At 39.3% G+C, this 71,767-nt stretch overlaps 4 protein-coding genes and 1 long non-coding RNA gene across 7 annotated transcripts; 1 reads left to right on the top strand and 4 right to left on the bottom strand.

Annotated features, from left to right (window-relative positions):
• Nucleotides 1–8,044: 8,044 nt before the first annotated feature.
• LOC112168748 (phenylcoumaran benzylic ether reductase Pyrc5) lies at nucleotides 8,045–11,122 on the bottom strand. Its single transcript, XM_024305654.2, has 5 exons — nucleotides 10,786–11,122; nucleotides 9,811–9,945; nucleotides 9,255–9,492; nucleotides 8,488–8,691; nucleotides 8,045–8,401 (listed from the first exon to the last, which is right to left on the bottom strand). Exons 1-5 carry the CDS (start codon nucleotides 10,969–10,971, stop codon nucleotides 8,235–8,237), a joined length of 930 nt encoding a protein of 309 aa, XP_024161422.1. The 5' UTR covers nucleotides 10,972–11,122; the 3' UTR covers nucleotides 8,045–8,234.
• Nucleotides 11,123–12,500: 1,378 nt separating this feature from the next.
• Nucleotides 12,501–16,313, bottom strand: LOC112173324 (probable pinoresinol-lariciresinol reductase 3). Of its 2 annotated transcripts, XM_040507959.1 has the most exons (7): nucleotides 15,985–16,313; nucleotides 15,762–15,896; nucleotides 15,302–15,539; nucleotides 15,022–15,225; nucleotides 13,169–14,312; nucleotides 12,785–13,070; nucleotides 12,501–12,641 (listed from the first exon to the last, which is right to left on the bottom strand). In XM_040507959.1, exons 1-5 carry the CDS (start codon nucleotides 16,168–16,170, stop codon nucleotides 14,146–14,148), a joined length of 930 nt encoding a protein of 309 aa, XP_040363893.1. In that variant the 5' UTR covers nucleotides 16,171–16,313; the 3' UTR covers nucleotides 12,501–12,641; nucleotides 12,785–13,070; nucleotides 13,169–14,145. The 2 variants fall into 2 exon arrangements, with proteins under 2 accessions (XP_040363893.1, XP_024166703.1); XM_024310935.2 differs by having other exon boundaries at nucleotides 12,585–13,070.
• Nucleotides 16,314–35,416: 19,103 nt separating this feature from the next.
• Nucleotides 35,417–37,288, top strand: LOC112173530 (syntaxin-112). Its single transcript, XM_024311163.2, has 2 exons — nucleotides 35,417–35,553; nucleotides 36,051–37,288. Exon 2 carries the CDS (start codon nucleotides 36,077–36,079, stop codon nucleotides 36,965–36,967), a length of 891 nt encoding a protein of 296 aa, XP_024166931.1. The 5' UTR covers nucleotides 35,417–35,553; nucleotides 36,051–36,076; the 3' UTR covers nucleotides 36,968–37,288.
• Nucleotides 37,289–40,488: 3,200 nt separating this feature from the next.
• Nucleotides 40,489–43,530, bottom strand: LOC121050220. 2 transcript variants are annotated; one of them, XR_005802392.1, is made up of 5 exons: nucleotides 43,201–43,530; nucleotides 43,050–43,113; nucleotides 42,376–42,549; nucleotides 41,876–42,101; nucleotides 40,489–41,792 (listed from the first exon to the last, which is right to left on the bottom strand). It is a non-coding gene; the product is annotated as an uncharacterized LOC121050220 (long non-coding RNA). The 2 variants fall into 2 exon arrangements; XR_005802391.1 differs by having other exon boundaries at nucleotides 43,054–43,113.
• Nucleotides 43,531–57,775: 14,245 nt separating this feature from the next.
• On the bottom strand, nucleotides 57,776–58,519 carry LOC121049976 (secreted RxLR effector protein 161-like). The gene has a single exon (XM_040508480.1). It carries the CDS (start codon nucleotides 58,517–58,519, stop codon nucleotides 57,776–57,778), a length of 744 nt encoding a protein of 247 aa, XP_040364414.1.
• Between the last annotated feature and the right edge of the window lie 13,248 nt (nucleotides 58,520–71,767).

Below are 71,767 nucleotides of genomic sequence, written 5' to 3'. Positions count from 1 at the left end.
TCGCTGCGGCATAGCGTCAATGCTTGCGTATGCATGACGATGGATTGGTAACGTGGATGGTTCTTTATATAAATTTTTTTGATCTGGAACGTGGATGGTTCTGCGTCCCGGTTCATTTTTGGTTGAGAGGAGGATTTTTTTTCTAAGCAATGAATTTTGTTAGAGGGGTGCAATTGGTATGTGAAAAAAAAATTGGGCTTTCCTAATTAAAATTCTTGCGGTGGAATGAGCACGACCTATCATTTTCCAACCGACTCTTTGAGATTGTACTCGACTTGCACCAAGTAATGATTTAACTCGGAGAAATATATACACAAAAATACGATTGTAACCCAATCTCAAAATGCCGTAATTTTATTGAAATATTGGCACTAAAAATGCTTAGATGAAGATAAGCATAACTTCTGTAGTTTTGTGATGTTGAGAGACCAAACAAACTCGATAAATGGAAATTATTCTATGCACCGACGGTGTAAGTGACCCAACCCTTATAAAATAATCTAAACCCTGTTCAAGGAAAACCTAATTTGTGTTTAGCCCAAACTCTAGGTTACTTGACCTAGTGGTAATAGGATTTAATTAGAAGGATCTAGAATCCTATTCAATGTAGAATTACTTTCCTTGTATGATTGAGATTCTATGCATTATAATCCTCTATATAAAGAGGCCCCTATTATCAATGAGAATACACAGCAAATTCCTCTCAAATTCAGTTTCTCTAAAACACGTTATCAGCACGAAGCCCTAACCCTGAAATAAATAGCCAAACCCTGATTCAAGAAGCTAAAAACCTTGAATCCGAATACAAAACCTTGAAGCCTTTCTTTCCTCCACCTCACACCTTGAAGAACTCTATCCCAGGAGTCCAGAACTGGCAGCTCCACCTCAAGAACCGGCCGGAAAACCACCGAACCGGCCACCGGAAGCTCTATACAACTAGTAGCAAATATTCCACCGGTTCACCATCTTCCGGACCTCCGATTTCCATAAAATTTTGGTAGCAGAAGCCTCTCAAGTCAAAGATGCTGGAACAGGAAGAAAAAGTGAGAAAACCGGCCTAAAAGTGCGTGAACCGGCCGACTAAATCTCCTGCAGAAAACCGGCAGAAAAGAAAAGAAAAGAAAAAAAAAAAGGGAAAGGAAGCCCAGAAGCCCAAGCCCATGGTAGAGGCCCACTGACGCAGGCCCACTTCCACTGCCACATCAGCACTGCCACGTCAGCACACTGACCCACTGCCACGTCAGCAAACAGGGACCCACTGCCACGTCAACAACAGGGACCACACTGCCACGTCAGCAGGTCAACGGTCAACGGTCAACTATTTTCCGATCAAATTTTCCGGCGACCTATTTCGAGGTATTTTTTACTAAACGTTCCCGTTTTTTTAGAGTTTTTAAATTTAATTTAATTTTTTTTTTCGGGGACTTGTAACCTCCCTTCTTCTACCCCCCTTTCTTCATTATAGGGGAGACCAAATTAAGCCGAACTGTGGGGGTTCGTGCTTACTCCAAGCTTAGAGCTTGTTGAGATCTCCAAACTTAGAGTTTGTAGAGAATTTATGATCGACCACTTACATCATTGTTTCGATCTAATCCAATATCTCTTGGAATCGAATTTCTTGGAAGCGACTACGCTCGGAAATTCTTAATTTCTTGGAAGCGATTACGCTCAGAAATTTCATATGTTTTCGTGGTAGCCTATTTCGCTCCGAAACTAACCCTAATTTCTTGGTCTCTTTCAGGATGAGTAACTTGAACAAATTGGACTTTGCTCCATTGAGAACAACTGGCTCTGGATATCACAGGTGGGTTCGTGATATCCGCCAACATCTCAAGGTTGATGGAATCCTGGATATGATTCTAGAACCTAGCCAGGACGTGCTAACTGTTGAGCAAGCTCAAGCTTTGGAAGCAAATAGAGCAGCCTTAGAGGCAAATAAGGCAAAAGCCATCATCCTAATGACTCGTCATATGGATGATTCGCTCCAGTACGAGTATATGAATGAAGAAGACCCCAGAAGGCTATGGGTCTCACTCGAAGAAAGATTTGACAACGTCCGTGACTCCTTGCTTCCTGACCTAGAAGTGAGATGGCACAGCCTCCGCTTCTGTGATTTCAAGTCAGTTCTTGACTATAACTCGGAAGCACTTCGCATTAAATTCTTAATGGAATTCTGTGGTAAAAAGATCACAGATGTGATGTTGATTGAGAGGACTCTCTCTACCTTCCCCGTCTCTGCATTGATGGTTGCTAAGAACTATCGAATCAATGTAAATGCAAGACGGATCACAAGGTTTCATGAGCTCATTGGAGCTATGACTGTCGCTGAAAAGCATGACAATATCCTTGTGAAGAACTATAATTCGAGATCCGTGGAAACAGAACATATTCCGGAATCCAATTATAGTCGCACCTCTAAGAGAGGGCGCTAAGAGCGAAACCCTAATCTTAGGTATACTTCTGGACATTCTGATCCATATAATCGCTCTACTTGGGAAGGTAACCGCCAAAATAGGCGAACACAGAACCGAAAAGGTAAACGTGGAAAGAGAGAGGGAGGAAACGCCTCTGGCCATGTTGGTGGCGCCACCAACACTAAGAGCCATCTAAATGACGCTTTCAAAGTGCCTCAATCAATGGAGTTCGAGCAAAGAGATGTATGTTCTCGATGTGGAGTGTCTGATCATTGGGCACACATTTGTAGAGCTCGTGAAGAACTTGTCACCGCCTACAAAGCATATTGTGAAGCAAGAGAAGCTCACTATGTGGAACAAGAAGATCAAGAAGATGATCTAGAGTGAAGGCTTGAAGACTACAAATCTGGCTGGGATCAATAGATCGCCAATTCTGTTTAAGTCTTTATTTTCCAAGAGATGTAGGCGATTGCCATATTACTTTTTATTGGATTAGATTTTCTTTGACCAAGGAAACAATGATGTACTTCGTTGGCTTATGAATAAAATTTCGAGTGCTTTTCATTATGACTCAATTTTGATTCTGAGCATATGACTTTGTGACTACGATGGCTAGACCATCAATATTAATTCAAGGACATGGAATAGCCCAAGTTCCACTTACCAAATGGCACCTTGATTACAGTTGTCATAGAAACTCTCTACGCTCTTAGGGCAAATAGTACCCTATGAATAACCAACGAATTCCATGCGAAAATGCATGTAGAGAACGGAGATGAGTTCCTTTGCATTACCTCTAATGATTGCGAACAAAGACGCATCTTAGAGAAGTTTATGTGTCTCTCTAGTGGACTTTATGTCACTATTCGAGCTATTAAATCCAATAAAGTTATGAGAGAAGATCTCTTGGATTTAGACACATATTGGCTTTGTCACGACAGGATAGATCATCCTAGTCATGATATGATGATCCGTCTACAAAAGACTTCACATGGACATCATTTCTTTCGAGCGAAACGAAGCATGAATCACAAGTTGATTTCTAGACTAAGTGTGACCGACGCTGCTGCCTAGGGCACCGCCTCCGTCCACCACCAGCCTAGGGCTGGCGTAGTCCCTATCCATGACTCCATGGATGGCGTCCATCATGGTGATGGCGCCCTAGGTGATGCTGCAATCACCAACTTGCTTCAAAATAGCGTTTCAGACGCTCAGGCCTAACCAAAATTCTCATTGGTTGCTTCTAAAGCCTCTCGCTCGTTTTACTAAAGCCTGTTCCTTAGGGAAATTAGGACTGAGACCGTCCTATGCAAAGGATATGACATTACTCATTCTGTTCTTACAAAGAATCCGTAGGGATTTTGTGGATTGATTCAACCAACTTGCGGACGTTTAAATATCTCATGTTGTTGGTTGACACGCAAACACACTGGTCATGTGTTGTGCCATTGTCCACTTGTAATGCTGCTTATGCTACACTCCTAGCACATATCATACAACAACGGGCTCACTCCCCGAATCATCCTATTTAGTCCATTGGATTTGACTATGCTAGAGAGTTTACATCGAAAGACTTTCGATGGATATTGCAATGGGCTTGATGTTGGACATCACATTCCCATGCATACACCCAATTGGTCTCGCGGAAACGACTACGATGGTAGTCCGAACATTGGTAATGCGCACCAATCTTCTTACATCCGCTTGGGGTGATGCGATATCGCATGCAGCTATGCTAATTCGTCTACGACCTACCGCCACTCAATGTACCTCTGCGTTACAGCTAGTGACTGGGTACACGTCTTTTGTACTTACACACATTTGAGTGAGCCATTTTTGTGCCAATTGCGCCGCCACAGGGCTCTATGATGGGTCCTTACAGACGAATGGGCCACTACGTTGGATTTGAGACTCCAACAATCGTCCGCCACTTACTACCCTTGCAAGGCGATCTCTTTACCGCTAGATTTGCGGGTTGTCACTTTGATGAGACAGTCTTCCCATCGTTCGGGGGAGATAAGAACACAGATGTTCAACAGGAACGACAGGAATTGTCGTGGTCTGTCCCCACTATGTCTCATCTTGATCCCTATTAAAGTGACGAGATCACACAAATATGCTGCAAACATGCCTGCAAGGAAGGACGTCCCTACGAGAGGATGTAGCGCCACCCTACACGGAGGTAGGCATGGCGCCAACGCCAATGAGAGTGGCACTCTGGCGTTACAGGCCATGGCCCCAGCTAGAATGCGTGGAGAGGCCCGTGGGTTCGAAGGATACTTTGGCACATTCCAATCCTTTGATCATCAAGACTCAAAATCCGTCTCATGAGAATCTTCCGGGTTATGGTTATCGTTGGGGACGCCTCAACGTCAGAACCTATTCTTGAGAATATAGAGCTCTATGAAACTTACACTAGTGTACATGAGACGTGGGATAGAAACTCCATCAGAATTGATGATGTAGTTGCGTATTTTGTTGCGCATGAGTCTTTGAGTTAGATGATATCGAACCACGCTCCGTTGATGAATGAATACCAACGTAGAGAGTTTTTGGCCTAAATGGAAAGATGCGATCCAGGTTAAGATGGATTCTCTAACAAAGAGGAAGGTTTTCGAGCTAGAGATGCCAACACCTCCTAATATAAAACCTGTTAACTAATGGGTCTTCGTTAGAAAGCGTAGTGAGAAAAAGAGATGGTAATCTCGCCTTATGGCGCAAGGCTTCTCACAAAACGCCCTGGAATCGACTGCGATGAGACATATTCTCTCGTAATGGATGTCATTGCACTCCACTACCCTGTCAGTTTGGTAGTTTCCGAATAACTGAACATGCAGCTTACAAATATGGTCATTACGTATCTCTATAGGGATCTAGATACGGAATATACATGAAGGTTCATGGCGAACTTCATTTACCTAAGTCAAGTGGCTCTAGACCATGGAGCGCGTTTACAAAGAGGTTGAAACGCTCACTAAAGTGACTACTTGATTGGGAAGGGATATGCCCACACGTTTCTATGAAAAGTTTCGGATTCTATCGCGGTTCATGTTGGACATGATCTTCATTAGAAGTCCTTAAAGAGTTAAGGGAAACCGATTTTGAGATGAAGGATTTTGGGAAAACACGATTATGTCTCGGTTTGGAACTTGAGCATCGTGTCGATAGATGCTTAGGCATTTTGACAAGGTCAAGCCTTCAAGCACACCCATGATCGTCCGTAGTCTTGATCTTGAAAAGGATCCTCTTCGTCGAAAGGATGATGACGAAGATGTGCTAGAGGCAGAAGTGCCTTACTTAGTACAATAGGCGCATTATTGTACTTATCCCAATGCACAAGACCGGACATCTCATATGTTGTGAACTTGTTAGCTAGATATAGCTCTGCGCCAACGCGACGCCATTGGATTGGTGTAAAAGATATCTTTCGATACTTGAGATGTATGAGTGATATGGGCTTGTTCTATCCCTACAAAGAGATGATGGATTCGGACCCATCACACACCAAAAACGCCGCCAACGCTGGCCTGCGTTCTCTATCCCCATCCCAAAACGACATGTGTTTTGGAAGGTTTTGCTGATGTTGGGTATCTCTCTGACCCACACAATGGTCATTCCCAATCCGGTTAAGTGTTCACCATGGGAAAAGACCGTGACATCTTAGAGGTCGACAGAATAGACCCTAGTCGCTATATCTTCGAACAATGCAGAGATCATTGCTCTTCACGAAGTGGTTCGTGAATGTATATGAATTGGATCCATAATTACGCATGTTCGAAAAATTGTGGTTTAAAGTCTACCACAGATGAGCCTACGAGCATTTAGGGTAATGCTACTTGTTTTGAACAAATGAGGCAAGGCTACATCAAAAGCGACAACACCAAGCATAATCAGTAACAACAGACACTCCTCGAGATCAAAGTGAACTAGGTTCGATCTGAGGACAGTGAGGCAGACTTGTTTACTAAGTCATTGCCCAATTCCACGTTCGAGAAACATGTGGCAAGAATTGGCTTGCGGAAATTGTCTGAACTCCCATGATCGTAGTCATCAGGGGGAGGTGCAGACATCAGGGGGAGATGTCTACATGTTCTTCTCGAATCGTGAAGGGTGTGTTGTGCTCTTTTTCCCCTTCGACCAAGGTTATTTTTGTCCCACTGGGTTTTTGTTACTCGGGAAGGTTTTTAACGAGGCAACGAGAGAAGCACCGCGTTTGGGCAACACAAGGGGGAGTGTTCAAGGAAAACCTAATTTGTGTTTAGCCCAAACTCTAGGTTACTTGACCTAGTGGTAATAGGATTTAATTAGAAGGATCTAGAATCCTATTCAATGTAGAATTACTTTCCTTGTATGATTGAGATTCTATGCATTGTAATCCTCTATATAAAGAGGCCCCTATTATCAATGAGAATACACAGCAAATTCCTCTCAAATTCAGTTTCTCTAAAACAAACCCTTGATTTTTATTATCAACTTTATCTATACTAATATTAATAGAACAGGCTTTGTTAGCCAAAACTAAAAAAATGTACTAAAATACCCTTAAAATATTAAAAAACAAAGCACAATTTTCATTCTACAGGACATAATCGTCAAAACACTAAAACAATAAAAATATATATTAACTACCCATTTTTAAACTGATAACCACCCACTTTTCCACACCCAGAGGGTGTGAACAGTTTCTAGTTTTTAATAAACAAAAAGTGTATTTAATGCAATCTAACCATTCATTTATGTTGGTGCAAGTGCACGGCGGTACTCTGAATAATCTCTCCTCGATAAAATATAGGAACATCAAATCTAATTCAACTGGAGATATGGTATAAAGGTAGAACAACACACGGGCGTTGAGAAATGAATGGTGATACAAATCCTGATATTTCTCACGGAACTTCTAATGTTGACCATTAAAATTTCAATATTTGTCTCATGAATTTTTGGTCAATTTCCTAAATCATTTTGTTATCAATAAAATCATTAAGAATCTAGACTATTTTTTTTACAAAGTGCGTTTGATGCCTTTCAACATTTAGTCATGTTCCTGTTACTTATCTTTTTAATTGTGCTTGCGCATTTTGTTTTGTTTCATTGCTTTTCATTCAATCCTCTTGCATCGTACTATGTATTTCCCAGTTTCATTTAATACAAATAATTGTCCTCTTGGTGACTGTGCAATAGTGCTGGTATTTTCTGAAGCAGGGCGGCTGTTCATTGAGAGTTGGAGTGGCGATGTCGGTGATGGGGCCTTGCTTTTGGGCCTAGGGCTTAGTTGTCTTGTGGGTCTTGGGTTGCTTTCATTTAGGCCTGGGTATTTGTATTTAGGCTTGCATTAGTTTACTTTTAATAATTTCCTAAGTTTTTTAGGGAGCTACGCACTTATTGTGCTTCTAGTGAATTTTCTGGAGTAGTACTGAACGAGCATTCAAGCTATTTTTTGTGAGCATTGTTCAATGGGTATGTACTAACATATCTTCGATCTTGTTTTGCCTAATGACGGTGGAAGAGTATGTAACTGCCACTCTGACTTGAGATAAAATGATATTGCCGCTCAATTTGGGTTCAATTAAAAAATAAGTAATTTCTTAAAAAAAAAAAAGTTTAAATTTCTTCGAAACTAGCCAAAAAAATTGGGCAGAAGATACAATAGTGTATTCCAATATTAGGTTTACCAAAGGTACGTAGGAGAGTTCGACAAAGATCTAAGTTCATACACAGCATGCATGGATAATTCATGTGACACATCGGCAGCCTAATTATTTTCAAAGAAGGTGCTAGTTACTCAAAGAGACCAACAACATGAGGCATCCAGTCTCGAACTTAGACAAACTGGTTGAGGTACTCGTCCACTGAAGTGTATTTGACATCAGGGTAAAGTTCAGTAGCTTCTACTCCGAATGTGGGCTCGACCTCAAAGTTAGTATGGTCTCCCTTCACGAAGACTGAGTAACCATAACACAGTAGCGATTTGATTGGTTCCACAGCCTCTGCCAAAAGATGAACAAGAAAAACAGAAAAGTTAACCAAGAGATTTAGAGTAATGATCGAACTAGCTAGTGTTAATGTCACCAACCTTGAATCTTCTTGAGGAGCTGTTCTTCCGGAACATGTATCTTCTCAAGGGTCTTGCCAATCTTCTTCTCCCAGAGAGATACAATTTCGTTGAAGGAGACGGTGTTGCCCGGGGGCATGATGTAGAGGATCTTGTTTAAGGTTCTCGGATCATCCACAGCCTTAATAGTATAGGTACTAACGTCCTGTTCCTTGTTAAAGATAGCTGAAAATTGATAGATAAATGAAACGGGATAACATTCATTCATGATTCATGCTTTGGTTTTTAAAGCTCATTTTAGCTTCAAAGTAAAAATAAACACAATATGAGGCTTGTGCAATAACAAAAATATCAAAAATATGGCACACATATTACATTTTTAGTTATAAGAACAGTGGACACAAGCTCAAGCAAAAAGAAAACATATTCTAAATCATTTCTCTTTGCTTGCTAAAACTGATTGGGGTGAACTTGAAAATGAGGCGAGTTTTTAAGTCGGCCTCATTTTTTAAATCATGTTTTGATACATAAGTCTAATTTTCGAGTCTTGTTATTTGCACTTTTGCAGGTTGCAATGAGGCCGACTTATCGAAACACGGTTTAAAATAGTGGATGCTTACTTGACAAGTTGGCCGGGTTTATTAGATTACGTACTGTCGTACAAGTCTCCGAGTACTTAAGTATTGGAAATGAATATTAAGCTAACATGCCATCATGACCAATTACCACCCTGAATCACATTATTAATTCAATGCTATATATCAACAGCCAAAGTGGGTTGTGTTTACCTTTGGTGTTTCCATCCCCTAAAACCACGATTTTATCCCTTGGAGGGGCAGTGGCTCCAGGCTGATTCAAAGTGGGCAAGAAGTAGCCGGAAAAGAAATTGCCAACGATATAGGTGTACGGAATCCCCGATGCCTCAACTTCTCTGCGAAAGTCAGCTTTCACAGCATACGTTGTTTTCGCTGGCTCAACAGCATGAGCTCGATCGACATCGTTGCCAAACTCGGAAGGGAAAAATCTCTGAATCACTCAACGAAAAAAAACAAAATTAATAACTAAACAAACGAATTGTAAATAATACACTCCTGAAAATAAATTGATACACTTGTTAATTTTATTCCAATCTTTACTTTCTTATATATGTTAATGTTCATAATACCCTCTTTCAAGGGAAGTACAAATTCGTATATAATAACATAAAAAAGTTGGATTCAGAGAACAAATATAAACAAGGGTGTAAATTTATTTTTACGGTGTGTTGGTCCGCCAATTGGGATGAAAGAAGGAAGGAGGAAGGAAGAAGGAAACACAAGAACAAAATAAATGAACTTTTGATACCTTGACATTGCCAGCTTCTTTAATTGCAGTTATAATCTTGCGTTGATCTGCTAATTGGGAGTGGTACACTGTTGAAATCACCACATCGACCTGTTTTATCGCCTTCACAAGGCTGTCGTGGTCATAGAGATCACCCTGCAAATGATTCTTTTTTCTTTTATTTTTTTAAATAATAATACAAACCCTACTCAAATTTCCTAGAAATGTAAAATAACTATGTCAGGCTTCGTGCTGTTATAATTTTGAGTTCAGGAGTTGGTCCCATCAATGTTTTATTAGATATTTTTCGGATGGTTTTAAGAGGTGAGAGAATGACTCGAGCGCAATCCAATTCAACAAACATTGAGTTCTTAAATAATAGAAAATAATCATTCGATGTTTGCTCGTATAAATTAAAGGAATGAACCGACAAACCTGTTTTATATAAGATGCATAATATATATATATATATATATATATATATATATTTATATATATAGACACACACAACTATGGTCAAATGATAGAGAGTTGATTTAAACTTAGGATCGATCTTCTCGAGAAAAATGAAAGAAAGAATAATAAAAATAAAATAAAATAAAGAAGAATGAATAATACCACTAGACTACAAGTGTGTTAGGCATGTATTTTGTAAACAAGGAGAAGTAAGTGTAGAAAAACGTTTTGGGTGCCCAAAAATATTTTGGTAACGGTCTTGCATTCAAACACCAAAACCCGGTCGAGAATCATCATCCTAGTATAAACTAGCAGATTGTCCTTTAGGCTCAGAGTAAACATAGGAGCAGGGAAGTTATCTGTCCAAACTTGTGGAGAAAGAAGAGCTAACATTTAGCTATTAACATTGAACATTGACCTTGAGGCAAGAGGAGTCATGTACTATGGCGTTGTAGCTAAATTATCTGAACTATTACCAAACGAAACTAAAAATCACACACAAAAAAAAAGGGATAAAAGATTGGGAATATAGTTACTGACCAAGACGAAGTTGACGCCCAAAGCCTTGAAACTTTGGATGATCTTGGACTTGGCTGGGTTAGAGAGAGTGGGTTCTCGAACCAGAGCAAAGGTTGGGTGACCGGCTTTCGCGCTGGCTTCGACGAGGTGTTTTCCAATGAAGCCGGTGCTTCCGACAATGAGAATCTTGGATTTGGTTTCTGCCATTGGAGTAGGGAATGAGAATGAGAATGAAAATGAGAAGGAGATTATGGAGTTGGTTTGAAACAGAGAGCGTTGCAAAGGACAGGGAAGAAGAAACAGACGTGAACCTGGTTATGAGAACATATCATGGTTGCTTTCTTATTTTTATAGGATGTGGGAGGGAGTGGCAAATGACGCAAATGCCATTTTGTTCTGCCTCTGCGATGGTGGCTTTCTATAAATCAAATGGGAGAGTTTTTATTTTCTTCTTACAAACAATCAACTTAGGATGGCAGAAAATAGGAATAACTATCACTTTCTGACCAACTCCAATGACTCAATTAGCCATTTGACAAGGGATTGGTGTCTTTTGTTTTCAAAAGACACATCGTTAATATTTACTAGAATATTTAGTGTTAGCTTCTATATTAAACATTAACGAAGTAATTAGTATATTTAATAAAATACGGAGGGTTTATAATATGTAAAAAATATGACGTGTATTATTCGGACACTTTAATCCAATAGTTCGTTGAAAAGTTCGGCAAATTATTATTATTATTATTTTGATCGGGTTAGTTGTTAGTAACTCACACACTCATGCAGTGGTATCCCAGCGCTAGGACACCTGCACCGACATTACGGCGAAAGCCAGACTAATCCACTGCACCGCAGACGCACGAACCCAAAGGGTCCCTCAAATCTGCTGGCCACGGGATGGAGCTGGGATTCGAACGCTAGACCTGAGGGTTCCAGACTAGGCCATTCGACCAACACACCACACCACGTGGTTAGTTCGGCAAATTATTTGAAATAAATAAATAAATAATTAATTATTTAATTTTAGAATATTAATTTATATTCATTTTGTTCAATAACATGTGTCAAATACAAAAAAAAAAAGGTAAAAATCGTGGATAGTATGTGCATAATATTTTTTGCTTCAAAAGTATGGGAAAAATTAACGAATTTAAAAAAATACAAGGTACATAATTATTTTTGAAATAAAACGTAAGTATTTATTTTATCAACAATATAATACAACAAATTACTAATAATGATAATGGAAAAAATTCCTCTTACTACCCTGTACTTTCAAGGGTTCATCAGTTCAGTCCCTGCGCTTCTAATTTAATCAGAAAAGTCCTCGCACTCTCCAATTTCATCAAATCGATCCATTCCATCACCACTCTGTCAATTTTTGCTGTTAAAGTGTTGACGTGGTAGGAGGAGGTCTAATCTGTCAGTTATGTGGGACCTTCTCACAGGAAAAATTCTCAAACTACCCATCTACTCTATCTCCCTCCCTTGATCAAAATGAACCAAATTTTCCCTCCAATTCTTGATTATCAGTTTCCCTCGCAACGCACAAAAAGACAAACCCGAAAGTGCCATGTGTCACATCATGATAGGTGGAAAAATTATCAATTTGCAAACCCAACTAGGCCTAGCTCATGACATTGAGCTTAGTCTAAACATGTTAAAAAAGGACATCCTAACAACATATAGCATGGATTCATAACATAAAGCTCATAACAACATAAAGTCATAGATTCAAAAGCATTCACTTACGTTCATATATATATATATATATATATATATATATATATATATCCAAAAGATACATCCAAGTCCTTCGTCTAATTTCCTCTAGTAGCAAACCCATGAACACAATATTACAGTGCAACTCTAACCTGACAAAAGTAAAAAATTAGAGCCTTTAATAAAGTGATGTAGAGTTTGCAAATACCAACAAATTGCACAAAAAGGGGGTACAAAATCCGAGCAGGGTTTGCTAATGTGAAATTGAAGTTCAACTATTTCCCACCTCCTTTACCTGAGTTTTGTCTAATTCTTTGAGAGGCTCTAGTTGGGTTTGCAGCCTTGTTACTGGATGCTTGAGAAGTGCGTACATGCCTTGAACTGGCAGTTCCTGATGTTGCTGGCCTTGATCTTGCTGTGGCAGATGGTGGTGGTGGTGCAGGCCTTGATCTTGCTGTGGCAGATGGTGGTGGTGGTGCAGGCCTTGATCTTGCTGGGGCAAGTGGTGGTGGTACAGTCCTTGAGCTTGATGGGGCAGATTTGGTTGCTGCTGCCCTTGAGGCCTTCAAGGAAGCCATATTCTTTTGCACCCAAGAAAATCATGGCAAGTAATTGAGTTTAGCTGAAATCAGTCAAGTACATATATACAAACACAGTCAAGTAAATGAGGTAATCATACCCTTTGATACTGGGCTATTTCTTTAGCTTTCTTCCTCAATTCATTCTTTGTCAAGGTTGTTTTTCCCCCCTTCTTGGTCTACTGAAAGTAACAACATCAATTTGCATAATCTCACACTTAAACCTCTGGAAAACAACATTTAAGGTATACGATTACTTGAGTTTAAGAACCATCCCCATTGTTTAACTTCACCCTTTTATTAAGGGTAGCACTCTTCATCTCTTTTGGTGGCAGATGCCTATGGCATGTTTTTATATTGTGACCTAGTCCCCCACAATTGCCACACTTTAGTGATTTATGTACTCTTCCTAGTTTAGTACCAGAGCCTTGAGCCATCTCTGAAGAGTCCTTAATCCTTTTTGTTTTTGACTGGCCGGGCTGTCTTGTATATTGGGGAGGTAACATTGCTAGTCCTTCACCTCTTGACCAAAGATCCATGCCATTAACATGCATTATGAGGTTACTGTATATTGCCACAGGTCTTCTTGAGGTAGCATTCAACAACGTAATCATCCGGGTCCTCTCTCTTCTGGAAAATAGCTGAGATTGCATGTTTGCAAGGAATTCCAGACAACTCCCACCTTCGACAAGAGCATGTCCTAATACAAACCCTATTGCACAGTCACCAAGAGGTAACATTGCAAAGAATCCCGAGAATATCTCTAATACAAACCCTATTACTACTTGCACAAGTAATTGAAATATCGCATTGTGATGCGAAGCACCATCTGTTAAACATTCAAAAGCGTAAGGCGAAAGGCAGTTCCACACTAGAAGGCCTTGAGAATAGATGGTACTACCCAAATAGAGGCTCAATAGACTGAACAGCTTGCTTAGGTCGAACACTCCATGTACACACCCGTAAACTGAACTTGTTTCTATACTTCATCAAACAGTGAAAATCTTAGGAGGCCTAAATTACTATGTAAGACTAGGGTCACTCAAGGGTTGCATTTTTTATAATGTGTGAAAGACACTCACAATAGAGTGTCTAAATATTGACTGATTGTAGTATAATTTAGCTCTGGATACAGTTTTGTCGCATCGGCGCTATCAGCTGACTCGATATCAAAGTAAGTTTGATCGCCCTTTATGAAAGCAGAATATATGAAAATCAGGGCCATGTTGTCAGGATATGAAGTCTCTGCGATGAAAAAAGTAACATTTTATTGGTACAGTAGTTAAGAAATTGAAGAACTCATATTAAGTGTAAACCATGATTCATGGCACAGATTCGTAATCAAGAACATATTGGACTATACTTGCACATGTTTGTTCAATGAAATCAATGGAAAATGTTCTGTGCAACTACAAAGTCTTCTCTGAGTTCAAACTTTTTTCTCTCACTTTCTTAAGCTTTTAATTCTGTCCTGAATAACAACCATATCGCATTAGTGTAGGTCTGAACTTGTTAATCCACGCAATAAATGTGCCAACAATTTCCTTTCTCAGGACCTCATCTATCTATTCTTTCTATTGTATAACGTTCTGTTGTGCAACTCACATTAGAATCTCAATTTGCACCTCTAATCCTAACAGGAACATAGTTAATGTTGTAAGATCCGCAGACAATTTGGGAACTATGTTGGGAGAATATTGCAAGGCCTAGGAGGATGTGCTGCTAATCTTTCCTGGGGTTCATGCAGGCATTCAAACTTTTACTAAATGATAAAAGAAATAGCACGTCCTAAGCTAGACATGTAAAAGATCAGTGGGGAATATATGAATCTCAACCATTTTCTCTCTTCCGTTTTTGTAGTCCCTACCCTCAGCAGGAATTATATCTTATTCGTTATGAGATCAAGTAACCAATCATTGTGAAATACCCAAATAGTATGAACTAGAAGAAGTACCTTTAATCTTCTTAAGAAGCTCTTCTTCTGATACAAACACCTTCTCAAGCTTCTTCCCAATCTTACTCTCCCAAAGCTCAACAAGTTCATTCAGCGAGTACACATTTCCGGGTGGCCTAAAATACAACACTTTGTTCAAGGTTCGTGGATCGTCCAATGTCCTGATAGTGAAGGCAGCTACATCAATTTCCTTGACAAAAACGCCTGCAAATTAAGAAATAACAACTGTAAGCAGAGCAGCAAAACACACAAGTCAAAAACCAAATCCAATCTTAAGGACCTTTAGTATTTCCGTCCCCGAAAATCGTGACTTTGCCCCTTGGAGGCACATTGAGGCCCGGCTGCACAAGTGAAGGAAGCAAATAGCTCGTATAGAAATTGCAGGAAACAAAAGTGTAGGGAATGCCTTGAGCTTCCACAAGACGCCTAATCTCAGCTTTGTTTGAATAGAAGTTGTAGTCCATCCCTGAAATCTGCGTCTTATCTGGGTCCAACCCAAATTCTGATGGAACGAATCTCTGCATCCCAGCATCAATTGGTCCACAAAAACACATAAATTCCACATCAAAGTAATAAAATCTGAAATTTTAAACCCAACCCTTAGTGACATTCATTAAAGAGTTTCAGTCATTGTTTGAAGTTCTAAATATATAGCAATTGTAAAGGGTAATGCTGCTCAAATTTCCCAACTTTGATCATAATTTTAAGAGGGTAAAAAAGAAGGCCAGAAGTATCCAAACCTTGATGGAGCCAGCATTTTTGATAACTTGGATAAGAAGCTTCTGATGGAGCACCTGTTTGGCCTGAACAGCACAAACAACAACATCAACTTGCTTCACTGCTTCAACAAGGCTCTCTTCATCTTCCAGCGAACCCTGAAACAGTGACAAACAAACTGAGTTGATAAATGACTTAAAATATTCGAACATGGTTAAGAGCCACAAATGGGAACAAGGGTACGACTTGGAGGAGTGTGACGCCGGCATCGGAGAGGGCTCGAAGGTTTTGGGACTTGCGGGGGTCGGAGAAGGTGTCGGGTCGGACGAGAGCGAAAGTGGGGTGAGAGAAATGGAGGCTGGCATTGGCTAAATGGTGACCCAGATTTCCTGTTGCTCCGATTATCAGTACTCTGCTCTTCTTCTTCTCCATTTCTGGTTTCACCCGACCTTTAAACCCAAAATCTCCCACTCCGTTTTTGATCAGACTCTACGGATTAGAACCAGATCCGAAATAAAATCTAGTACGCGGGTAAAGAACAGTTTTAGAGCATCAGCAGTGGGCAACCCAAATTTGGGTCCAAAATCTGAAGATGTGAACTACAATAGGTCGGAAAAATCTGGAGTCATTTTTTATGAGACCTAAATCTGGGCCCAAATTGATTTGGACCCAAAATCGTTGTATTGACCTACACGTGGGACACTTGTGGGATTGACCCCACTCCACCCCACATGCATCTCGTTCTAATTTTTCATCTATAAATTAATTCATGCATAATTTTGTGGGTCTTTAATCCAAAGTACTAATATGGGTTTGTTTAAGGATATCTCTATTTGTGTTTAATCCAAACTCTAGGTTACTTGACCTAGTGGTAATAGGGTTCAATTAGAAAAATATAGAGATTCTCTTTCCTTGTATGATTCTAACTCTATGCATTGTAATCCTCTATATAAAGAAACCCCTATTATCAATGAGAATACACAGCAAATTTCTATTAGTTTCTGATTTCCTAAAACACGTTATCAACACGAGTTCTAACACTGAAACCCTAAATTCGTAACCTTCAAATCTCAGAAACCACCGCCATCTACCTTGAAGCTCTCAATCCTAGGAACTCAGAATCGGCGGCACCACCCCCAAAACCGGCCGGAATCAACTTGAATCGGCCACCGGAAGTGTTCAAACCGGCCTCCCAAGAAGAATCCGAAGATCTCTTGTGTGGTTCGCCATCTTCCCATCCACCCTTCACTACCACCTTTTGTCAATAGCTGCACCTCGTCCCTAGAATCCGGAACCTGAAAAATCTCCACCGGAACCGGCCTAAATTCAACCGAACCGGCCACCGGCGTTCGCTTGACCTGAACCTGCAGAGAAAAAAAAAAGAAGGGGACAACCCACAATCGAGCCCACGTGCAGCAGGCCCCAGCGGAGCCCACGTGCACCAGCCATGCAGCCAAGTTTCCTGCCACGTCAGCAACCGATATGCCACGTCAGCACCTCCGATCAACGGTTAGTCAACGCCGGTCAACAGTTTCCGGCCACTTTTCGGTGACTTTTCCGGCGACATTTTTCCTGCCAATTTTTCGGTCAAGTTTTCCGGCCACTTTTTAAGGTAATTTTTTTTTCTAAAAGTTCCCGTTTTTGAAGTTTTTTTTTTTAATTTCTTCTTCTTTTCTCGGGGACTTCCAACATCCCTTCTTCTACCCCCCTTTCTTCATCATAGGGGAGACCAAAAGTCAAACTGTGGGGGTTCGTGCTCACTCCAACCTTAGAGCTTGTAGAGTCCTCCAAACTTAGAGTTTGTTGAGAAGAAAATGATCGACCACATACATCGTTGTTTTGATCTAATCCAAAACCCCTCTTGCAATCGGATTTTTCTTGGAAGCAACTACGCTCAGAAAATCCGTAATTTCTTAGAAGCGACTACGCTCAGGAATTTAATAGTTTTTCGTGGTAGCCTTTTTCGCTCCGAAACTAACCCTAATCTTGTGTTGTTTTTCAGGATGAGTTACCTGAACAAGTTGAACTTTGTTCCACTAGAGACAACTGGCGCAGGATACCATAGGTGGGTTCGAGATGTGCGCCAACATCTTAAGGCTGATGGACTTCTGGAAGCCATCCAAGAGCCTAGTCAGAACGTGCTCTCCATTGAGCAAGCTACTGCTTTTGAAGCAAATCAAGCTAAAGCCATCATTCTCATGACAAGGCACATGAATGACGCTCTCCAAAGTGAATACCTCAATGAGGAAGACCCAAGAAAGCTATGGGTTGAACTTGAGCAGCGATTTGGCAATGTTCGTGACTCTCTGCTTCCTGATTTAGAAGTGCGATGGCATAGCCTCCACTTCTGTGATTTCAAGTCTGTGCTTGATTATAACTCGGAAGCTCTTCGTATCAAGTCTCTGATGGAGTTTTGTGGCCAAACCATAACTGATACAATGTTGATCGAGAAGACTCTCTCTACCTTCCTCGTTTCTGCCCTGATGATTTCAAAGAATTATCGGATTGATGTGAAAGCAGGACGTATCACGAGGTTTCATGAGCTTATTGGCGCCATGAACGTAGCTGAAAAGAACGACAACATACTCGTGAAGAACTATAATGCTAGACCCGTGGGAACTAAGTCTATTCCGGAGTCTAACTATAGTCGCGCCCCAAGGGAGGACGCAAGGAGCGAAACCCTAAGAGTAGGGACAATTCTGGACGTTCTGGTCCATATTCTCGCCCTAAAGAGGAAGGAAATCGCCAGGAGAGGCGTGCACGGAACCGTGGAGGTCAACATGTGAAGAGAGAGAGAGACGGAGCCTCCGGCTATGGTGGTGACGCCACCAAGAGTAATAGTCGTCCAAATCATGCACCAAAAGCATCTCGATCAAGGGAGCCTGACCATAAAGATGTTTGTCTTCGATGTAGATCAAGTGGACATTGGGCAAGGAAGTGTACTGTATCCCAGAATGTTGCAAACGCATACAAGATGTATCGTGAAGCAAGGGAGGCAAATTACATGGAACAAGAAGATCAAGATGGCGATCTCGATCTAAGGGTGGAAGACTACAAGGATCAAGATCCAGAAACTGGCGATTTTGATTAAGTCTTTTTATTTTCCAAGAGATGTAGGCAATTGCCATATTACTTTTGTAGTATATGCCAATGATATTAGTCTTTCTTCAAAGTAGGCGTACTCAATGTAAAAGTGATGTCTAGAAAGGTTTTGAGATAAGTGGTACTTAAGCGAGCTTTGCTCCACCGACATCTCTCTACTCACCTGGTCACATTTACATTGGAATTACCGAAAGAAGTTAGACGACTACCATTGTTTTGCATTAACTAGTTTATTGGATTAGATTTTCTTTGGTTAAAAGAAACGATGATGTAATTCTGTTTGGCTTATTACTAAAAGTTGAGTTCTTTTCTTTATGACTCCTTTTTAATTACGAGCTTTTCTTTTAGGAATGGATGAACTTCAATGTCTTGCAGATAGTGCGACTACGCACACCATTCTACGACATAGGCAATTATTCTTAGAGATGTTGCCTACATATTCATCTGTGACTACGATGGCTGGGCCATCAAGTTTAGTTCAAGGACATGGAATTGCCCAATTTCTTTTGCCCAATGACACCTTGATTAAAGTCACTAAAGCTCTCTACGCTCCTAAGGCAAATCAAACCTTATTAAGCTTTAAAGATATAAGAGCCAACAGATTTCATGCGGAAACGCATAGTGAGAACGGAATAGAATTCCTTTGCATTACCTCTAATGATTGCGGACGGAAGCGCATCTTAGAGAAGCTTATATGTCAATCTAGTGGACTTTATGTCTGACAAGACCCACCCCGAATTCCACCCTGGAAGCCGAAGTGGCCCTGCGGGACCCACCTTTAAAGGAGGTTTACCAAAAAATTTCGGCATAACCTCCCTTAAAAATGGATAACCCAAAATCCTGCGGAAAACCAAAATTCACTTCTAATAATCCAACCACAACTCCTGGAGCCACCTTGCTCCCATAATTCAACCATCCCATCTCAAAGCTAATAATATCATACATAATCTCCAAAAGGTAAAAGTTACTACAATCACCAAAGTTAGGTCATAGACCTCAAATATAATCCATACAAGTCTGGGTCACATATCCTGTAGCATTCTAGGAATATAAATGGACAAGGAGTGCAGTAGGTTAAACAGGTAACCTACAGAATGTGATGGCGGAAGCAGGTGCGGTCACTATGGCTCACACTCGTACACCGAGCAGCAATACTGCAATCTGGGCATTTGAAACCGAAGGGCCTAGGGAAAAGTATATAAAAACGTTAGCGTGAGTGGACAAAAATAAATAATTGAAAGGAAAAAGGAGTTTATACTTTTCCACATTTATATCAATAAAACTCCCGATGCATGCAATAATTAAGAAAACCACGAGAAGCTCCGCTCAAGAAAAACCGACTAGCCCCGCTAGTCAAGAACAACAACAAAAGGATATGGGGAAAAGACTTCACCATAAGGGAATGGAGCCCCTCAGGCTCTACCTACCCTCGACTGCCACTCACACATAGATTGTGCGAGGAGGAGAACTAATAACCTCAACTACCACTCACACATAGATTGTGCGAGGAGGAGAACATTACCTCGACTACCACCCACGTGAGGAGGAGAAAGCTACCTCAACTGCCACTCACAAACACAAAGTAAGTGAGGAGGAGACCTAATCACATGACCCGCGTATGGTGAGGAAGAAGATCGTCGAAAACCATTAAATCTGTATAGTTTCCCCCACATTTCTCACGAGATAAGAATCCAAGTGTGCAAAGACGTGACCCCGCACGCCAAGATCATCTCAAGTTCAAAATAAATAGGATATAAATAAATATAAAGTTTTACTTCATTGAAATCTCAATATAATCTCAATTCGCCGAATAAAAATATAATATAAATAGTATAAATTCTGAATCCGCATAAATCAAAGTAATATTAGAAATCAATCATAAATTCGGAAACGTAATACGATAAACAATTTATCACTCGTAAGCAATAAATGATTGCATGCATCAATCCTTGAAAATAAAAGTCCACTCACAGTATGCGGTCAATCCTGACGTCGCTTGTGATTTTCCTCGTATGGAGACTCCTCTCGTCCTGTACGAATAGCATTCATAAATATATATATTTCACAGGACGGAATTTTAACTTTACGATACTTAGAAATGGAAATTCAAAACATCCCCCTTCCAAAAATCCAACTCCTCAACTCTCCACAATATCCATCCTTAATACTCCAACATTAATCTTTCAACGATGTAATATCTAAAGTGAATTCGAAAGAAATTTGGCGATTGAACTCACGAAAATCGATAATTAATCATTTAAACTCAATTTGTAATTCCTCCGATTTCCACCAAACTTCATGTATCAAATTCTACAATCATTATAGGATTTATGGAACTAAAATTACAATTAAAACGCAGCTCTACGCGCCACCACGCGCCACCTACAGTGGCGACCACTACCTCCGATGACCACCAAATTCCGGCAATAGCATCAACACAACAGACCCAACAATTTTCCCAACAGCAACACATTCCAATTTTACCTTGAAGTAGTCGAATCAAGCCGGTGAAGAAAACCCCCGAAACCTCAAGAACCCTAGAAATGCAAAATCGTTAATTCGACCTCTACAATGCAAATTGGAATGAACTACTTTAGGGGAAATGATCTCCATCAAAAACCGAACCTTCGACGTTAACTTGGTGGCCGGAATTGCCGGAAATCGGCGAAATCCCAAAACTGCAACCGGAGCGAACCTTGCTTCGATTTGGACTTTCACGGCCAAAACTCCAAAATCCCAGGTCACTAGGGTAAAGAGAGGGATGAGGCGCTCCTGTGGTGGCCGACTGCACGCCAGTTGGTGGCCGGAAAGTGGGGAATTGAAGGGAGGAAGAAAAACCCGAAGGGAAGGGCGAAGAGTCGGGGGAGAGGAGAGAGAGAAAGGGGTGGGTTTCCGGTTTTGGAAACCTACCCGGTAACTTTCCATATTTATCTAAATTTTTACCATGAATAGTAACTTCCGTATTTCACTCATAACTTTTGCATACGAACTCCGATTTTTACGTACCACATATGCACGCGCTCGGTTTAATGTCCTCTACAACTTTCATGAAGGAAATTTTCTCCAATTGTTAACCCATAAAAAGTCAATTTTTAGCCACTCCCCTAAACGTTAAAATTATAACCGTGAATGGTAAACATACAGAAATTCGTGTAACTCAGTAAAAAGGGTACATCAGATGTGGGGTGTAACAATGTCACTACAATTCGACCAATTGAATCCAATAATGTCATAAGAGAAGATCTCTTGGATTCAGACACATATTGGCTTTGGCATGACCGACTAGGACATCCTGGTCGTGATATGATGCTCCGTATACTTAAGACTTCACACGGGCATCCTTTCTTCAGAGTGAGAAGAAGCAAGAATCAAAAATTGATTCCAGGACTTAGCAAGACCGCAAAGATTGCAGCTTCTGGCGCTGCTGCTGTCTTGGGTCACCGAAAGGCCGCCCCTGTCCCCAGTGATGACGCCAGAAATGGCGCCAACCATGAGAATGACACCATGGTTGCTCCTCCCAGTGTCCATGACGCCACACAATCCAATTCCATGGCTCTAACGCCATAATGGGAGATGTAGTCACACACTTTGCTTCTAATAGCGCTACAGATGCTCAGGCCCAACCAAAATCCTCAATGGTTGCTTCTCAGGCCCCTCGCTCATTTTGCAAAGCCTGTTCCTTAGGGAAATTAGGACTGAGATCGTCCTATGCAAAAGATCCAAAAATACTCATTCCATTCTTACAAAGAATCCAAGGGGATATCTGTGGACCAATTCAACCATCATGCAGAACTTTTAAATACTTTATGGTATTAGTTGATGCGTTGACACGCTGGTCACATGTCGCGATGTTGTCCACTTGAAATGCTGCTTATGCTAAACTCCTCGCCCAGATCATCCGTCTACGGGCTCACTACCTTGACCATCCTATTAAGTCCATTCGACTTGATAATGCTGGGGAGTTTTCATCGAAAACGTTCGATGACTATTGCATATCACTGGGGATTGATGTAGAGCATCTAGTTCCCCATGTTCATACCCAAAATGGTCTCGCTGAAGCCGCTATCAAACGACTACAGATGATAGCACGGACATTAGTTATGCGCACCAATCTCCCTGTTTCTGCTTGGGGATATGCAATATTGCATGCAGTGACACTCATTCGTCTACGACCCACTACAACCCAATCTTACTCTGCGTTACAGCTAGTGACTGGGTACGAGCCTGATATCTCGCATTTACGCATTTTTGGGTGTGCCATCTATGTGCCTATTACGCCACCACAGTGTATTAAGATGGGTCCACAATGACGAATAGGCATCTACGTTGGCTATGAATCTCCAACTATTGTCTGCTATCTTGAACCCTTGACAGGCGATCTCTTTACCGCTAAATTTGCGGATTGTCACTTTGATGAGACAGTCTTCCCATCGTTAGGGGGAGATAAGAACACAGATGTTCAACAGGAATGACAGGAATTGTCGTGGTCTGTCCCCACTATGTCTCATCTTGATCCCCGTATCGCACAGTCCGAACTTGAAGTGCGAAGAATAATTGAGCTCAAGAACGTAGCAGAGACTCTGCCTGATGCGTTTTCTGATGTTGCCAAAGTGACGAGATCACACATACCTGCTGCAAACGTGCCTGCAAGGATCGATGTCCCAAATACTGGACATCACGCCACTCCTGTGATATCAGGGGATGGCGCCATTGTCCAGCATGGCAATGATGTGGCATCTATGGCCACAGGTCCCGCAAGGAAGCTCGGTTGACCAATTGGTTCGAAGGATACTCGCCCTAGAAAGAAAGCGAATGAGGCACAGACAAATCCTTTGATCATCGATACTCAAAATCCGTCCCATGAGAATGTTCCGGATTACGGTTATGTCCAAGAGACATCATTGGGGGACGCCTCAATGTCAGAACCTATCGATGAGAACGTAGAAATCTCTGTAAATTACACTAGTGTACATGAGACGTGGGAAAGAAACTCCATCATCATTGATGATGTATTCGCGTATTTAATGGCGCGTGAGATTATTGAGACCGATGACATCGAACCACGCTCTGTTGATGAATGCCAACATAGAGCTGATTGGCCAAAATGGAAAGATGCGATCTAGGCAGAACTTGATTCTCTAGCGAAAAGAAAGGTATTTGGCAAAGTTGTACCAATACCGCCCAACACCAAACCAGTTGGTCACAAATGGGTATCTGTTAGAAAGCGTAATGAGAAAAACGAGATTGTAAGCTACAAAGCTCGCCTTGTGGGTCAAGGCTTCTCACAACGCCCTGGAATCGACTACGAGGAGACCTATTCTCCTGTAATGGACGTCATTACGTTTCGGTACCTTGTCAGTTTGGTAGTTTCCAAAAAACTGAACATGCAACTTATGGATGTGGTTACTGCGTATCTATATGGGGATCTAGATACGGAAATGTACATGAAGATTCCAGATGGAATTCAGTTACCCAAATCAAGTGGCTCTAGACCACGGAGCGCGTTTGGGATTAGATTGAAATGCTCACTATATGGATTGAAACAATCCGGACGGATGTGGTATAACCGTCTAAGTGATTACTTGATTGGGAAGGGATATGTCAACAATGAACTATGCCCATGTGTGTTCATAAAAATGACAAGTTCCGGATTTGCAATAGTAGCGGTTTATGTTGATGACATGAACATAATTGGCACTCTTAAAGAGTTAAGGGAAATTGCTGAACACTTGAAATCCGAGTTTGAGATGAAAGATCTTGGGAACACACGGTTTTGCCTCGGTTTAGAACTTGAGCACTGTAGAGATAGTATCCTGATTCATCAATCAGCTTATACCCAAAAGATGCTTAGGCGTTTCAACATTGATAAGATTAAGCCTTCAAGCACCCCAATGGTCGTCCGTAGTCTTAATCCGAAGAAGGATCCATTTCGTCCAAAAGATGACGACGAAGAAGTGCTAGAGGTAGAAGTGCCCTATCTAAGTGCAATAGGCGCATTGTTGTAGTTAGCACAATGCACAAGACCGGATATCTCATTCGCTGTGAACTTGCTAGCTAGATATAGCTCTGCGCCAACACGACGCCATTGGACTGGTGTTAAAGATATCTTTCGATACCTAAGTGGTACGATTGATATGAGCTTGTTCTATCCCTACAGAGAGATGATGGATTCAGACCCATCAAGTACCAGGGATGCTACACATGGTGGACTGCGTTCCCTCTCCCTAATCCAAAACGATATAAGTGTTTTGGAAGGTTTTGCTGATGCTGGGTATCTCTCTGACCCACGTGAAGGTTGCTCCCAAACTGGTTATGTTTTCACCATGGGAAAGATCGCGATATCTTGGAGGTCTACAAAGCAGACCTTAGTCGCTACCTCTTCGAATCATGCAGAGATTATTGCTCTTCATGAAGTAGTTCGTGAATGTATATGGCTTCGATCCATAGTTACGCATGTTTGAAGCAATTGTGGTTTGAAGTCTACCACAGATGAGCCAACGAGCATTTATGAGGATAATGCTGCTTGTATTGAACAAATGAAGCAAGGCTACATCAAAGGCGACAACACCAAGCACATATCGCCCAAATTCTTCTACAATCAGCAACAACAGAAGTTCCTCAAGATCAAAGTAAACCAGGTTAGATCTGAGGACAATGCGGCAGACTTGTTTACTAAGTCATTGCCCAAATCCACGTTCGAGAAACATGTGGCAAGAATTGGCTTGCAGAAATTATCTGAACTCCCATGATCGTAGTCATCAAGGGGAGGCACAGACATCAGGGGGAGATGTCTACATGTTCGTTTCGAATCGTGAAGGGTGTGTTGTGCTCTTTTTCCCCTTCGACCGAGGTTATTTTTGTCCTACTGGGTTTTTGTTACTCGGCAAGGTTTTTAACGAGGCAACGAGAGAAGCATCGCGTTTGGACAACACAAGGGGAGTGTTTAAGGATATCTCTATTTGTGTTTAATCCAAACTCTAGGTTACTTGACCTAGTGGTGATAGGGTTCAATTAGAAGAATCTAGAGATTCTCTTTCCTTGTATGATTCTAACTCTATGCATTGTAATCCTCTATATAAAGAGGCCCCTATTATCAATGAGAATACACAGCAAATTTCTCTCAGTTTCTGATTCCCTAAAACAGGGCTAAAATTATCTCACTTATCTCAGCAACATATTTTTATTTTCACTAACTCAATTTAAAGTAAAATGACAATTTTACTATTAACCTAATTAATAAACTACAGTCATTGTCACCCTCTCATCTTGATCTCTCTCTCTCTCTCTCTCTCTCTCTCTCTCTCTCTCTCTCTCTCCCTCCCTCTCTCTCTCTCTCTCTCCCTCCCTCCTCAGCGTCGTCGTTGAGGCTCAATCCTAGGCGTTCGATCATGAGTTTACAAATCTCTCTCTCTCTCTCTTTCTCTCTCTCTCTCTCTCTCTCTCTCTCTCTCCTCAGCGTCGTCGTTGAGGCTCAATCCTAGGCGTTCGATCATGAGTGGACCAACGATATGCTCCAGACCGGAGACATAGTTGAGGAGCTCTATATCGACACCTCCGTCACTGTCAAGTTACCGTAACTTCTAATCACAGTAACACAACACATTTCAGGTTGGGGGTTTCTGAATTTGGAGTAAAATGCTGCGTTTTGGGTTCAAGGAGTGGCCATCAATTGGGCTTGGGTCACTTGATTGGTGCATTCTATTTTCTTCTCCTCCTATTTTCATATGCACAAATTTGGGGACAATAAACATTTTATGGGGGTAATAAAACGTTTCTCAAAGTTTACTGCCCCCCCCCCCCCCCCCAAAAAATGTTTATTACTTCCAATAAAAGATTTTGAATTGATGTAATCTCCTCATTTTCTTTATCAATAAAAGTTTTATTTGTCTAAATTTTAAGGAGATTAGTTGCCTTTCCCCCCTAATAAAGTTAGGGGGCAATGAAGGGTTTTTTTTTTTTTTTTTTTTTTTTTTTGTGGGGTTGGGGGGAGGCAATAAACCTCTCCCGCAACATATATGAGATATTTGATGACCTCTTTGTGTACCTCCGGCGAGGTTTCATAAACTTTTATTGCCCCGCAATATATGTGTTTTGGGGGCCCTAAATGTTTATTAGGAGCAATACCTCTCCGACGACCTCTTTGGGGACCTTCGGCTAGGTTTCATAAACTTTCATTACCCTCCCCCTAAAAAAAATGTTTATTGGGAGGCAATAAATGTTTATTAGGAGGGCAATAAACATTTCCGATGACATATGAGATCTTTGACGACCTTTTTGGGGACCTCCAATGAGATTTCAGAGAAGTCCGGATTCCAATGACCGGTGACTGGATTTCGGCAAAGTCTCATATGACTTCTCTCTATTCCATTTTCTCTCTCTATGTGACAAAGGTGTAAGGGCAAAATATTTTTAAAAATAACTAAAAAAAAAAATTAATTAGATATTAGAGAACAACTTAATAGAGTCATTATTCGTAAGTGGGAAAAAAAAAAGAGTGATGATCAAAACCCCAAAAAAAAATTTTGGCTGAAACTCGTGCATAATTTCATAATTTCATTGTTATTATCAATATTGTTTTTTAATTTAGTACAATATTAAATAGAGTTTCAATTAAATATTCTGACCAAAGAAAACTTAAATACAATTTTGTTGCCGACCTATTTTGTTACCAAAGAAAAATAAGATTTCAATTTCTTTGCTTCATTTCTTCTTAAAGAGTTTCATGACAAAAAAAATTCTACATCCATTTGCTCATCACATAAAGTTCCTATTCCTAAAATCATTTTTTAAAAGATGAACAAAAATGAAAACCTTATTCTCTCTACTAGCGTGCTTCCTCGTGCTGACATTAACGCCATATGCCCTTGCTAGCGATGCGCATAGCGGCTCCAGCCGATTCCCAATCTCAGAACACTTTCACCCTTCCATTAATCCTTCCAATCTCAGGGTGTTTTTGGCGTTAACCCCTATTATTGGCGATGATCGTGGTGGCAGTGCTAGGGCTCAGATTGTTTGGGCCGGTGAAAAGCATGGCGGCGGTGAAAGGGTGAAGTTGCGCCTCATCCTTGATGGCGACCTGGGTTCCTCGTCTAGACTGCCTCCTATATCTAGGCTTGATGCAAGATCACATATGGCTGGGATCAGTGTTGTGGCTTTGACGTGACCGAGACCGAAAGTTTTTTAGGCTGATGACGGCGTGACCCTGGATATTTGGCTGCTGTTGGAGACGGTAAAGCGTGACGCTAACGGGTTGGTCATCGACTATTTTGGCTGCCCTGATTTGTACATCAATCCTGGCATAGTTCCCAGATGCTGCTGGTGCATCTGGTGGAGGACATCAACAGTGGTCCGACAAAGCCAACTTCAGGGTGCTCGTGGATAGGTGTCCAAATCAAACTAGGTTTCCGATCCAAGTTGCGCTCCCAATGCCCAAAGGAGGAAGGTCAGCGTCATGATACTCAAAATTGCAAGTATGCAGAAGGTGGTTGGAGGGGCTGATGTTGGTGTGCAAGGAGCGATAGAGATGGTAGAGACTATAGATGTTGGTGCAGGAGACAGGGTGCCCAGATTAATTTGGAGACTCAACCCCAACTGGCGGCCCAATCCAGCTTGGGTGCAGAAATTAGTTGGGCTACGGGTGTCCAACACTAGTATATCAGTATATGTGCTTTGTAGACTCGGGCTCTTTCGTGGGCCAAGGGTTATGCAATTGGGCCATTTTCAAGCTCAACTCCTAGCCAAGCTCTTGATAGGGCCTAGAAAGATGAATTTTGGGCTTAGCTTGGGTCCAAAATCACTTTTGGGTTTCTATACCCTTTTTCTAGTTAGTTTTTCTATTATTAGCCTATTACTATGTTACTTGATCATAGTTGAATAGGCTTGCTTTAAATAAGTGAGCATGACATGTCAAATGAATAGTTCTAGCTTATGTATCATGGTGATGTTTACTGCATCACAACTTCTTGACTATCTATATATGGTAGCGGAAAGATATGTAACGGTCATTCTAGTCTTACCCCATATTGATGAAATCTCTATAATTCTTTGTCAAAAAAAAAAAGTTTCATCACAATATATATAAAAAGTATTATTAACATTTTGTTAAACAAAATAAAAATAAAGAAGTCATTTAAATTTGATACAAAATATATCTCTAAAATAAGAGTCTAAAAAATCAGTCTTGCACCACTATGACATGAAATGATTATAAGTCCTTTAATTTGTACATTATTCAAATGGACTTATATCACTATTCCAGCTAAATTAGACCCATATTTGAATCGAAAATTATCACATTTCTTTCATGTAATTTCATAATCGAACTATAAACAATATAGCTTAAGGGTAATAAACAACATAATCAAAATAATTACGTAAACCGGACACTATTCGGTCACATGTAATTGTCATTACGAGCATTTTGGTTTTGTCAAAAAACGATCAGTGCAAAAAAGTTTATCTCCGTTTCCTAGTAATGATTGTCATGATGTATTGAGCTGCATGTGGTAATTCTGCAATTGTCATCATGAGTATTTTGGTGTTTTATCAAAATATGGTTGGTACATTTATTTGTAAGATACTTGATGTCACTACAACAGAAAGTCTTTTTAGCGACCAAAGTTTTTGCGAGAAATTTATTTTCCCCAATAAATGTCACCTTTTACGAGGAATATTTTGGTTCCTCGCTAAATGCTATTAGATTTTCTACGAGGAATATATTTTCCTCACTATATATCACTTTCTACGATGAATATTTCAATTCATCACTAAAGGTGACAATAAGTTGGTCTCCCAAAGCTTCATGTTATTAGCGAGGAAGTATGAAACTTGGGTGACGAATTTTTTCATCGCGAAAAACGACATTCAATGAGGAAATAACTATTTTGTCGTTATTATTTTGGCGGAAAATTGTGTAAGACCCGCCAATTCAATGGCAACAAAAGTATGGTTTCCTCGCTAAAAGTTCATGTTCAACGAGGAATTATTTCCTCGTCAAAATAAGCAATTAGCGAGGAAATAACATTATCCTTGTAATTAGTTTTGCGGAAAATTGTGTAAGAACCGCCAAATTCAACGCCGACAAAAGTATGGTTTCCTTGCTAAAAGTCTATGTACTATGAGGAACCATTTCCTTGTCAAAAGAAGCCATTAGTAAGGAAAGACCACTTTCCTCATTATTAGTTTGGCAGAAAATTGTGTAGGACCCACCAAATTCAACTGCGACAAAACAATAGTTTCCTCGCTAAAAGTTTATATTCTACGAGGGCTTCTTTTGACGAGGAAATAACGCTTTCCTCGTTATTAGTTTTGTAGAAAATTGTGTAAGTCTTGCTAAATTCAATGGCGACAAACTATCAATATTTCCTCGCTAAAAGTTTGTGTTTTACGAGGAACCATTTCCCCATGAAAAAAAAATTATTAGCGAGAAAATAACGATTTCGTCATTATTAGTTTGGCGTAAAATTCTGTGAGACCCGCCAAATTTAATAGCGGCGAATTTGAGCATTCCTCGCTAAAAGTCTCATTTGAGCGATGAATGATTTCCTCACCCTTGATACATTTAGCGAGGATCTAATTATTTTGTTGTTGTAGGTTTTGAAGGGAAAAAAATGGGCGATATGAAAAAAGAAAAGAGTGGGAAATCCATTTTTTTTGGCTGGCACTAAAGAAAAAGCATAGAATCTCGATTAAAAAAAAAAAATATATATATATATATATATATCAATATTATTATTAAGAGAAGAGACTTTGTTAGCCAAAACTGAAATTTTTGACAAATTTAACCTTGAAAGATTAAAAAATTTTGAGAATAAATTGAAGCATAAGGGTAAATATGACAATTATAAAATAGATTTTTATTAAGAAAAAAAATCCCACAATCTCCACTTTTCTCTCCCACTTTTTTCTCTCTGCAATGACTGTTTTTTTTTTTTTTCAAATAAAAAATAATTACACATGCAGATAAGAGAATTAGGACTAAAAATCCTAGCTACCATTTATTCTGAATTTTTTTATCTCAAATATAAAATAATTTTTTAACATAATATTTTTTTTTTTTTGCTGCAATCAATATAGAATCGTACAAACTTACCCTGCAGTGCAACAATAGACTCAAATGATAAACGTTAGTTTCAATTAAAAAGAAAGGTTGCAAAAACAAGTGAAAGAAAACTCACAAAAGAAAAAAGCCAAAAAAAGGAAAAAAAAAAAAAAAAAAGAAGCTGGCGAATTCACAAAAGGGACCTCATACTGAACATGGCCGTCAAAGTAGACCCAATAGCTTCCGCCAAAAAAGATTTAAAAAAAAAAAGTAGACCCAATAGCTTAACTAACTCCCTTAAAATAGTAAAATTTTTATGTTACTTTATAAAACTTTCTTTCTTGTATATGACTATAGTACTTGACTAATTACAGGACCAGAGGCCTGTTGCGACTGCACTACCGAATCACCCCAAGGACCCGGCTAATAACAAATAGAAAAATTTGTAATGAAGAAATATATTGAACTGCGAGAAATAAATAAATATTTAAATAATTTTTATACTACAAATAAGATTACCAACGAACAACATGTGTTAGCTATTTATATTTGTTGTAGTCATTTTTTCTTTTAGTTTTGAGGTGTGGAATGCTGTATATGATATATTTGCTTTCATAATCATCATTCATATAACAAGCATTATTCATATTTTTGCTTTTAAAAGTATGATTGAATATCATGGTTATGTAGGAATGATTTCATAGTTACTAGCTTACTAAACAAGTTAATAAAAATTGATAGTCCTTCACAATACTAGTTTGACATGCTAATTTATAAACATTAATAGGAATGACTCATTTTCACTACACATGCCAGTTTTTTGCAGTTGAGCTTCATTCTACTTCATTTCTCTCCTACTTAAGAATTACTACATTCCACATGGCATGAATCACTATATTGTGTGTGTGTGGATAATGGTCATTCACTAATGGATCTAATGGATGTCTTTCTCCTTCAATTTAAGGGACCACACATGGAACACACTATGCATAGAACTTTGACAATGCAGACTCTAATTTGAGAGATTTTATGTGAAACATACTATGCAATAGATACTTGACGATGCAAAATGTGTATTATTTAAGTATATAGTTATAAATCATAATATTCAAATCAAACATAATTAAGCTATTCACAAATCATATAGTCACCCTAACCCTACTCCCTAAACCCTAAACCCTAAACCCTAAATCCTAATTTCATTTTATTTTAAAACGCATTTTTATTTGGATAAACGGCAAACTGAAGGATTAGAGAGAAAGAAAAAGAAATTAGCGAGACCATTTGGGTTTTCAATTTTCATTGATCGAAGGCGGGGAGGAAAAAAAGAGGCGCTAATCCAAAGAAAAAAAAAAAAAAACAACGATCGAAAACCTAATATTAGGTGACTGAACTTTATCCAGTCAATAAAGGACAATATATTTGTAGGATGAACAAAGTAAACAAAGTAATTAGTAGGGTGACAATAGTTGCATCCTTTTGGTGTACGCTCTCAAATATGTCATTCTATAAATGAGATGTTTTGATCATTTGTATTTTAGATGTTGTTTAGCAGTTACTTACTTAAAAAAATATATATATTTATAAATGAGTCGCAGGATTGTGATCAGATCTTACATTTGGATCACAATACTCAAGCCAAGAACTCTATGCAGTTCATTGAGAGGCTTTGTCATGTGTTAATTTTTAATTGAATTTTTTAGTTTACACCAAAAAAGATCACCACTCCAACCGTATCTGCAAGTTCGATGATAGATGATCAACTCCTTTTGATGAGGACGACGGCCATGCAATGCAAAAGATTTGGATTTTCTTTCTTTTCTTTCTAAAAAAATGTTTTAATAAAAAATATTAGTAGAGAAAATCCGTTTTAGCAATTCCTTTCAAATAGAGCTAATGAGTTGGCACCTGTCACATCATTCCGTATATGAATTTGGTATAAATATATAGTGTCTCTAGCACTACTCGTATAAAAAGCTGGGAAAACAAAAAACACAACTTTTGTAAGTTTCATACAAATAATGACACGAAGCCTAGGTCAAGGGGAATGGAGCGGGCTTAATGTCTAATCTTTCATGAGCAATTGTGAATTAAAACAAATTATTTGTTAAATTACCACAATGCCACTGTAAGGTAGACTAACCCCAAAACAAGAGTATTTGTCCCTCTCCCTACCTGATTCTGTCTCCCTCAATTATAGTTGACCCCTATCATCTTAGGGTTTCAAAGATCAATGATGTGGATCATGAGAACTCTATCACTGCCGTTTCGAGACTGGCCATACCTAAACGGCGAGTCTCTATTTTCAGTTCAATTGTTGCTTGTATCGGCGTTTATAACATTCACAATCTCTGTCTGGAGATTCATCGATGGGCGTTATGTTGCAGCGGGCTCTGCATAATGGCCAACAGTGGCATAGTGTTCTTTAGGTGCTTTCTTTTCTTCTTCCTAGGGTTCTTGCTTGGTCCGGTCCAGTTCCGCCATGTCGACGATGACAACGCTGAGATTTAGAGTCACGGCTTCCAGTGGCGGAACCAGGATCAAATTTCTGTCTAGGCTAATTAGAAGGACATCAACAGCAATCTCAGTATTGTGCATAAACCCAGGCACTATCACCAAAACTCAACATTCTCCAATCTGCAACACAAAATGCACATATTTAAATAAAAAATAATCACTACATCACTAACATAGTAACATCAATCAGTAATTCGAACTAAAAAAGTAAAAATACAAATATACAAATACAATCATCATTCATGATTCATCATTCATGAATCATCAATTCATCAGATAGCCTCTAATCCCCTCTATGACTCTATCGACCATCAGACATTTAGACCATGATCAAGTAATCAACATTCAACAGATCAAGAATCAACTCAATCAAGATCCTCACTTCCTCAAGCCTCACCGCCTCAGCTAACCAGTAACCACCGGGTTCTCTCTCTCTCTCTCAGTCTCTCAGACTCTCTTTCTCTATCTCCCTCAGTCCCTGTCCCTCTCTCCCTCAGTGGTAAGAAATAGAATCGGCAAAGCCCAACTCAGAAAGATCTGGGATTTCTGAGATTTCAGATCTAGGATTTAGAGCTTCACAAATTCAAAACAGGGGAGATCGATAGGTTTAGAGCTTCATGCCTCGTTCGAGTTGTTTCAATCGATTTAGGGATAACCTCCAATCCTCCATGGCTCCATCGAAAGTTCGAAACACTGGAGACAGTGAGGCAGTGAGGGACTGAGGGCGTGACCGCGTGAGGCTGTCAGCTGCTGTTGGCTACTGGGCTGGGAGCTGGGATGAGTCGATGACGTGAATTAGCTGGGATTCTGGCCTTCTGGGAATACACGCGATGAGTGAATGAATCAACCTATAATTTTTTTTTCTTTGGGCTGGTATGGGCTGAGAGATATATGTATATTTCAGGGTTTTTAGCCCAAAAAGTTGTCTAGGCTTGAGCCCATAAATCCTTCAACGTGGTTCCGTCCCTGACGGCTTCAATTTCAACATCAAGCTGCCGCACATCAATTTCTAATTCGAGAACGACATTAGAGATCAAATTGTGAAGTGCAGAGAGGAGTAATCTTTATTTGTTACGAGTTAGTGCTCGTAATCTTTATCTGTTTCTGTAATTTTTGAAGGGAAATGGTCAATTTGATAATTGAAGTCCAAGATAGGAATACCTTAGTAGAGGTTTGAAGTAATTGTCCATGTAAGCAGTTGAGTATAGGATTGTTACTGTGTGGACTCAATTCCAGTTATTGCTGACATTGCGAAATATTTACAATTTGTTAAATTGGAAACATGAAAGGTTATTTTGGAGTCTGTGATACTCACCACTGTGGTTGTAATTAGTCTCAACATGTACACATTTTAGGCTGCAAGGAGAGGCCAAGACTTTAACTTTCTTGGTCTCTTCTTGTTTGGAGGATTGTTTGTTCTCATTGTGTTTTCTCTGATTCATTCTCAAAAGCAATAGCAGAGCTGACCTTCACCCCATTTCCATCTCGAAGCAGTAGTAGCTAACTTTCAATATTGTCTTGATCTTCAAGCAGTAGCAGAATTGGACGATTGTCTGATGTGATTTCTCGCCCTTTTTTTTTTTTTTTTTGGGTCTGATGTGGTTTCACTCTCTTCATTTGAACAAAGAAGTGTTTGAACTAAAGAAATTAATTAATATTTAGTTATCCATATTTACATATTACAATTGTAAATGTGTTACTGACACATGACTACAACATAACAACTTGTATCAAAATGATCTATTGTCAATGACTTTTCTATAATTTGCTAAAAAGAAAAAGAAAATAACTGAAAAAAAAATAAAATGACGTTAGTTTATCAAACAGGCAAAACTTGACATGCATTAACGTTGTTTACCACTTATAACGCTGTCGAAAGCGAACCATAACGACGACGTTGTACAGTCAAACGCTGACATCAACGTTATTTTGTAACGGCTCTCCTCCGAAGCGGAAACACCTTTTCATTTGAATTTTGAAAATTTTAAAGGCTCAACTAAAGTAGAGCAGGTAAAAAAAAGCCTTCAAAACCCTCCTCCACACCCAAAAACCAAAACCAAAACCCTTCTCATTTCTCTTCGCTCCTCAATTTTCAACTGCAGAATTCTTCACACAGAGAAGAAGAGACTAGCACTTGGCCTTCCAATTTCTTCAAGGTTTTTTTTTTCCTTACTATTTACTTTTGAAATCGAATTTTCCTTTTCATTGCTCTTGTTGTGATGCGAACATACTTGTGTAGCTTATCTCTGTGTATCATGTGCTAGATCCTTTTATTTAGAACATGTTTTCCCTGAACACAGTTCCTTGATTTTTACTTGTTTATTGAAGATTATCAATGTCGGTCATAAAAATTATGTATGCATATTTAAGGCTTCTGAAATGGATTTTTGAAAATTTTAGGGAATTCAAGGAAATTAGACGATTATGGGTTTTAAGAATCGAAGATGTATTTCAGGATAGATATCATGTGTTGGGTCTCTGAAATTTTATGTAGTTTACATATTTAAAGTTTTCGAAAATGAAATTGTGACAGTTTTTGGAAATTCAAGCAAATTAGTGGTCTGTTAGCCAAGAGTTTTGAGGAACCAGACAGTTGGAGAGATTTTGTTTCTTGTTTTAATTTGGACTTTAAGGAATTGAAGATTTGTTTCAGGTGGGAATTCGATAATTGGGTGAAAGATGAATGATCTAATGACCAAGTCGTTCCTCAGTTACGTTGATCTTAAGAAACAGGCCATGAAAGACATTGAAGCAGAACCTGACTTGGAAATGGGGAAACTTGAGCCTGCTGAAGAACAGAATCTTGCGAAATTTTTTGAAGAAGTGACGGCAATCAAGGCTGACATGGAAGAGATTACGAACCTGCTTCTTGATCTTCAGGACCTGAATGAAGAAACCAAGTCCACTCACAGTGCTAAAGTTCTCAGGGGGCTGAGAGACCGAATCAATGCAGACATGGTTAGTATTATGAGGAAAGCTAAGAACATTAAAGCAAGATTGGAATCGCTTGATCAGTCTAATATTGCTAACCGAGAGGTGGCTGGGTACAAGGAAGGAAGTCCTGTTGATCGAATGAGGATTTCTGTGACTGGTGGACTGAGAGTCAAGCTGAGAGATATGATGAATGATTTTCTGGCATTGAGAGAACAGATTGTTAAGGAGCACAAAGACGGTCTCAAGAGAAGGTACTATAATGCCACCGGAGAGGAAGCAACTGAAGAAGTGATTGAAAAGATTTTGAGAAGTGGGGAGGTCAAAGTTTTTGAAGGGAAAACAGAGCTGGTGATGGAGAATCAGGAAAGAGATGAGGCCTTGAAGGACTTAAAGAGAAGCTTGACAGAACTGCATCAAGTTTTCCTGGACATGGCGGTGTTGGTTGAAGCACAAGGTGAACAGATTAACGATATCGAAAAGAATGTGGCGGATGCTGGGATTTACATAAGTGGTGGAAACAAGGAACTTCTTCATGCAAAGCAGTTGAAAAAGAAAAGAGGAAAGTGGGTTTGTTGGATTATGGCTTTCGTGCTGGTGGTGTTATTTGTGTGCTTTATTTCCATCATAGCTTCTTGAAAGTTGCAGATGAAAGGGTGCTCTAGTGGAGTTTTGGTATGTGAATAGGGTGGACTAGCAGAGGAAAGGGTGCTCTAGCGGAGTTTTGGTGTGAATAGGGTGGACTATACTGGTTGATGGGTATTCATTTTATCATTGTTTTGTTTGCATTTCAATATTGAATGCAATGCTGTGATGGCTTTTTTAGGCAGAGCAATATGTTAGAGAATATCGCTACATCTTTCGACATAAAGTTTTCTTCTGTAATTTGGATCTTTGTGAACAGATACGCTCATTTTATCTTTGTTATTGAATGCGATGCTGTGATGGCTTTTTTAGGCAGAGCAATATGTTAGAGAATATTGCTACATCTTTCCACATAAAGTTTTCTTCTGTAATTTGGATCTTTGCGAACAGATATGTGGATCTGAATGCTTGTTATGGATGTCTTATTCTGATATGAACACTCCGTTATTAGAGCTTACTAGAACTATTGGTTGATCCATTCAGTACAGCTGATAGCTTGTTTCTATTCATATTACATTACATAACATAAATATCCTAGGAGGTGATCTTTGGGATGTCAAAGAATGCTTATGTTTTGGCTTGTCATGTATATAGGTAATCTAAAGGTATTCTCATGTTTAGGAGAGGAAGGCTCTAAGTTTGGAGGCACTCTGTGATAGTTTTTTTTTTTATGAAATCTGTTATTATTTTGTTATTACTATTGAAAAAAAAAATTAGTAATAAGAATAATAATAGATATTAATAACAGTATACATACATATATAAAAATTGTGACCAGCCATCAAATAATAACAATATACATACATATATCTGATGCCTTGCCAAGATTATGGCTATATATGAGAATGTAGCGGGTTTGAATTTTGGCACTGTTTTGTGTAAATACTGAATTATCTATTAAACCAGCTAATGAAGGCCAATGGATGAGAGTGGTTGAATTGAATCCTCTAGACGGGATATTTATGCCCCTCAAAGTCAACAAGGCTCCTCTTTCAGAAAGAAGCATGCAGCTAGAGTAGCACAACTTTTCTAAACAACCTAGTTAGTACTAGAATTTTGCTCATCTTTAAGGCTGCTGACAACTTGATTATTATTAATCATTACAGAAGCAGGAGAAGATAGAATAAAAAAAAAAAGTGATAATAATAATAATAATAAAAAAAGGGGTCTCTTTAGAGGTCCATTTGCTGTTTGCTGTTTGCTTGTTTAGCTGTTCAGCTGTTGAGTGTGATACAGGATGGATGATACCCTTGGTATCAGTACAATAAACAAGCCAAATGACAATCAGTTAGATGACACCAATTTATTGGTGGTTACTATCTTATTGCCACTTTCAAATGGTGGTGTCAAGCCAAGTATAGTAGGTCCAGATTTCAGTTTGTTTCATTTTCATCTGAACAAATTAGTAGATCTGCATTTAAATGCTCAGTTAGGGATCCATTTGTGTGGCAGTGAAATAGTGCAAATTCAGGAGAAGTACGTACATCAAAATTTTCAGTCCATTATATACTGTGACGGAAAAAAAAAAGGATATATATATAAAATCCCAGGATTTGAACTCTAGTTCCAACCATCAAGTGTTCAAGGTTTGAACTGTTTTTTTTTTTTTTTTTGATACATTCAAGGTTTGAACTTTGAAGAGAGACGGTTTCAACATTGTGCTCATCAACCTTTCAATAAACATACACTAACATTTGGTAAATCTAGGGTAGCTAGTTGATTTTGGCATCCGCTAGTTTCTTGAACTTGCTTCCTCTGTTGTCCTTGACAAACATACATTTGGACTTCTTTAATTAAGTTTACACATTTAGGATTAGGTCAGCACAGCTTTATACTACGAAATTTTGAGGGTGAAATTTTTGTTAGAAGGGTAGATTGTGATAACTCATTTTTTTATATTATAAAATCTGTTATTATTTTGTTATTTTTATTGAAAAAATAGTAATAATAATAACAATAGATATTAATAACAATATACGTACATACATATATAAAATTGTGACCAGCCATCAAATAATAGTGATGTAGAGTGAATGGCGATAAGAATTGAAGAACAGCTCGATCGTGGAAAAGGAGGAAAACCCGGTTTGCTGCAACTTTGGCATTCGGTGTCCGAATCGCGATTGTTATAGCTTTCCGGAAAGGGACGACGCCAGGAACAAAACTCATTGCTTTGCCATGACGTGTGGGCTTTTTCAGGCTTTCAGGGTCATTTAGGGCCACAAAACTGCAATTTACTATTTTTCAGAATTTTCAGTTTTCTAGTTTGTTTTGGATTTGTTTTCTTTTAACGCGTGGGATTTAGGGTTTCATTGTTAGTCGCCCTAGGGTTTCTTTTCTCATATATAAGCAACCTTAAACGACTGCAGAACCTATCTTTTATCATATTATCAATCAAATTGAGAGTTTTCTCTTTTATCTCTGGTGGACTCCAGAATCTTTGTTTTAGGTTTATTGCTTGTAAACCTAGGGTTACTTTCTGACTGCGTCAGGTGGTATCAGAGTAGGTCTTCCCTGTCTCTCCTAATTACCTTAGTAGCAATGGGTGAAGTTACAAAAGCATATCTTGATGCTCTTACGGTAGCGTTTACCGCTGCCTTCAACACCGTGAATACTCAGATTGGAGAAATTCGTGGAATGTTGGGAGAACAACAACAAGAAGAAGAAGCCATCGAGTTAGGGCTCCACGTGGTGAAGTTGTTGATAATTCAGAATTTGATTCTGAAGAAGAAATTGTGCAACCTGAACAACAAGGGCAAGCTGACCAGGATTACAAAGTCAAGGCTGAAATTCCTTTCTTTTCGGGCACTTGGGTATGGAAGATTATCTGGATTGGCAGCTTCAGATGGACAGATTCTTTGAGATTATGGAGGTACCTGAACACAAGCAGGTTAAGCATGTTGCTTGGTGATTGAAGAGTACTGCTGCAGTTTGGTGGGATAAGTTGCAGAATACTAGAAAGAAGCAGGGCATTCAAACATGGCAAAGAATGAAACATCTGATGATCACTATACCATAAACTTTCATTCATAGCGCTCAAAAAAGGCTATCGTAGGATAACATAGCGCTCAAAAAACACTATGTCTGTCGGAGCTATAATAGATCTAAGGTTTATCATAGCGTTTCCGCAAACGCTATGGAAAGTTTGACATCTATAGCATTTTAGAAGTGCTATTGCATAGGATTTTGATAGCATTTCATAAATGCTATATTACCCATTCCATAGCATTTAGTGAACCGCTATAGTTAAACTATCCATAGCATTTACTAAATGCTATTACTACATATGCTATAACATATAAAAAATGCTACTATTCATCATTCAGTATCATTTCTATGGTGCTACTATCCTATATTTGTTACACTAATATGTACAATACATTGTCACAGCACCTTGGAAATACAATAACAAGTCTTCACATCAAAAATACATCATTTTCATTAATGATCTCAAAAGTAACCAAAATACAATGTGACATTACTAAAATTACAAGAGCACTTCATATTTCAGCCAACAATGTTTTTTCCCTTTATAATAATGATACAAATTCTGCTAGAATTAACACACAAACAATGATTTTTGGCTTTCTTTTGATTGTCGACATGAAACTCAGCACACTGGTTGATAACATGCTAATTTCTTGAACACTGTACAAACTAGTACCATTAGTTAACTACTAAAGAGAAATCAAATGAGGAGCAATAACTTTAATTAAGAAACTATAATGACAATGTGACTTTACCACATAATGCCTATTCTAATGCAATGATTGTCCACAATGGTCTGTTATACTTCTCACAGCCATTGAAACTGCTAACTGGGTTATGCAGGCAATTGCAACTAATAAGAAAACTTTGAAAGAATAATTTCTGGATAATAGATACTTGAACAGGTTTGTATATAATGCATAATTAAACAATACTCAAGTTATTGTCCACTATATTGCGGAATGAAAACACAACCCATAATTATGTATGCAAAACCTGACTATAATTGAATTGACAAGCCAAAATTAAACATGCTTCGTTAAAGATTCAGAGTTTCTATGTCAAATAGGGAAAGTGGTATCTAAACAAGGAGAAAATATATGTGAACAACAAATTTGATTTCATTGAAAGAACCATTCACTTTTCAACTCCTCAACCATTCCAACTCTTGAGCTTGGCCTTTAGTTTCAACCATACATCCCATAAATAACCCTTTTCTCTAACTTTGAAGTAATTCTGGTTCAGTAAATAGACAGATAACAAGCTAAAGTCTAAGATACACAATAGAAACCCTTAGTCAGAACTCACAACATTCAATAAACATGAGCTATTAAGAAATAGGAACTGAAAGCAATCTTTGAAATTTCGGTATTGATTCTTAGTTCACTGTCTCTATGCATTCAGCCTATGTATCTGTGTATGTGTGACAATTATGTAACTAATGGCCAAAGTCTCATCTCTCACTATCCCCTGTCATTTTTTGCACTTTCCATTTTTTAATTACAACAAAGAAAACGGAACCAAAATCAAAGATGTTATTAGTAGTAGACCATAACAACTTACATTCCAACTTACAGTGTCAATTGTGCTGGTAATCCAGTACTCATTCCATAATTCCCTTGGGTGCTTAGAGTCATTCAACGAAGGGCCTAGACTTTAAATCAGTTAGTTAGATCAGTCCTCTCTTAATTACAAGCTTCACACGTATGCACATGCCTATCATCTCCAGTAACTTTTTCTCAAGGTTCTTTATATGTGCGCAGGGCGACGATTCTCTTGCATGTGAATGAAATCTTTTCAGCAGATTGATATATCATACTTTACATATGTGCTGCAAGAAAACTGCATGTAATGAGTATATATACACCATACCTTGCTAGCAATGAAAAAAGAAAACATTACTATAAAATGTACCTAGATGAGGGAGGGTTGAGAGAAAACTTTGCAGTAGATCATGGCCTCCTTGGTCAATCATAAAGCATATTAATTCAAAACTTTAAAACAGAAATATGAATTTTTTCATGGCACATGGAAGAAAGAACTAATTTAATACCTTGATCTAGTTACATGACAACTTAAGCAATACCAGGGTCTTGAAATATTTTGAGATCATCACAGTTTGCCAAAAGGGTACCAATACCTGCATTGTAATACATATTGTTCAAGATAAATACAATAGAACCAATCAAAGAAGTTAACTTGGGGTTTACCGATAACAGCTAGAGGCACAAAGGGTGAATTCTTATATCAGCGTTGTGTACATTACACAAATAAAAGAACAATAACATGGAATGAACTTCAATTACAAGAAGTCAATATGAAAAAGTCAAAGAGACAATATAGGGATAGGCAAATAGAGAAATCAGCACTACAATCCAAAATACAACCAAACAAAATCAAGATTAGTACATTACCATTTCCCATCCATGCCTTACGAATTGCATCTCTATTGTTCTTACAACCAATTTTTGTAAAAATTCCAATCACCACCAGAGGCCTGGTTCCATTTTCAGCGTTGAACGCTCTAACCCTCTTGATTGGCTGCAGCGAACTCCATCTTAACTACTGATAACTTCTTATGTTGTTCCCTAACAAAGATACTTTCCTGGTAAGAACCATAGATTTATACCTAAACTATGGAATCACACAACTCAAATAACGAATCTTGAATTACACTGGAGAACAAATGACTACCATCTTACCTGCAAGCTATGATTTAAATGTATCATCCATTGATATATATATATATATATATATATATATATGTATATATATGACAGATCCCCCTTAAAACAACAAATTATAAAAATCATTTCTCATTGCACAACTTAATTGGTCCTTAGTAATTCACTTATCTATGCAATTATATATTAGAGTTTAAAACATGAACAATGATCTGTATCCAAAACCCACCATCAACTTTAAATTGGGCAGCAATCCCATTATGAACATGTACCAAAAGTTCTACTAAACTCACTACTTACATTACAGAACCAACCCAAATGTGAAAAAAGCCTTTTTTTTTCATTACACATACAGCGTAAAATAAAAATATTGAATCCCAAGTACAAAACCAAGAAATGCCCACCTACCCAGTAATCCTATCAAGCTCTTTAATCAATTAAACCTTGTTCTCCGAATCTTGCCACAACCTGCATCCAACCCCAAAATTCAAAAACCAGTTTTCCAATTTGGGGGTTAATCAAAACCTGAAAATTGAGAGACTAAAAGGAACCAACCGTCCGACGACGTAGATTGAGGCGAAGGTGGCAAACATTGAGACCAACAGAGTCAGAATTCGGGATTGGAAAACCTTGCCGGAGACACATACGTGGAGCCTTGCTTTGCATTCTCTTTGAACTTGAATGTATCAATCTGATTCCAATTTGTGTTGACCAAAAGATCTAGGGTTTGGATTGGATAGCGAAGAGCTTACCCATGGAAGTCGTTGGAATGAAGAAAGTCGCAGGGATCTAGGGTTTTGGTTGGATGAAGAAAGTTGCTGGGATCATTTGTTGAGAGAGAAAGAGAAGAAGTTTTGTTCGCGCTTTGAAATGATGGAGTATTGGGAGTTGGGTCACACTTTGAACTCATAAATTAAATCCATGAAATTTTTTTTTGTTTCCCGCTCGTATTTTCAGTGTATGGGTTTCATTTAATAGCGTTTATATTCATTTAAGAGCGCTTATAAAATTTAAATACTATTGAAATTTTCTGAATTCACAATTGATAGCACTTCTGAACAAAACGCTATAATGATATGCTATGAATGAAGCTTTTTCTTGTAGTGGATGGACAGGTTCTTGCCAGATGATTATGAGCAGATTTTGTACAGGTTATATATTGCTTTCATCCAAGGCACTAGGACTGTGGCTGAGTACACTGCTGAGTTCTTACGCTACTCAGAGTGTAATGAACTAGGAGAAACTGAAAGTCAAAAGGTGGCTCGCTATATTAGTGAGCTGAAACCAGCCATTCAAGAGAACATTGGGTTGCAAACTGTGTGGACTCTGACAGAAGCTTCAAGCCTAGCATTGAAAGCAGAATTATTAGAGAAGCCTTCACGAGCTTCTTCCTTCTAGAGGTATACCTATCAGAGGAGCACAGAGTTGGTGAACTCCTCAGCTAGCAAGGGAAAAGCCATACAACAAAATACAGAGAGTGCTCCTAGGGCTTCCAATCCTCCTTTTAAAGGGACTAGCGGTTCTAGCAGTTCCAGTGGTGCTCAAAATAGGGTCCCAAATCAGAAGCCTAATAATCCTTATGCGAGGCCTATAACAAAAATCTGCTATAGATCCAACAAGCCTGGACATAGGTCTAATATGTGTCCTGAGAGGAGACAAACTGCCCTTATGGATGATTATGATGAAGATGGTGAAGAAGTTGGAAGAGGTGATGAATATGAAGGGGTTGAGTTTACGGTGGAGGAGTCTCCTGAGAAGGTTAATATTATGTTGCAGAGGATCTTATTATCTCCTAGGGTAGATGGGCAGCAGTGCAATATTTTCAGATCACTTTGTTCCATTAATAACAAATTGTGCAATCTAATTGTGGATAATGGGAGCTGCGAAAATTTCGTAGCCAGAAAATTGATGGAGTATTTGCAGTTACCTACACAGCCCCATGAGGCACCTTATTCTCTGGGATGGGTCAAGAAAGGTCCACAAGTTTGAGTTGCTGAGTCCTGCAAAGTACCAGTATCCATTGGTAAGCATTATAAAGATGAAGTTCAATGTGATATTATTGATATGGATGCTTGTCATATTTTATTTGGGCGACCTTGGCAGTATCATGTGGATGTGACTTATAAAGGTAGAGATAATGTGATGATGTTTATGTGGAATAGTCATAAAATTGCCATGGCTCCTATTTATCAATTTGAGAGATCTGGTGTAAAGAAAGGGGAGAGTTTTTTGACTTTGTCTAGCAGTGAATTCGAGATGGAGGAAGCCTTTAAAGAATATGAAGTTATTTGTCCAGTGGTGATTAAAGGGTTGTTGACCGCAGAAAAAGAAGATATGGTGATCCCTAAGGAAGTGCAGAATATGTTGGGAGAGTTTGAGGAGCTGATTTTGGATGAGCTGCCCAATGAGTTACCACCTATGAGGGACATTCAGCATCAGATTGATTTGGTTCCTGGAGTTAGTTTGCCTAATCTGCCCCATTATGGCATGAGTCCTAAGGAGAATGAGATTTTGAGGGAGCAAATTGAAGATTTGCTGAAGAAAGGGTTCATTCGTGAAAGTATGAGTCCTTATGCAGTTCTAGTCCTAACCTCCTTATTCCTAAGAAGGGCAATCAATGGTGGATGTGTGTTGATAGCAGGGCCATAAATAAGATAACTGTGAAGTAAAGTTTCCTATTCCTCATTTGGAGGACATGCAGCTGGAGGGTTCCAAGGTGTTTACCAAGATAAATCTTCGAAGTGGTTACCACCATATTCGAATCAAATCAAGGGATGAGTGGAAGACAGTCTTTAAGAGCAAGGATGGGTTATATGAATGGATGGTGATGCCATTCGGGTTGTCTAATGCACCCAGCACCTTTACGAGGCTTATGAACCAGGTTCTTCTTCCTTTTATTGGTTCTTTTGTCGTGGTGTATTTTGATGATATATTGATATATAGCAGGACCAAAGAAGAACATCTTATACATTTGAGGCAGGTTCTGGGAGCTTTATAGGAAAATAAACTGTACATTAACCTGAAAAGTGTACTTTCTGCACCAGCAAGCTGGTTTTTTCTGGGTTTTGTGGTTGGAGAAGAAGGCACTCAGGTTGATGAAGAGAAGATACGAGCTATAAGAGAATTAATGGCCAGCCCCAAAAATAGTTTCTGAGGTGCGAAGCTTCCATGGTTTGGCTACTTTCTACAAGAGATTTGTAAGAAATTTCAGTACCATTACTGCTCCTTTTACTGAATGTTTGAAGAAAGGCAAATTCCAGTGGGGAGAAGAACAAGAAAAGCACCATATAATGGAGATTGCTCATGGGGTTGGAACCCCTCTTCAGTTGGATATTGCAACTAGAGAGCAGAGGTTTGGATATTATGTGCGGGTTTTGGTTGATGTGAATTTGTAGGGTTTGCTTCCCACCTCTATCATGGTGGAAAGGGAGCATCATTGCTTCCTTGTTGACATTGAATACGAGAACTTGCCCCCTAAATGTGGTCATTGTGGTATAATTGGTCATGAACTGAAGGCTTGTAGGCAGTTAAAGACGACGAATTTGCCGGTGAAGCGCAAAGAGGTTAGAAAAGAGTATCGTGTGAAAGATAAGCTTGTTCCTATCGCTGATGACTGTAGTACTTCTGAAACTCTTCAAGTCCCTGCTCCAACTCAGATTGCTCCTACGAGGGTTCAAGGTTCAGTAGATAACATTGCCGATTCATCTGAGTGTCATGCTATTATTGAAGCATCTGAGTGTCATGCTGCTATTGCTACTGCTCCTAAGGAGGTGGCCACTTTTGTCAATAATGTTTTGGAGGAAGTGGGTGCTGTGATTATAGAGGAGATGGCAGACAGAGTGATGAGGGAGGGTGATGTTGAGCAGCCTATTGTGAGTCCAATTTTGCATTGTGATGCTTCCTCTTCTGATAATGCTTCTTCTTCAGAGGACTCTCGTATCAATAATTCAGCCTCACGGTCTTGGAATGATATTGTTGAAGAGGAACATAATTCCACACCTTTGCCTCCTGGTTTTGGTCCAGATAGTTCTCGAGCTGCTGCGGAGATTGATGCAGTGGCCCGTTTTGTGAGTGGTCAAGATGTGGATGGGTTCACTCCTGTCCTTACCAAATCCCAGCAAAAGAAGCAGAGGCAGCAACTTGCCAAACAATGCAAACCAAAGGATAAAGTTAATGCTCATACTGAACCCTATCCTTCACGGGTTCGTACCAAACCTAAAAAACTCTAATGAAGATAGTTAACTGGAACATTTGTGGCATTAGCAACAATGATTCTTGTTCTGAGTTGTCAAATGTGTGTCGTATTCACCATCCAGATTTGGTTTGTATTTTTGAACTAATGGTGTCTTTTGATTAAGTTCCTGAAGCTTATTGGGCATCTTTGCGTCTTCGTTTAATCTCTTTAAATAATCGTGGTAGCTCAAGTCCTAACCTTTGGCTTCTTGGCTCCACATCCCTCTCATGATCAGTTGTTTTGGTTTCTGATCAACAGATTACTATCCAAGCTATATTCAATGGTGTTACTTCTCAGTTCACTTTTGTTTATGCAGCTACCTCGGTACTTAATCGTAAAACTTTGTGGCAGGATTTTCTCCTTCTTTGGTCAACTACTACAGTTCCTTGGATGGCTATTGGTGACTTTAATTCCATTTTGGGTGCATATGAGTCTATAGGTGGGCAGGTTCCTAATCAATCTTCATGTGAGGATTTCAGCAGTGCCATGGATCTCTGTAACTTCACTCACTTAGACACAGCAGGTGCTTTCTTCACTTGGTACAAAACTTGGTTTGGTGGCCACATGGAACATCGGTTAGATAATGGTCGATGGTTGGATTCTTGGTCTCACACTAGTTGCATGACTCTTCCTCTGGCCGTCTCTGATCATAATTGTCTGGTCTTCACGGCAGGCAGTGCTCCATCCAATGGTCCAAAACCTTTCTGATTTCAATCTATGTGGGTTCTTCATTCCAACTTTAGAGAGGTAGTGGCTCAGTGTTGGCAGAATACGGCGGCTTATGGTTGTCCAATTTATGTAACTGTACAAAAGTTGAAGGCTCTAAAGCTTGCTTAAAAGATTGGAACACCCATGTTTTCTGTAATGTTCATCATACATTGCAGGAAGCTCGCACTATGCTTGCATCCATCCAACAAGATATTTCTTCTACTGGGTTTACAGCTCAAAAGTTTGAACTTGAGGTTAATGCGAAACAAGCTGTACTTGAGGCTTTGCGACGTCATGAAGCTTTTTGGCGTGATCGAGCCCGAGTTAAGTGGTTAACTAAAGGGGACAAGTGCTCATCGTTTTTTCATGCCTATGCCCGTGTTTAGTCCTCCAAGTCTTGTATTACAAGTATGAGGAATGGTGAAGTTATCCTTTCAGATCCAATTGAGATTGCTGATCATATTGTGCATTTTTATCATTCACTTTAGGGCTGGGCACAGGCCGGGCCCAGTGTAAAATTTACAAGGCTCGAACCCAGACCGTAATTTTCGGGTCGGGCCCAAATGATGTGTAAAATTTTTTGGGACGGTATCAGGCCCGGACTGTTTTTTTCGGGCCGGGTTTTCCTGGCTTTCGGGCCCAAAAGGCTAAAAAAAAAACAAATCTCCCATCCTCACAATTTCTCAATTATTCCCAGATTTTCAAACTCTTTTCCAATTTCAATTCGCCAATCATGCAAATCTTCGTAAAAACGCTCACCGGAAAGACCATCACCTAGAAGCCGAGCGCTCTGAAACTGACCCCAATTGTGGTTCAGACTATACTTGTTCTTGGCCATCACGAACAGCCATAGCAGCACGTTGTAAACATAACAAAAAGAAAACAAAACGCACAACCCCCATTAGATATAACCAAACCAAAACAACGGTGCAAGAACAAAGACTCAAATCCAAATCAAGCAAATCATCAAAAACCATCCATATCAGAATCAAGAACTCATCCACGTTGCCCCAGATCCAAACCCAATAAAAACCCACCACATAACCATTCATACACAAAACCCAGAAAACTTCCATCACCCAAATCCGGAAAAAAAAAAAAAAACCCAGAAAACAAAAAATCCAAAGCTCTTCCTTTACCTTGAGAAAAGCAAAGCGTCAGGAGAGCTCTTCCTTTATTTTGGTTCTTGGAAAATTGGAATTTTTTGCTACGATTGGAAAATTGAACTTGGATTGTGAGGTATTGATAGATTAGACTTGTTTAGAACTGAAGGGGAAGGGGAAGAGGAAGAAGCAAGGGAACAGGAAGAGGAAGAAAACAAAAAAAGAAACTGAACATGGAGAGAAGAAGGACGCGTGGAGAGAAGAGGGGAAGAGGAAGAGGAAGAAAGAAAAAAAAAAATCTGAACATGGAGAGAAGAAGGACGCGTGGAGAGAAGAGGGGAAGAGGAAGAGGAAGAAAAGAAAAGAAAAATCTGAACGTGGAGAGAAGAAGGACGCGTGGAGAGAAGAGTTAGAAGACAATTAATTAACTATATTATAGAGGCATATCCTTTGTTCGGGCCTAACGGGCTTTTTATTTTTGAAAGTACTGGGCCCGGGCCAGAACCGTTTTCTTTATACCTCGGCCCGAGACCGGACCGTTTTGCAAAAAAAAAATCAGGGCCCAGACCATACGGGCCGGATCGGGTTTTCGGGCTTTCGGGCTATAATGCCCAGCCCTAATTCACTTTATAACTCAGGTTCTTTTTCTTCATGTTCCCATATTAATATCTGTGATGTAATTCCTCCTTTGGTTTCTGATGAAGATAATGTTTTGCTAACTACTATACCTACTTCTGAGGAGATTCGTGAGGCAATATTCTCAATGGACCCTTCTAGCGCACCTGGACCGGATGGGTTTCCTGGTTTCTTTTATCAACAATGTTGGGATATTGTTGGTCTTGATGTAGTGGCTTTTGTGCAGTATTTCTTCATGACCAATTGGCTACTTCCGAATGCCAACTCAAATTTCATTGTTCTTATTCCAAAAGTCGATGGTGCTAGCATGGTGTCTCAATATAGGCCAATTGCCCTTGGCAATTTTCTCTTCAAGATTATTCCGAAGATCATGTCAACACGGTTAGGTCCTATTGCTTCTCGCATAATTTCTCCCCAACAGTCAGCTTTTGTCAAGGGACGTCGTATTGCAGGTTGTATTAGCTTGGTCTCTGAAGAGTTTAACTTGTTGGATAGGAAAATTAGAGGTGGAATGTTGGTAATTAAAGTTGATATTGCTAAGGCTTTTGATACGCTCAGTTGGGACTTTCTCCTTGAGGTGCTCTATAAATTTGGTTTCTCTCTGTTGTTTATGGGCTGAATTAAAACTATTCTTCACTCTGCTCGACTGTCGGTACTAGAGAATGGCTCACTACATGGATTCTTTTCTTGTAGCAGGGGCGTACGGCATGGGGATCCTCTCTCCCCTCTCTTATTCTGTTTAGTTGAAGAGGTTCTGATCCATGGTCTCTCTAATCTTTTCTCAGCGAGGAAAATTGAACCTATTTCCACTCCAAGGGGTTGTGCTCCTATTCTCATGTTCTATACGCTGATGACCTTTTTCTATTTTGCCGAGCGAATTACTCTTCTCTTCGGTCTTTGTAGCAGTTTCTTGATCTTTATGGGAGTGCTTCTGTGCAGTTGGTTAATAAAGAGAAGAGCACCTTTTATTTGAGTCAACCTTATTTGTATTATCGACGACGAGTTAAGCAGGTGTTGGGATTTCGGTCTGGTAAAGCTCCGTTCACCTATTTGGGTGTTCCAATATTTCGAGGTAAGCCTCGACGAGTTCACCTTCAGGCCTTAGTGGATAAAGCTAAGGCTAGGCTTATGGGTTGGAAAGGTAAATTGTTAACTATTGCTGGTCGAGTGCAGCTTGTACAATCGGTGTTTCAGAGTATGCTTTTGCATAGTTTTTCGGTGTATATTTGGTTTACCTCCCTTCTAAAACATCTAGCAGCTTGTGCTTACAGCTTTATCTGGTCTGGGGATGTGGTTGTGCGCAAATTGGTTACTGTATCATGACGCCAAGTCTGTTCTCCCAAAGCTGAGGGTGGACTTGGTCTACGTGATCCTAAGGCTCTTAATCACACAGCTCTTTTACGTTTTGGTTGGGATGCTCTTTCTTCATACTCTCAATGGGGATCTTTTATTCTCCAAAGGTTTTCTGGTTCCAGATACATGAAGTGGGGTTATTTTACTTCTTCAATTTGGCAAGGGTTGAAGTTATCCCTTCCTCTCATCTATTAGAATTCTCGTTGGCTTATTGGTGATGGTACTTCGGTTAGTTTCTGGTCAGACAAATGGCTTGATGTTTCAATATTGGATGAGCTGCATCTTTCATGCTTCGCACCACTTTTAAGCACTCGTGTGTCTTGTTTTTATTACTAATCAACAATGGTCCTTGCCACATCGTTTCTATGATTTGTTCCCGGATTTAGCTTTACGGATTAAAAATGTTCCTCTTCCAATTTACACAGAGCGAGATTCTCTTATTTGGGAGCTTTTTGGCTCAGGTGTTCTCTCTTTCTCGGATGGTTATGAGCTAGTACGTCATCACTTCCCTACTTTGGAATGGGCCTCTCACTTATGGAAGCACTTTATCCTACCTCGTATACTTTGTCAGCTTGGAGGCTATTTCTTAATAAGCTTCCAACAGATGTGCAGATTCAAAGGTGTGGAGTTTCACTAGCTTCAAAATGCCTTCTTTGTTCTTTGGGGTGTGTGGATGACTCAACTCATCTATTCTTCACCTACTCATTCGCTCAGCATGTTTGGCAATGGGTTGCTTGCTGTTTGGGCACTTCTCTACCCTCTTAAGGAACTCTTGAGGACTTAAGGGTTTCTTTCACAAGTAAGTGTTTCTCCCCACAATTAAAAAATTTGTGGCTTGCCGTGTGTCTTTATTCTTTAATGCAGATACGAAAGACACGTAATAGTCTTGTTTTTGACAATAAATCGCCTTCTCTTAGGCTTGTTTATTGTTCAATCAAGGCTTGGAATAAGTTTGCACCCCCTCACTTTCCTAGTTGTGCTTCGGGGAGGTTGGATTCCAATTTGCTTTTGGAGCTTAGGGTGCAGTCGGTGGATAAAATGGTGCGGCCTCCCCGCCTTGTTTTCTGGGTTCCTCTAATGCGTCTATGGATAAAACTCAATACTGATGGTCTTGCCAAAGGCAATCCGGGTCCAGCTACTTGTGGTGGAATTTTCAAGGGAGAAAATGGTGGTTATATTGGGGGTTATTGTGGTAGGTTGGTATTGGCAATGCTTTCTATTTGCAGTTGATGGCTGTCATTATTGGGGTTAAATTTGCATATCTGCACGGCTGGCATCATTTGTGGTTGGAGAGTGATTCTACTAGTGTTGTTAATTGTCTCGTGTCATCAACCTTTGTCCCTCCTTGGCCTATGCGAATCCCTTGGAGTAATTACCTAGCTCGTCTTTGAGTAATGCAACTTCACTGCTCTCATATTCTCAGGGAGGGTAATGCGGCTGTTGATGGTCTTGCCAACTTGGGTTTAGCTAATCCATCTCTTTCTTGGTTCTTTTTTCCTCCAATGGAGATTCACGGGTTGTTGTTATGTGATGCTTCTGGCGCTTCACATATTCACCGCAAGTAATGTTTTATTGCACGAACTGTTTCTACATAGTAATCACAGTTGCACACAGTTTGATTTTTTTACTCTCTCTTTTGGAGGAGTTTTCTTTTTTCTTCTGTTATTGCTGTTTCTAGGAAAGGTTTTGGTTTGGTCCCCCTTTCCTCTTTGTATATTTTCTTTTATGCTTTATTTTTTAATAAAATTAAATGGAGGAATGGGCGGTGGGTTCCCGGTTGTGATGGCCCCCTTTCCTTCGGGGATGTGGGAGGGTGCTTGACGCCCCAAATCAACTGTTGCAGAGGAGCTAATATCGCCTAATCCTCTATTTATGTTAAAAAAAAAAGTTTTGCTTTAATCAAGGAAAACTTTGTACCGCACCGGTTCTTGCTCTTCTCAATTTCGACAAGGTGTTTGAGGTGGAATGTGATGCTATTGGCTTGGGAGTAGGTGCTGTGTTGTCACAAGAGAAGAGACCAGTAGCGTTCTTTAGTGAAAAATTGAGTGAAGCTCATCAGAAGTGGAGTACTTATGATCAAGAATTTTATACAGTGTTCTGGGCATTGAAGCAATGGGAGCACTACTTAATCCAGAGAGAATTTGTATTGTTCACTGATCATCAGGCCTTGAAGTACCTTAATAGTCAGAAAAATGTGAACAAGATGCATGCAAGATCGGTGAGTTTTATGCAGAAATTTCCTTTTGTAATTAAGCATAAATATGGTACTCTTAATAGGGTGGCAGATGCTTTGAGTAGGAGGGCTTCCTTGCTGGTCACTTTAGCTATGGAGATTATGGGTTTTGATCTCTTGAAGGAATTATATGAGGAAGATGTTGATTTTAAGGAGATTTGGGCGAAGTGCAGTAGCAATCATGCAGTTGCAGATTTCTATGTGAATGATGATTATTTATTCAAGGGCAATCGGCTTTGTATTCCTAGTTCATCATTGAGGGAGAAACTGATCAGAGATCTGCATGGAGGGGGTTTGAGTGGACACTTGGGCCGACATAAAACTATTGCTAGCCTTGAGGAGAGGTATTTCTGGCCACAGCTGCAGAAGGATGTAGGAACTATTGTGAGGAAGTGCTACACCTGCTAGGTTTCTAAGGGTCAGTCCCAAAATATTGGTCTTTATTTACCTTTACCTATTCCTGAAGATATTTGGCAAGATTTTGCTATGGACTTTGTGTTGGGATTACCCCGTACTCAAAAGGGTGTGGATTCTGTGTTTGTGGTAGTTGACAGGTTCTCCAAGATGGCTCACTATAGCTTGTAAGAAGACTGCTGATGCTTCCAATATAGCCAAACTATTTTTCAGGGATGTGCTTCGTTTGCATGGAGTGCCCAAGTCCATTACTTCTGATAGAGACGAAGTTCCTTAGTCACTTCTAGATTACATTGTGGAGAATGTTTAGAATAGCTTTGAATCGTAGCAGCACAACTCATCCTCAAACTGATGGGCAAATAGAGGTTACTAACAGAACTTTGGGTAACATGGTCAAGAGTGTTTGTGGAGATAGGCCCAAACAGTGGGATTATGCCTTGCCACAGGTGGAGTTTGCTTATAATAGTGTTGTGCATAGCACCACAAGAAAGTCACCATTCTCATTAGTTTATACTGTTGTTCCTCGACATGTGGTTGATTTAGTGAAGCTTCCTAAAGTTCCTGGTGTTAGTGTTGCTGTTGAGGGCATGGCTAGGGATTTGCAGTCTGTTAGAGAAGAAGTTAACGCCAAGTTGGAAGAAACTAATGCCAAGTATAAAGCTGCAGCTGACAAGCATCAAAGAGTTAAAGTGTTCCAAGAGGGTGATGACGTGATGGTGTTTCTAAGGAATGAGAGGTTTCGTGTTGGTACTTACAACAAGCTGAATCCAAGAAAATATGGTCCTTTCAAGGTACTGAAGAAGATCAACGACAATGCTTATGTTATTACACTTCCTGATTCCATGGGCATTTCTAATACCTTTAATGTTGTTGATTTGCATGAGTTTCGTGAAGATGATGTTCTTTATCCTAAAGAGAACTCAGTGTCGAGTTCTTCGGAGGTGGAGGAGACTGATGTAGAGAGAATGGGCTATAGCAATCGCGATTCGGACACCGAATGCAAAGTTGGAGCAAACCGGGTTTTCCTCCTTTTCCATGATTGAGCTGTTCTTCAATTCTTATCACCATTCACTCTACATCAAATAGCAATGTGGATGTATAATGTACTTGATCATACAATAGTCACTTCACGAGGTCAAGGTGTGACACACTCAGATACAATAGGTTGTTGAATATAATTGTAGGCGTTTAGCTCTGGTAACCTGGCTTGAACTTAAGGACTTGGGACTAGTGTTGACTTAGAAGTTTGTTGCACAAATCAGCCTTCTTAGCACTAATCCTGGGCAAATTAAAATTTTGTTTGTCTTACGCCTAGAGACTTGTGTAAATGATTGTGAAACTCTTGGTATTTTCAGGATTATTTGCAAGAAATTGTTATTTGAGAGGCCAAAAGCATGAGTTTCTAACTGTTCCTCACAAGGAGTCGCTGTGGAGTACTTCATTACAAGTCAATAATTAAAAAGGTTGTAGATATGTAGATGGAGGCAAGATAGTTGTCAAACAAAGTCAAATACAATGGCCATACTCATCAAATGAAAACGATACCACTATGACCAGAAAATGCAATTAATCAGGAAAAGAATTTAGAAGCTGATGTGATAACATTCTAAGCTAGAAAATGACTATTATCACAACCATCAGTTGAGAGTCTAGTGACATCACAGTCAGGAATTTAATGATAAGCTTAAGAGTCATAGAAAATCAAAATGATCGAGTTCGGGTACTGAGAGTCTTGCTCCTTGTGCCTATATGGAGACAAAGGAAGAAAAATTGGCAAAATGGAATGTCAATGGGAGACTTCGGGTATCGAGAGTCTTGCTCCTTGTGCTAATATGGAGACAAAGGAAGAAAAATTGGCAAAATGGAATGAAAGTGGGAGACTTCGGGTACTAAGGTCATCTCCAATTGGAATGGCTAAAAATAGCCCTGGGGCTAAATTTTAGCCCTGAATTCTGCACTATTCATCGACGTGACATCAACCATCTCCAACCCGACAAGGCTAAATTATAGCCCTAAAATATATTTTCACATTTTGGATATGTTATATATATATGTTATTATTTTTTATCAGATTTTCACTTATAGTAATTGAAATCATTTTTATGATAAAAAAATATTTTTCCTGATATTTTTTTTTGAAGATAATAAAAAATATCTTTATTTTCGATAAAGGAAAAATAAATGAGAGATATATATGAGGAAGTAGAAGGAAGATGTGAAAAAGAAGGTTGAGGTGATATGTATTTATAGTGTAAAATTTCAAAAAAAAAAAAAAAAAAAAACCAACGGCTATTAAAAAAAAAAAAAACTTCTTGTTCCTGATGTCATGCATATGTCACAGTAGCACCCAACGGTGGGCCTCCCTTTTTTGTTCCCTTTGGCCATAAGGGCTAAAAGGCAAACTTTGGGGCTAAATTTACCCCTCTCTACTAGAGGTGGCAAACGGGCCGCTAAGCACGAGCACGGTACGGGACTGGCACTTTTAAAAGCTGCCCGGCACGGCCCAACCCTGTTAGTGGCCCGGCACGACCCTAGCACGTTAGAATAACGGGTCGGGTTGGGCCTAGGAATATTAGCCCATTGGCTCGGCCCGGCACGAGCCAGTAATGGGCCTGGCATGACCCGAGCACGACATATTGTGGCCCGGGCCGTTACAAACACAAAATTTCATTTTGTTTTAAAAATATTAAAAAACCACAATGATGAGATTTGAATATTAGACTTTTTTTATTTAAAATCTCATGACAATTACACCAATGCTATTTCTTTTATGTTATCAAAATAGTGAAATAAAACATTATATCCTTGTCTTGACATAAAATATTTTTTCTAAATATTAAATATATGTTTATTAATAAAGACTAATCTCATAATAATACAACTATAGAATGAAGGAAAGAATGATATGATACAAATCTTCATTATATTAATAAAGATTAATCTCACAATAATATACTAAAAGCAATATATTTTGAGTTATTTCTTTCTTTCTTTCTTTCTTTCTTGTAGTGGAATATAAAAAATTATTAGAAAACTAATCTTAAAAAGCTAAGATTGAGAAAAACATTGTAGAACTTATTTTATTTGAATTTTCTAAATAATTAAATAAAATTATTTTTTATTTATTCAAATTAAGATTTTAAAATCTTGCTTTATAGTGGGTAGACACGAGCACAGCCTGTTTATTGGCCCGGCACAAGCACGGCCCGACAAGATATGGGCTCGGGCCATGGGCCGGACCGGGCTTAATGTTTAAGTAAATGGGCCGGCCTAAGCACGGCACGAAGCACGACTAGGCCCGCTTAAAATGGGCAGGGTCGGGCCGGGCTAGCCCGTTTGCAACCTCTACTCTCTACTCACCTTTAGCCTTAAGTTTGGTGGGTTGGAGATCATTTGGGCTAAAAAATAGCCTTTTAGCATTTTATGTTGGTGGGTTGGAGATGGCCTAAGAATCTTTCTCCTTGTGCCTATATGGAGCTCAAGGAAGAAAAATTGGCAAGATGGAATGAGTGGGAGACTTCGGGTACTAAGAGTCTTGCTCCTTGTGCCTATATGGAGCTCAAGGAAGAAAAATTGGCAAGATGGAATGAGTGGGAGACTTCGGGTACTAAGAGTCTTGCTCCTTGTGCCTATATGGAGCTCAAGGAAGAAAAATTGGCAAGATGGAATGAGTGGGAGACTTCGGGTACTAAGAGTCTTGCTCCTTGTGCCTATATAGAGCTAAAGGAAGAAAAATTGGCAAAATGCAAGTAGAGTGCCAAGAAATTAACTCAAATTGCCATAGAATATCTCCCATCTTCCTAATATATATACAACAGGTGAGCTACCTCATGAATCTATCAACCTCAGCTTGTAGATCACCAAAATGGCTCATGGATTCTTTTTCATACTCTTATTCTCTTGCATCATCTCTACAAATGTTCATGCATGCTCATAGAATACTAGCACATGATATGAAAAAAAAAACTTGAAGAACACAATGAAAGAACTTCCAGTAATCCTTGATCATATAAACTCAGAACACAATCAAATTACAAAAAAACAATCACAATACTCTTTTCTCTCTTTCTTTATCTCTCAATTACAACAATCTCTCTTTATCTCTCAATTACAACAATCTCTCTTTATCTCTCAATTAGAATAATCTCTCACTTCTTCACTCAGTTCACTCTCTGTTTCACACATAAAGAACAGAACCAGTAACCTCCCTTTTTATATACTACCAGATTAATAACCTCCCTGTTTAACCGACTCCAATCTTCTAGCATATATTGCCATCTGGCCTAACAGATAGAACCATACAGTTACTTCTAGTATATTAACATCCCCCCTGAATCTGAACTGGGTGCCCCAAGTTCAGATTGCTGCAATGTTATTGGAAAAGAGCTGTACCAAGACCTTTGGTTAAAATGTTTGCAATTTGCTCATTAGTAGGAACAAACTAGAGACTCAAATCTTTCTTCTGTACTCTCTCTCTCTAATAAAATGGTAGTCAGTATCCAAGTGTTTTATACGAGAGTGAAACACTGCATTAGAGCTAAGAGCCATGGTAGATAAGTTGTCACAATGAATTAATGGAGGCTGAGGAAGATATACTTGGAGAGCACATAACACCTGTCTGATCCAAAACAACTCTGCAGCTGTGTTTGCCAAGGCCCTATACTCAGCTTTAGTGGAGCTCCTAGAAATAGTTGGTTGTTTCTTCGATTGCCAAGAAATAGCATTGTATTCTAGAAACACAACAAATCCTGTTGTAGACCTCCTTGTAGCTGGATCTCCACCCCAATCTGCATCACTGTAAGCTACAAGATCAGGAGGACTAGAAACATATTTCAATCCTTGAGTGATAGTGCCCTGAACATATCTGATTATTCTCTTCACAGCTGCCATATGCATATCCGTTGGTTTCGTCATGAATTGACATGCAGTATTCACTGCAGAAGCAATATCTGGGCGAGTGAATGTCAAATATTGTAAGGCTCCCACTAGGCTTCTGTATAAAGTAGGATCAGATAATGGTTCACCATCTGTAGGAAGTAGATGATTGTTTGGGAGACAAGGAGTAGACCATGACCTGCATCTTGCCATTCCAGCTCTAGCAACCAAATCCCTTGCATACTTGGCTTGAGAAACAAATATACTGTGCTTTTGATATGAAATTTCTAAGCCAAGAAAGTAGGTGAGAACTCCCATATCTTTCAAGTCAAAAACTACACTGAGTTCATCAATCACTAATTGCACTACGGTGTCATCATTTTCAGTGAGAATAATGTCATTGTTGTAAATAATAATGACTCTTCATGCAATAGGTATTGCTTAATGTATGTGATTGACAGACTCGTAATGTATGCGATTGACATACTTGTAATGTGCGATTGATTAGTATAGCTATTATGTATTGCCTTTTGTATACCTGATGTAACCCTATATAAACCTCATAGTGAGATGAATACAATATAATTATCCAATTCTCTACAACACGTTATCAGCATGATACTCTAACCCAAGCCCTAGCCAGAAAAAAACCCTAACACCCGAAATTTCTTTCACCAAAAACTGCCGCAAGCTCTTATCCCTTGTTAGCCATACCGTACGCTGCTCCTGCAGCACAGTAGCACGCTCGTTCCTGTGCAAATCAGCCTATTTGCACACCCCGAAACGTCTTGATTGGGACTCAGATCAAAATCCTTCCTTCATCAAAGTTGTTCGTGTCTGCCTCTTCTATCTAACCTCCAAATTTCAGCCCTATTAGAGTCGTTGTGAGATCTGTACACCATTCGAAGTGGGAGCTGTTCAGAAGCGAATTTGCTCCGAATTTCAACAAGTAAGTTTTAAAGATTAAAGTTCTTGTTTTCTTGTCTTTTAAATTCCTTTATTTTATGCACGATTTTCAATATACAAATATGGGTTCGATTATTTAATAAAGCGGAATTGTAGGGATTCACGCTTAACGAACTAAGAGTGTTCATAATGCTCGGACTAAGAGCGTCCGTAAGCATCAAATTGTGACCATATTAAAACATTATTATTTGGTCTAATCCAAAAGAGATTCTTGGAAATTGTTTTCTTGGTAGCATAGCTCGGAAATCTTATTATTTTAGTTTTCGTGGAAGTTTAGCTCCGAAACTTATATATCTTCTCTTTTTATTTCAGGATGTCGAATGAACCTAGACTCGACTTTCCCATGCTTGACTCAATAGGCTCGGATTACCACAGTTGGGTAACCGATGTTGAGAACCACCTCACTTCAAAGGGAATATTACCCACAATCCAGGCACCTAACCTGGATCGTGTGTTCGTGCGAACACCTACAAAGCATGCTCAAGCAGTTATCTTGATGCGACGCCATATGGACAAGGCACTCAGATTGGAGTATATGTCGATCAAGGATGCAAGAGAGCTATGGGTAGTGCTAGAAGAGCGCTTTGGCAATGTCGAAGATTCCCTCCTCCTTGACTTGAAGGTTCAATGGAACAATCTGCGCTTTGCTGATTACAAGTCTGTTGTTGAATATAATTCAGAAGCTCTTCGCCTACAGTTCATGTTGAGGTTTTGTGGACAACCTGTTATAGAGCAAGAGCTAATTGAGAAAACTCTCTCCACCTTTCCTGTTTAAGCCATTGTGGTATCAAAGCAATACCGCACTGAAGTCAATGCTGGACGGATCACGAGGTTTCATCAGCTTATCAATCTCATATCTATAGCTGAGAAACATGATAACATATGCGTGAGGAATTATAATTCAAGGCCCATTGGAACTAAAAGCGTTCATAAGGCGAATTATAATGCACCCAAAAGAGGGCGCAAGGAGCAGAACCGGTCGTGGTGGTGGCACCAACCCTCCTAGGGAACGCCCACAACGTGCACCTCAGTTAAAGGGAGGCAACCACAATGACATGTGTCATCGATGTGGATCAAGTGAGCATTGGTTCAAGCAATGCAAGGCAAGCGAGCAACTAGCTTCAAGATACAGGGCATACAGGGACCTGAGGGAGCAAAAATTGTACCTTGCAGAAGAAGAAGAAAATGGTGGAGACATCCATCTCACCATAGAGGACTTTAAAGCTGATGATGAAGTGCACAAGGATGCCGCAGACTTTGATTAGATTAGTCCTTTTATTTTCCAAGAATTTTTGTAATGGCAATATGCCTTGGTCAATAAATGACAATTGTATTAAACTCTTTCTTATGTGGTGCACCCAATGAAATATGATGTTTAGGAAAGTCATTGAGATTAATGGTACTTAAGAGAGCCTCGCTCCACCAACATCTCTCTCTACTTTCCTGGTCATATTTTATTGGAGTTACCAAACGGATAGAGTGACTACAATGTGTCTTAGTTTGATTTTATTTTGGATTAGACTTTTTGGGACCTTTGATGTAATCATTGACTATCTTTATTAATAAAGTATCGTATTATTATTCGATGTCATGGACATGTTTTAAATCCGAACTTTATTATTTTTCAGTATGTTTCCTGGAGTGTTGGAATGCCATGTTGATAGTGGCACCACACATACTATATTGCGACATAGGCAACTATTTCTATGGATGATGCCTAGTCGATCTTCTGTGACTACGATGGCTGGACCATCACAATTGATTCATGGTCGAGGACTAGCTCAATTTATGTTGCCAAATGGCACAAGTATTAATGTCACCGAAGCTCTATATGCTCCTAGGGCTGGAAGGACCATATTGAGTTTTAAAGATATAAGAGCAAATGGTTTTCATGTGGAAACACATTGTGAGAATGGACAATAGTTCCCTTGCATCACCTCTAATGACTACGGACATAAACGAGTATTAGAGAAACTTATGTGTAGATCTAGTGGGTTGTATGCAACCACTATTCGAATTATTGAATCCAACCATGTCATGAGAGATGACTTATGGGATTCTGACACATATAGGCTTTGGCATGACCGTTAGCACACCCAGGTCGTGATATGATGATCTGTATATTAAAGACTTCACACGAACATCCATTTTTCAAAACGAAAAGAAGTCAGAACCAAAATTCGATCCAAGGTAGGGCTGGCGCCGCCTACTCCCTGCGGCCCAAAAGTGGTATTGATGCCACCAATACCTCCTTAGTTCCTTTTTCTACTTATAAAGTCAATTGTGACTTTGTTGCTCAACTGGATACTTCCCTGGTTGCTTCTAAAGTCCATCTTTCGTTTTGCAAAGCCTGCTCTTTAGCAAAATTAGGATCAAGACCATCCTATACAAAGGACACTAAAGAAAATATTCCTTTCTTACAAAGAATCCAAGGTGATATTTGTGGACCTATTCAACCAACTTGCGGACCATTTAGATATTTTATGGTGTTGGTTGATGCATCAACACGATGGTCACATGTCATGCTATTGTCCACAAGAAATGTTGCATTTGCTACACTCCTAGCACAAATCATTAAATTAAGGGCTCACGACCCTGATCATCACATTAAGTCAATTCATTTCGATAATGCTGGAGAGTTTACATCAAAAATGTTTGATGACTATTGCATGTCCATTAGGATTGAGGTTTAACACCCTGTTCCTCATGTTCACACCCAAAATGGTCTCGCAGAAGCTGCCATTAAAAGACTGCAAATGGTCTCTAGAACATTGGTTATGCGCACCAATCTCCCTGTTTCTGCTTGGGGCTATGCAATATTGCATGCAGTTGTGCTCATTCGTCTGAGGCCTACTGCCACTCAACCCTTTTCTGCGTCCCAGATGGTTACTGGATATGAGCTTGATGTCTCACACTTCCGCATATTTGGGTGTACAGTTTATGTGCCAATTGCGCAACCACAGTGCACCAAAATGGGTCCTCAAAGATGATTAGGCATTTATGTTAGATATGACTCTCCAACCATTATCCGCTACTTAGAACCCTTGACAGGCGATCTATGTACCCGTAGATTTGCGGATTGTCACTTTGATGAGACATTCTTCCCATCGTTAGGGGGAGATAGGAACAATAATGTTCAACAGGAACGATAGGAATTGTCGTGGTCTGTCCCCACTTTGAAGTGAGGAGAATTCTTGATCTTCAGAACGTAGCAGACTCTATGCCTGATGTGTTTTCTGATATCGCTAAAGTGACAAGATCACATATACCTACTGCAAACATGGCTGCAAGGATTGATGTCCCTAAAAATCATGGACATGGCGCCACCCCTAGGGGTATTGGGCATGGCACCTCCACCACTAATAGTGATGGCAATGTGGCTCAGGCAAGCTCCCAGCAAGGAAACGTGGGAGGCCCAAAGGTTCGATGGATTCTCGCCCAATAGAGAAAGCGAGTTTGGCACAGAAAGATCCATTAATCATCGACATAAATAACCCGTCTTATGAAGATATTCCGGATTATGGTTATGTCTAAGAGACATCATTGGGGGATGCTCCAATGTTAGAACCAATTCCAGGGAATAGGGAGATCTCCATGAATTACACTAGTGTACATGAGACGTTGAATCGAGATTTTATTATCCTTGATGATATGTTTTCATATTCTATTTCTCAAGAAATTATAGAACACGATGATATCGAACCTCGCTCCATTGAGGAATGTCAATGAAGAGCAGACTGGCCTAAATGGAAAGATGCGATCCAGGTTGAATTAGATTCACTAACAAAGAGACAGGTATTTGGGCCTATAACGCTGACACCCCCAAGTATAAAGACTGTTGGCCATAAATGGGTCTTTGTTAGAAAGCGTAATGAGAAAAATGAGGTTGTTAGAAACAAAGCCCGCCTTGTGGCGCAAGGTTTCTTACAACGCCCTGGAATTGACTACGAGGAGACATATTCTCCCGTAATGGACGTTACAACGTTCCGCTACCTTGTCAGTTTGGTAGTTTATGAAAAACTTGACATGCAGCTTATGGATGTGGTTACAGCATATCTCTATGGGGATCTAGATTTAGAGATATATATGAAGGTTCCAGATGGACTTCAATTACCCAAGTCAAGTGGCTCTAAACCACGGGCGGAGTGCATTTTCAATAAATTGAGACGCTCACTATATGGATTGAAATAATCCGGACGGATGTGGTATAACCGTCTAAGTGACTACTTGATTGGGAAGGGATATGTCAACAATGAAATATGCCCATGCGTGTTTAAAAAGAGGACAAGTTCCGGATTTGCAATTGTAGCAGTTTATGTCGATGACATGAACCTAATTGAAACTCTAGATGAGTTAAAGGAAACTGCTAAGACTTGAAATCCGAATTTGAGATGAAAGATCTTGGGAAAACACTGTTTTACCTCGGACTAGAACTCGAGCACCGTAGTGAACTCGAGCATTATGATCCATCAGTCAGCATATACTCAAAAATTATTAAGGTGCTTTAATGAAGATAAAGCAAAGCCTGTGAGTACTCCCATGATTGGTCGTAGTCTTGAGCCTGAAAAAGATCCATTTCGTCCAAGGAATGAGGACGAAGACTTATTAGAGGCTGAAGTGCCCTATCTAAGTGCAATAGGAGCATTATTGTACTTAGCTCAATACACAAGACCGGACATCTCATTCGCAGTGAACTTGTTAGCTCGACACAGTTCTGCGCCAACACACCGCCATTGGATTGGCATAAAGACAATCTTTCAATACTTGAGAGGTAAGATTGATATGGGCTTGTTCTATCCCTACTGTGAGAAAAGAAATAACGGAAGTGGGATCGGACTCCACAAGACAAAACGCCACCTTCCGTGCTCCTCCTCCCTTCCATCAAAATGACAACATATCTTGATGGGTTTTGCTTATGCAGGGTATCTCTTTGACCCTCACAAAGGTCGCTCCCAAACTGGTTATGTCTTTACCATGGGAAGCACTGCGATATCTTGGAGGTCTACAAAGCAGACCCTTGTTGCTACTTCCTCAAATCATGCAGAGATTATCGCTCTACATGAAGCCGTGCGAGAATGCATATGGCTAAGGTTTGTAGTTAGACACATTCGAGGAACTTGTGGTTTGAAGTCTACCATAGATGAACCTACATGCATTTATGAAGATAATGCAGCTTGTATTGAGCAAATGAAGTTAGGTTTCATCAAGGGCGACAACACCAAGCATATATGGCCTAAGTTCTTTTACAATCAGCAACAACAAATACTTCTAAATATTGAAGTGAATCAAATCCATTCAGAGGATAATGTAGCGGACTTGTTTACCAAGTCGTTACCTAAATCCACCTTTGAGAAACATGTGAAGAGCATCGGATTAAGAAAGTTATCCGAACTCCCATAATTGTAGAATCAAGGGGAGACCTTGACATCAGGGGGAGGTATGATGTCTACATGTTCGATCTTGAAGAGTGAAGGACGTGTTGTGCTCTTTTTTCCCTTCGACCAGGGTTATTTTTGTCCCACATGATTTTGTTACCTGGCAAGGTTTTTAGTGAGGCAACGATCAAAACGTCATCACCGAGTTTGAGCGGCACAAGGGGGAGTGTGGAAGGATGTCGACTACTCCACATTCACGCATGTTGTGCTCTTTTTCTCCTTCGACCAAGGTTGTTTTTTCCCACAGGGTTTTTATTAGTTGGCAAGGTTTTTGACAAGGCAACTTAGAAGCGCATAGCAGAGGCAACACTATTGACATGGAATATCCAAGGGGGAGTGTTGTAAATGATAATGACTATTCATGCAATAGGTATTGCTTAATGTATGTGATTGACAGACTCGTAATGTATGCGATTGACATACTTGTAATGTGCGATTGATTAGTATAGATATTATGTATTGCCTTTTGCATACATAATGTAACCCTATATAAACCTCATGGTGAGATGAATACAATACAATTATCCAATTCTCTACAACAGTCATTGACATGTAGAAAAAGTATCACCACACAACCATCTGCCGTCTTAACAAATAGACTTGGATCTGAGTAAGAAAATCGAAAGCCTAGAGCTGGTAGAAAACTGGTGAATTTCTCATTCCAATCCCTAGGAGCTTGTTTGAGACTATAAAGGGATTTTTACAATTTGTAGACATACGAAGGATAGTCTGGACTCACAAAACCCTTTGGTTGTTTCATAAAAATTTCTTCCTTTAATTCACCATGAAGGAATGCATTTTTAACATCAAGAGCAAGTATTTTAAGCAGCAAGAGCAAACCACAGGACTAAATGTTTCTTCATAGTCCAAACCATACTGCTGTGTATATCCCTGTGCCACTAATCTAGCTTTGTATTTAGCAACAGACCCATCATGATTTTTCTTGATTTTGTAGACCCACTTACATCGCACAACATGTCTGTCTCTAGGTGCAGGTTTAAGAGTCCATGTTCCTTGTGCCATTAAAGCATCAATCTCCTCTTTCATAGCATTTTCCCAATGCAATATTCCTGCAGCAGCCCTATAGTTACTAGGTTCTGAAGCATCACTGATTTCACTGACACATGTAAATCCTGAGAAGAATGCTAAATGATCATAAGTTCTAGTATTCACAGCAGTAAAGTAGCACTTATAATATGCAAAATCTTTCTTTTTTGATGATTCCGGCCTTGCTACGAGTAACCATGTGATGAGAATTATCAGGTAAACATCCAGGAATTTCTTGAGAGGTCTGTAAATCTTCATATTCATGCCCAGCAGTATCCTCAGAAGAAGGTAAAATGACGTCTAGTTGTGCAAGAGTTAGGACAGGCAACTCTCTATTTGCGCTTAAGGAAGTAGCAGCAGTAATATCATGAGATTGTGGTGGTGATTCAAGAGGCTCATCAGATGGATTATTATGAGATGAAGATGCAGGGACTAGATTTGATACAAGTGAATGACTATTGGTTTCAGTTGTAGAATTATGAAGGTTGGATGATGATCTAGTAGGAATAAGTGTAGGAATTGACACATGAGGATTGGAGAATGAGGAGAATGTAGGACCAGAATTGGATATGGACTGAAATTGAGCTTTGAAAGGAATTATAGTTTCATCATATATCACATGCCTTGTGATAATGAGTTTTGTATTATTAGGATTATAACATAGAACACCCTTGAACCCTAGTGCATATCCTAGAAATACACATTGCACAGATCTTTGTTGCAGTTTATTGGAATTGTAGGGTCTGAGATAGGGATAAATTGCACAACCAAAGATTTTCAGATTGCTAATATTAGGGTGTTTGTTATGGAGTTTGGCATAAGGAGATTGCATTTGTAGTACTTGGCATGGCATTCAGTTTATGAGAAAACATGCATGAGCACATGCATAGTACCAGAATTGAAGATCAAGACAAGCCACTGACATTAGTGTAATTGCAGTTTCAATTACATGTCTATTTTTTCTTTCTGCCAAACCATTTTGCTGAGGAGTATAGGGACATGAAAAGTGGTGTTGAATGCCTTTAGATACCAGAAAGTTATCTAGGAATTTACTGGTATACTCTCCTCCTCCATCAGATTGAAGAATTTTGATTGAACTAAAAATTGATTTTCAACAAAGGAATGGAATTGTATGAATATAGAAGCAACATCTGATTTATTGAAAAGTGGGAACATCCACATGTATCTTGTACAGTCATTGATGAAAGTTACATAGTGTCTATGACCCTCTAAGGATTTCGGGAGAGGAGCCTCTCCTAACTTCTTATCTTCCTAACCTACCTAAGCTTTTAACAACAAAATGACACGTGTCCATACTTACATCTAATGGCTCATATGATTTAGCACTATATCTATCTATTTTTTATTCAATCAGTGCGACTAAACCAGTCTCTCTCTCTCTCTCTCTCTCCATCTACTTCGATTCGCTTCACAGGCCCTCCAGAACGTTGTGTGCCGCCGACAATAAATTCGCTGTCAAATAGAAAGGAGGCTTTGAGCAACGATCAAAGGAATTTCATCCTCCATCACAATCGATGCTTTTTTTTTTGGCAGATCTCTCTCCCTCTCTGATGAATGAACTTTCTTATAAGCCATTTGGATCCCAGGTTGTTTCTGATTTGATTTTAGCAGGTTCTGCAGGCTAATGTTTTGTTTTTGGAAGAGGAGAAGGCAATTGTACATGCTTCTGTTTTGTTTTTGTAGAAATGAAGAGTGCAATTATGTAGCCTTTTGTTTTGTTTTTGTAAGAGGAGAGGGCAATTGAGCAGCCTTATACTTGCTATTGACTTGCCAACAGAAAATGAATAGTTCAGTTTTGTGCAGCCTTACGTTCTGTTTCGTTTTCAAGCAAATGTTTTCGTAATTGAGGTCTCCACTCCTTTTTGAATTGAATTCAACTTACGAACTAATACATTGGTGTCGTCTGTCTGTGTGGACTTTACCAAAATTTTGGATTTAATAGAGCTATTGTTGAAATTGACTTGGCCATCCTATTGTTGAAGATGGAGTGCATATTTCCATTTGGTTTATGTTAAGGAGCGAACCAAACCTATTGCTGATGAAGATTGACTACCACTGAAACATTCAAAAGCCTTTTATCTGAACTGGTATTTCTGTCAAAAGAAGAGATGCTCATTTCAGTGGGTCTCTGAAAATTCTGTTGATGAGATGTGGGATTCATTGATCACAAAAAGTAAATGAACATGCATGACTTTTGTGGTTTGTTTCTGATCAAAAATTTATTTGGACGAAATCGGTTTAGAATGTCTGTATTGTCTCTTTTATCAGAACTGTCGGGTCTATATAAAAGGATTAACTAAATGATGTTGAAGTTAAAACCATTCTCCGCAAAATGATTGGACGAAATCTATTAGTCACAAAATTACACAAGATCAATGTAATGAATAACTGCTTCTTGCACCAGACACTGATCTTTTCTACTAATTACAGTCTCCTCAGTTCATTACGAATGCTAGCTAGTAACCATCTTCATTTTGGTTTCTTCAAGTTCAAACAGTGTTCTGCTGCTTGGCCAAACAACTCTCTGACCTCTTCCAGTTCTCTCTCTGCCACCATCAAGTCCAAAATCAGCGAAACAGTTAGCTCCAGGAATAGCATTTGGCTGAAATACTAGATTACAATGATCATACCATCTTAACAAAACTAGTTCGAAGATATGCAGTTTCTGTAAAAATATTGTCTTTGTAAATTTGCTTGGTAATAGATTTCATTTAACATAGCTTCATGAATATGCAGGCTCTTGGAGGTTTATGCATATTCATTCTATTTTAGATAGTTTTATACTGATATGTTTTCTGTATTGTCATAGCAAGAACAACCAACAATTTTATCAAGTTCAGGAACCACTCTTGGTTTGTTAAATCTTGGGAGATCCTGCCAACTACATATATAAATAATCAAATCTTGACATGATATGTGCCTACAAACTACAGACCATAAGATCAAGGCAAACAAGACCTGCCAACTACATATAATGATCACATCTAGACATGGAAAACCTAGAATTAAGTCATAATTGACAACTATCATATGTGAAGCCCAAGAGTAATTCTTTACAATCAGAGTAAACAACAATAACGGAACGAAAACAGAACACAAATTCTGCATGACAACACCTCATGACGAACAGTTGATTAGGAGTCATCCCATATCAGAAGGGGGCTAATTTTGCAATGTAAAATAAAAAAAGTGCTTCCAATTCAAAATGCAAATCCCCAAATTCGAGGGATGAAGAACAAGCCCAGACAAAGAGAATAAAATCAATCAAAAGTAATCAAACAAACTGGAGATCCCAAACCAAACCAATCGAAGTGTCGACGGTGAACTTAAAGCATCGATCGTGATGGAGGACGAAATACCTTCGATCGTTGCTCAAAGCCTCCTGTCTATTTGACAGCGAATTTCTTGTCGGCGGCACACAACGATTTGGAGGGTCTATGAAGCGAATTGAAGTAGATGGAGAGAGAGAGAGAGACTGGTTTAGTCGCACTGATTGAATAAAAAATAGATAGATATAGTGCTAAATCATATGAGCCATTAGATGTAAGTATGGATACGTGTCATTTTTTTGTTAAAAGCTTAGGTAGGTTAGGAAGATAAGAAGTTAGGAGAGGATCCTCTCCCAAGGATTTACATGGAGCTGGACCCCAAACATCACTATGAATTTTGTGGAAAGGAACAACAGACCTATTGTAGCTATCAGAAAATGGTAATCTTGTCATTTTTCCATTAAGACAGGCACTACACATGTGAGATGAACTATCAGCTGTGAAGGGAATATCAGAGGCTTCAAGCATTTTGACTACGATGGCATTGGTAGGATGGCCTAACCTTTGATGCCATAGAGAGGACTAAATTCTTTGACCTAGAAAAGCAAATGGTGCAGGTGAGACAGGCTTGTAGAGACCATTATTGCTACTGCTTCCTTTGAACAGAACCTCCAGAGTTACCTTGTCCTGCACCAGAAAAATTTCATCATCAAGAATAATCCTGTATTTATTATCTCTACATAACTTGTTGACAGACATCAACTTTTGAGTAATCTGAGGCACATGCAACACATTTTTAAGATGTAAAGTGTGAGATGAAGGAGTTATATTAGTTGAGCCAATATGCTTAATTTGTAGACCATCACCATTGCCGACAATAATCTTGTCATTGGCATTATGCGCCTTTGCAGTAGTGAGATTGTTCATATCGGAAGTGCTATGATGTGTTGCACCGGTATCAAGGATCCAAGCATCAGCATCAGAGAAGTCATGCGGACATTGAGCTGCCATAGCATGAAGTTTATGTGAAGGAGGAGCTCCCTGGTAGGCATAGTTACCTCTGTGAACACAATCAAGAGCAGCATGCCCCTTTTGACCACAAATTTGGCACTCCACCATACTTGTTGAAGCATTGTTCTGAGCATTGCCATTTCTATATTGACAAGTAGTAGCTATGTGACCCTTTTTCTGACAAATTTGGCATTCCACAATACTTCTTTTATTCCAATGAGCTCTACAAAATCTGTTGCTGCTATTGTACCTCCCTCCATCATTATATCTGCTTCCATAATTTCTTCCTTCATAGTATTTGTCATCATTATATCTGCCATTGTTCCTACTATATCGGTCACCATTGTATTTCCCTTTGTTGTTACTGCCTCTAAAACCATGCTTGAACCCTGCATTTAACCTAGTGGTGGCAAACGGGCCTAGTCGTGCTTCATGCCGTGCTTGGGCCGGTCCATTTATTATCGTGCCGGGCCGTGCTCGTGCCGAGTCAATAACGGGTCGTGCTCGTGCCTACCCACTATAAAGCACGATTTTAAAATCTTAATTTGAACAAATAAAAATTAATTTTATTTAACTATTTAGAAAATTAAAATAAATTAAGTTCTACAACGTTTTTCTTAATCTTAGCTTTTTAAGATTAGATTTCTAATAATTTTTTATATTCCACTATAAGAAAGAAAAAATATATTGTTTTTAGTATATTATTGTGAGATTAATCTTTATTAATATAATGAAGATTTAGTATCTATTATTCTTTCCTTCATTCTATAGTTGTATTATTATGAGATTAGTCTTTATTAATAAACATATATTTAATATTTAGAAAAAATACTTATGTAAAAACAAGGATGTAATGTTTTGTTTCATTATTTTGACAATATAAAAGAAAGCATTGGTGGAATTGTCGTGAGATTTTAAATAAAAAGGTCTCATATTCAAATCTCATCATTGTAGTTTTTTAATATTTAAAAAAAAAATGAAATTTTGTGTTTGTAACGGACCGGCCCACAATATGTCGTGCTCGGGCCTTGCCAGACCCATTACGGGCTCGGGCCTGGCCGGGCCAATGGGCCAATATTCTTAGGCTCAGCCCGACCCGTTATTCTAAAGTGCTCGGGTCGTGCCGGGCCACTAACGGGCTTGGGACGTGCCGGGCAGCTTTTAAGCGTGCCGGGCCCGTACCGTGCTAGTGCATAGTGGCCCGTTTGCCACCTCTAATTTAACTCATATCCTTTGTTGGGCATGTCACCATCAGAACCGGAATTAGTATCATCTTCACTTTCGTCACTGGGAGTTCGAGCATTCTTCTTCTTCTGGGATGCAGTACTCTTGGTCTTTAGTTGCTCAGATTTGGCTACCATTGCATTAAGAGTAGCAGACAAAGGTAGAGAGCACCTATTTTCAATGTCTCTTTCAGCAGCAAGAAGCTGTGCATGAAGTTCCTTAAGAGAGATGGGTGTCTCTCTTGCCCTTACCACATTTTTTATCATATCATAATCAGCAGGCAGACCATTAAGAGTGACCACCACAATGTCTTCATCAGAGATTTTAGCTCCAAGTGAGGCAAGTTGGTTCCTAACATGTTTAATTCTGAGCAAATATTTTTCCAAATTATCTCCACCTTTTTGAATTGTTTGAATAAGATCAGTCTTCAATTGAATTACACTTGACCTTGATACAGTAGCAAAGCGTTCCTCCAGAGAAGTCCAAGTTTCATGAGAACTCTTAGAACCAACAATGTATGCCATGGTATCATCAGAAAGAGTAGCCATGAGTAAGCTAAGTAAAGTTTTATCAATCTTTTTCCATTCTTTAAA

Source organism: Rosa chinensis, chromosome 6, assembly GCF_002994745.2.
Source record: "Rosa chinensis cultivar Old Blush chromosome 6, RchiOBHm-V2, whole genome shotgun sequence".
Taxonomy (NCBI): Eukaryota; Viridiplantae; Streptophyta; class Magnoliopsida; order Rosales; family Rosaceae; genus Rosa; species Rosa chinensis.
This window is presented reverse-complemented; position numbering and strand designations above follow the sequence as displayed.

What these genes read in the sequence shown, in the direction of transcription:
- LOC112168748 (XM_024305654.2), bottom strand. Translation starts at nt 10,971, where the DNA reads ATGGCAGAAACCAAATCCAAGATTCTCATTGTCGGAAGCACCGGCTTC. An exon ending in TGGGCGTCAACTTCGTCTTG is followed by an intron (nt 9,946 to 10,785) that starts GTCAGTAACTAT and finishes AATCATTTGCAG; the next exon opens with GGTGATCTCTATGACCACGA. An exon ending in AGGGGATGGAAACACCAAAG is followed by an intron (nt 8,692 to 9,254) that starts GTAAACACAACC and finishes ATCAATTTTCAG; the next exon opens with CTATCTTTAACAAGGAACAG.
- LOC112173324 (XM_040507959.1), bottom strand. Translation starts at nt 16,170, where the DNA reads ATGGAGAAGAAGAAGAGCAGAGTACTGATAATCGGAGCAACAGGAAAT. An exon ending in CGGGGACGGAAATACTAAAG is followed by an intron (nt 15,226 to 15,301) that starts GTCCTTAAGATT and finishes CTTAATTTGCAG; the next exon opens with GCGTTTTTGTCAAGGAAATT. An exon ending in GCTTCTTAAGAAGATTAAAG is followed by an intron (nt 14,313 to 15,021) that starts GTACTTCTTCTA and finishes TTTTCATCGCAG; the next exon opens with AGACTTCATATCCTGACAAC.
- LOC112173530 (XM_024311163.2), top strand. Translation starts at nt 36,077, where the DNA reads ATGAATGATCTAATGACCAAGTCGTTCCTCAGTTACGTTGATCTTAAG.
- LOC121049976 (XM_040508480.1), bottom strand. Translation starts at nt 58,519, where the DNA reads ATGGGAGTTCTCACCTACTTTCTTGGCTTAGAAATTTCATATCAAAAG.